This window comes from Micropterus dolomieu, linkage group LG02, assembly GCF_021292245.1.
Source record: "Micropterus dolomieu isolate WLL.071019.BEF.003 ecotype Adirondacks linkage group LG02, ASM2129224v1, whole genome shotgun sequence".
Taxonomy (NCBI): domain Eukaryota; kingdom Metazoa; phylum Chordata; class Actinopteri; order Centrarchiformes; family Centrarchidae; genus Micropterus; species Micropterus dolomieu.
The window spans coordinates 7341396-7409745 of NC_060151.1; the positions used below are offsets into that span (position 1 = coordinate 7341396).

A 68350-nucleotide genomic window follows, 5' to 3' on the forward strand; every position below is an offset into this window, starting at 1 on the left:
TAACATACTTTTACTTTTACGATTGCAATCACTGTAGCTTCCTTGGCAACCATTTTCACACCTTTTAAAATTAGGTTGGTGGTCCCTCCCCTCTCGCTATGTAGCCAAGATTGTCCAGCAATTCACATTGACCATACTCGTCAGTGTAAACACACATATGCACAAATAGTAAATGTAAGGATGGACGGACGCAAATTAAGACACAGTAGTGTTAGCTATAGCTAAGTTTGTTAGCTTGAGATTGACTGCAGAGATGCTTCAGCTAGAGCGCAGCAGCATGTTCTACTATAGATAGATAATTAGCATTATACACACTGGCTGGTGTGGTTTTATGACAAGGTTATCTGCAGCTAGGTAGCTAGCTGAAAATGCAGTGTTCAATTAACAGTTTTTACACAGTCATTTGATGTTACTTCATCAACACTGTCGCACACACACTGAACATTTTGTGAGGGAAACAAGGGAAACTGGAAATACTGCTTGGGGAAAATAGGAAAAAGATTAAATGATTAAATGTGTGCCAAAACCGCAAAAATAGAAAAACTAAGGAATTGACATTATTTATTGCTGTATGGTTCTCTCTTCTGTTAAACACACTGAACATGCATTAAGTGGACTGGCTTTATAGGTATACCACATCACACCGCTTTCCTCTTCTGTCTGCAGGTGACAGTGTTGCTGAAGCCTTTGTCTCTGTCCCCTTCACCTCTAAGAGCCCTTCACCTGCTGCTTAGCTCCAAGCTCCCTGTCACCTGGTGGCTGGAGGGTGAGAGACTGCCCCCTAACCTCCCAGTGCTGGTGCAGGTCAGTCCTAGTGTGCAGAAGAGTGTTATCGTAATCTGCCCATCACATCTTTAAATTAAATGCTGTGTAATGCATATGCCATTTTTATGTTCTATCAGTTTCTCTCCCCTGAAATTTTCTTCTTTGTACACACCTGCTAGGTATCCTCAAACTCTAGCGTACAGTCCAGCACCCTGCGTTTCCATGTCCAAACTGTTCATTCGCTACCTTTTCATTCACGTGCGCTGCACCGCTGGGCTCTGAGACATCATGGCAACCTGTCCTCTCTGACACACACAACACACGGAAATCGAGTGTATGTCGCATTGGGAGAGGGTGAGCCACCAAGAAACCAAATATCATAGTGATGATGAATTATATTCAACTATCGTGCTATCCATGATAGTTTGTATGTAAGCAAAAGTTATGAAAGACTAGCTTAAAGTCTGTTGCCAGTCTTTAAGCTAAGCAAAGCTAACTTGCTTCTTTTTGCATATTCTCATCCAACTGTCTACTAGAAAGTAAACCAACATATTTCCCAAAGTTTTACACTGTCAAACCTAAACATCTGTGCACTGGTTTGGTACTGTGTATGTTAAAATTCAGGTCATTACATCTTATCATTCAATGTAACTCTCTGTTCTAACCAGACATAACCCTAGGCTAAGGTTGGACGGGTTGTGGAGAAAGATCTTGTGAAACTTAAATTTTAAGAAATCCCTCTTGCTTTGCATATTACAGATGCAACCCTGCCTGCTGTGTGCCAGCTGCAGTCCATGTTCCTCTCTCACAACTACATAACCTCCGACCTGCAGCCACAGAAAGTGCTGGGCTGCGCTGACGAGCCAGCAGGTAGGATCAGCCCCGAAGTCCACGTGATCAGGCTCCATTCAGCAGGCTCAGGTCTCTGCGGGTGAGAACATGCAGCCTTGGAAAGTCCTTCAGTATATGGCTGTTGTACAGCCATGGAAATTTTTTCTCATCTCTCACTGTTTCCTTCAGCTCTCTCCAGGTGGAGGTGATTGTCTCTCTTGTGCCCCTGGTGGCCAACTCAAAGACTCAGAAGGTTGTACTGATTCTCAGTAGCTCTGTGCCAGTCAACTGGGCCATTGTTGCTCATGGTGTCCGGGGTCATGTCTCTGTTCATGTAAGGGACCCATCTCCCTTTGCTGGTCTACAAGCCAGTTTAAGAATTTTTATCTGAATTTGTCATCTGATTTATATGTCAAACAACTGCGACTTTGTACTTTGAACAACATTGCCTATATATCTATTTTCTCTCTCTCTCCATAGTCCTCCAACAGTGTATCCCCACCTTACCCTCCTGAGCCTGACCTAACCGTGTCCAGTACTCTTAACTCTGACTTGTCCACCATATCTGACCTTCTTGTGTGGGCCAGTGAGAGCGGCTACACCAAGGTGACCTCATACACTGAGGCTGACCTGGCCAATCGCTTTGTGATCCGGCTGGCTGGGGGCGGGACAGGTCAGGACCCCTGTGTGTCTCTTGTTTCCATCACTGTGTGAGTGACCTGAACGTTTGTAATCCACCCTAATTATTTTTGTATATCTATTAAGTATAGGAGAATTATTTGCTTTGTTGCCTGTGTCCCAGAATTTTTTCATCAATGAATGCATGTTGAATAAAGGGTACTGAAGTGTGAGCATTTAATCTGTGCATGGCTCTATGTCTCCTCTCTGTGTCTGTACTACAGACGTGGTTGCAGTGATGAATCCTCTGGTTGTGAGGCCTTCCTGGGCTGAGGAGCGCAGGATGAGGCAGTGGCTGAATGGTGGAGGCAAAGCAGGAGGAGGCCAAGAGAGCTTCACAGTGCAGTGTGATGACGGCCGTCTCAGCGTGACTGTGGACCAACACATGCTCCAGGTCTTAATACCTCAGTATTAGATGCAGCATTAGATGTAAACAATTCATAAAGAAAGAAGCTAGCTATACCACAACATAATATAATGCAGTGTTTTTACAAAGATGTAAGCCTGGCGGGGTGGGCGTGGGGGGGTGAGTACCCCAGTTGGACTGACACAACGGCATCACACCCAGGCTACAAACAAATGACCATGAGCAAGCAGTGTGCATGTGGCAAAATCTGAAAGAGCAATTGCAGCTTGAAAATTGACCCAGCAAGGATGAAGTGTCTGGTGGGAGCAAGAGCAGCACAACGCACAGGTATCCAACATGGGGAGACACAGGAGGTGTCAGTCCCAGAGTCACCCCATAGTGCCCGGATCCTCCATGTGGTGCAAACTAATCCCTCTAATTTTAAGTCTATGAGTAGGCAGATCAAATGGCCTGCAGCTAACATTACTTCAATGTGGAATCAGTGACGAACATGTCAATGAAATTCTTGAGGCAACCGTGAAAGGAGAGACCAATAGGAAGCTACAAGCCATGACAACAAGCATTGTCAGCATCACAGCTGAACAGTTTGGAAAAGAGGAGGAGAAAGGCTCCAGGACCCCTTACTCAAAGAACCAAAAAGCGGCGAGGATCCACATCAGGCAGGAGATGAAAGCACTGAACCCCCAGTATAAGGAGACAGAAGAAGACGAACGCATTTGCTAGGCCTAGCTGATGTGCATCCTATTAAAGAAGATCAGGGTCCTACGCCGGGCATAGTGGCATCGAGGTGGCGGTATGAATGGGCCCAAAAATGAGCAGGAGTTGGGAGAGTGCAACATCCTAATAGACCCCCTGGACCATGAAACATGTGCAGTTTGACATGTCAAAGCTGCAGCGAAAGGAAGTCAAAGAGGTCATCCACAAAGCAAGGGCAATCTCTGCTCCAGGGCCAAGCAGCATTGTAAGCAAGAACTGTCCCAAACTCCTGCTGTGCCTGAGGAAGTCTTCTGGAGAAGGGGAAAGATCCCAGAAAAGTGGAGAGTGACTGAAGCAGTGTGGAGGAAGTCTCTACCCAGATAGACCAGTTCTGCATCTGTATGGAGGCAAAGGTCTGTCCACCTACCTGGCCAAGAACACGTTGACACATCAGTCCAGGAAGGTGGTGTTTCAGGGATGCCAGGCTGACTGGAGCACACCTGGTACAGGTATGTGGACGACACATGGGTCAAATTTAAAACCCAGGAAGTGCAAACTTTCACAGAACACATCAACTCTGTGGACAGTGACGGTAAGTTTACACGAGAAGATGTCCACAACCAAAGTTTGGCTTTCCTGGATTGTGTCGTTCACATTGACGAGGACAGGAGCCTGCAAATTGGAATCTACAGGAAACCCACACACACAGACCAGTACCTACTTTTTGATTCCCACCACCCACTGGAGAACAAGCTAGGGGTCATCAGAACCCTGCACCACAGAGCTGAGAACATACCAACAAGTGCCCGAGTCCAAGAAAAGGAAAAGAACCATTTGAAAGGGGCACTTACAGCCTGTGGATATCCCAAATGGACCTTTGTGAAAAAAGCCACAAGATCCAGGAGGGACAACACTACAGGGTATGAGGAAAAGAAGAATAAATGCAACAACATCGTGATTCCATTTGTGTCTGGAGTATCAGAGAAACTCATTGGCATTGGCAAACAAACACCACATCCCTGTGTTTTTTAAACCCAAGAACACGCTAAGACAGATACTGGAACACCCCAAAGATTGCACACCAAAACACAAGAAAAGCAATCTCGTGTTGTCCAATGCAATGAGGAATGCACAGACCTACACTACACAAACGCATGGCTCAACACAGAAGGGCCAACTCCTCAGGTCTACACTCAGTTTACCTACATTTAAGGATAAAGGACACTCTTGAGGCTCACCAGGTGCACATTTTAGACAGAGAGGATGGATGGTTTGAAAGGGGTGTCAAGAAAGCCATTTACACCCGGGGTTGAGGACCCATCGCTTGGGTTGCTCCAATAACTAAAACGACTGTCATTACAACATCCAGGAGCCAGTCAGAACTGAAGAAGTCTCTTGGATGAGCAATGAAACTTCTTCAGGAATCTTCAACCAAGTCCAATTGCCCTTGATTTTAACCTTCCTTGGATGACTATGACCTGGATGATTGAGAACCTTTACAGATAATTCCGATCTCGATAAACCAACCCTACAGGGTCAGTAATCACTTCACGAGATGGCTGGGGCTGCCAAAGAGCCTGAGCAGCATCACACTCTAAAGAGTCCACAACACAGCGACTCAAGTGATCTGAAGGTGCTTAATGTGACCAAGACTGAGGAGATGGTGTTTGACCCAAAGGCCATAGGTGACACCAGGCCTGTAGTGATCAACAACTTACTTTACAACCATTACTCAGGTTAACTCTTACAAATACCTTGGTGTGCATATCGATAATGCACTTAGCTGTAAGGACCACGTGAATACTCTCTGACTTCAACAGAGGATGCATTTTTTACGAAGACTTTCTTTTCTAAGATACGGTATTACAGCCTGGTATGGTAACCTGACAGTACAGTCCAAATCACAGATTGCCCGTCTGGTACAGATAGCCATGAAGATTATGGGGGTCAAAAACCATCCGCCCCTCCAGACAATTTATGAGCAGTCGGTTATCAGACAGGCAAAAAAAATAGTCTCCGATCCGACCCACATACTTCATCCACAATTTCAGCCTCTGGTAGAAGATTTAGGGTTCCTAAATGCAGGCTAAACCAATATAAACACTCATTTGTGACTATGTCCATTAAGCTTATCAACACTAACATGTAGGCTGGCTGGGTTGGGCACTATGTCATTGTGCAATAAATAGGCTATCGGGGTTATGCAATATGTCATTTGTGCAATGTGTAGGCTATTGGGTGTGCAATATGTCATTTGTGCAATGTGTAGGCTATTAGGGATGTGCAATATCTCATTGTGCAAGGGTTGTGCTACATTGCGGGGAATGCAGCCAACAGGGTTATTCAATAAAAACTGGCATTGGAAGGAGGAGTCAATGTGCTACTATATCGGGATGCGTTTCATGAGAATACGTATGTGTGAGAGATGTTTTATTTCTGTATTTTTGTACTTGTAAAACTGCAGAACGGAGTCCAAAACAAATTTCCCTTTGGGGACAATAAAGTATATCTTATCTTATCTTATGAACTACACTGAACAAAATTAACACTTTTGTTTTTGCCCCCATTCATCATGAGCTGAACTCAAAGATCTAAGACTTTCTCTATGTACACAAAAGGCCTATTTCTCTCAAATATTGTTCACAAATCTGTCAAAATCTGTGTTAGTGAGCACTTCTCCTTTGCCGAGACAAAGGCAAATCAAGATACTGATCATCAGACTTTTCATATAGCACCAGCATGAGGTCAAAATTGTAAATTGTCCAAAACATTGGTTTATGACAAAATACTTCCAAAACTAATGATATCAGCTTCAGCTATATTTTGTGCTTTGTGCTACCTAGAAAATGTTAGCATGCTAACACACTAAACTAACATGTTGAACATCATACCTGCTTAATATGTTAGCATTGTCATTGTAATTTACCATGCTAATGTTAGCGTTTAGATCAAGTAACACTGTGTCTGAGTACAGCCTCACAGAGCTGATGACAGTCTTGATACAATGCTCATTTCTAGCACTAGAAGTTATTGTTGAACTATCTATGTGCACATCTTTCCTGTTATACAGAAAGATTATTTAATTTGAAAGTTAGGTGATCTCACATCAGTTCTCTCCTTCAGAGCTTGTCTGTCCCAGTGGCTGCCGTGACTCTACGAGACTCGAAGTGCCAGGCTCAGTCCAACGGGAGCCATTTCCTGTTGGTGTTCCCAGTCATTTCCTGTGGGACTGAGGGTCTGCTCCTGGGACAGCCCAGAGGGGTGCAGTACAAAAATATGGTGAGATAGAGAATTTGGGCAGAAAGGGATTAGAGAAAATTCTTCATTGGCTTTTAAAGCCTATGTTAAGAATATATTACAGAGTTTTTGCATTTTTTTGTTGAACTTTGATATGATGTGATTTTAAAATAGTTTGTTTTGGTTTATGTTATCATTGTTCATATCATTTACATAAACCAACAGAGACACAGAAATTAGAGAGCTGATTTGAGAAAGAGAAACATAAATAAAGACAACAAAATAAGTTAAAAGTCTATTTTGTAGTTTAACAGTGGTAAAAACTAAAACACACAGCACATAATGGACACTTGAAATTTTGAATTGTAAATAGAAGTTGTCCCTTGTGAGACCCGTGACCTGGGTCATCATGACCAGAACAACACTGTTCTTAGTTAAAGCATAAAATTGTGATGCCTCACAGAGGCAAATTAAGTACACAGGCAGCAATTTAGAAAAGGGATGTTGCAGAGTGATTTCAGAAAAGTGGCGAAGGGACAAACCACAGAGGCAGGAGGTGTATTTGTTAAAACACTGAGTGAAGAACATGTCAGAGTCTATAATGTGTAAAAAAAAAAACTGCTGACTGTAATAATCATGTTTATGTTGATCTATTGTTGTTTAGCTGCTGGAAATTTTTTGGACATCCAGCAGTTAGGTTGTTTTCACACCTGTGTTTTTTCGCGTGGTTAATTCAGACTCAGTTTGGTTTCCCCTTTCGGTGCGATTTGTGCAGTTGGGCAGGAGTGAACACAGTAAGCACTCTGGTGCAAACCAAAACAACTGCACAAAGACCCTTGACAGAAGGTGGACTTGGCCCAGGCCCAAACGAACTCTGGGGTGTTTTGTTTGTGGGTGGAATGTGACCCGACCTTGATCCGACCCAACTACCTTAAACTACCAATAACATATCACGCTTAGACATATCTTCGGTTTAAAGGAAACCTACTATGCTTTCCCTCATTTCTGTCAGATGTATAATGTTACAGTGTCAGATGTTCATATTAAATGTGGCAAAAGTTTCAAATAATGAGGTAAACAAATGTAATAGTAAATCCTTTGAGCAAAAGGATCAGGCTTCAGACTCTGAATACAAGGTTTCCAGTGTTTTTAATGTGGGCTGGTGTGGCTACAGTGCCAGGGCTGAATGTTTGTCCCAGTCCGCGCCTGAATGAAAGTGACAAGATTGCTATAATTGCTAGTTGTTCTTGGTACATACAGCTCGGTGTCATCTGCGTAAAAATGAAAATTTTGTTACTTGCAAATTATGTCTCAAAGAAGAAGCAAAAAACTGAGCAATGTTATTTTTAACCTGTATTCTTCTGATGGCTATTTACGCGAGTGTACCTTATGCTGTTTAGGGTGAGAGCAAATGTAGAAAACTGAGCTTACATTCAATGTTTCCCTCTTGTTCCTCCTCTCTGTCCAGGTGTTATTGTGGAGAGACAAGCCTCAGACCATTCTGGCACTCAATGAGACAGAAAACAAGTCCAAAATTCCCCTCGGCATACATGTGAGATATCTGTGCACAGCATGTGTGTATGCCTACATTCATAATAAATATATAATGAAGGCAAAGTATTTAATAAATCTTCTCCATCACTCATACAGTATTTGTAACATATAATCTTCTGTATCTCTTCTCAGTTCAGCTGTCTGTCTGCAGTCCCCACCCTCCCTGGTCCTCAGGCAGGGCTGGTCCCCTGGGCACCCAAGGGTCCAGGGCCTGATCCAGGGCTGAGCCACCTACCGACACCCAGACAAAGATCTGGGCCTGTTCTTGTTTTAAAGCTTTTTGTCACTGAGAGCTATAGGCTGGACAGGATTGGCCCCTGTGTCATCACTGCACACAACCGTGTCTATGTTGAGGTTTGTGTGTGTGTGTGTGTGTGTGTGTGTGTGTGTGTCTTATATTTTACATTATATTATATTTGCCTTTTTTAGACAAACACTCTCAACATCAAAGTCAAGACCTTATCACTGCAAATGATGTGTATGAGATACTCTCAGCACTTACTCTGCTACCAATGAAAGCGAGTAATCAAATTAACTTAATGGTGGCATGCTTACATTCCTTTGATCCTGTTCATATGATACATCTTGTCCAAACATTTAACTACAATTTATCTCCTTCATAATTTTTTTTTATCTGCAGATTTCAGGCGAAGGGCCCTTCACAGATGTTGTGGAGGTACAGTCATGTGTGGTTTCTCCTCTGTCAGACCCCAAAAAGTCCTGGACTGGACGTTTCTGGACAGTCATAAGCGATGGCTGTTCCACAGACCCCTCACTGACCCTTAGTGCAAAGGCAAAAGTTCAAGAGGAAGAAGATGATGGTGAACTGGAAGAGGAAAAGGAAGCGACAGATGGACTGGAAAAAGGCATAACGTATGACAGAGATGGAGATGTCTCAGTCCCACACAAAGTTGAAAGAAGAGCAGGAGAAGCAAAAGCAAGGATAGAAATGAGTAACACAAGTATGGGAGCAAAGGAGATACAGCCCTTAAGATTTAGCTTCATCCTACGGCCAGTTAATAATAACTCCATTCAGTTCCTCCACTGCAGCCTTCGCCTGTGTGTCTCTGACTCAACAAGAGGGGAGCCCATTAAGGAAACAGCAAAAAGTGACTGTCAGGGTGGGCTACGTATCCCTCCACTCATATCTAGATCATCCAGAAATCAGGTACAGAAACAATTTACACACTAGGGCTACATTTCAAAGCACAATACAAATGCAGTATAAGGCTTCCTGTCAACATGGAACATTTAAGGAACAGTTTAACATTTGAGGAGATTTACCTGTTCGCTTTCTTGTCAAGAGTTAGATTAGATGATTGATACCACTCTCATGAGAAAATAGTAAATATAAGGCCATGACCAGCCGCTGGTTAACTTAGCTTAGCTTGAAGACTTGAAACAGGAAAACAGCTAGCATGGTTCTGTCCTAATGTAACAAAACACGCCTACCAGCAGCTGTAATGCTTGCTAATAAACATGTTATTTCTGTTTGTTCAATCTGTACTTTATTCTGTTTAAAACTAGCCTTAGCTAGTTGCCTGGCAATCTCAAGGTGACGGCAAGACTTAATTGGTGTTGGAAGGTGAATTTTGTTCCCTTTGGAAAGAGCCAAGCTAGCTTTTTCTTGCCTTTAAGCTAAGCTATGCTAAGTGACTGCAAGCTGTTGCTTCATATTTACCGTACAGACATTTGAGAAGTATCGACCTTCATATCAGACTCTCAGCAAGAAAGCGAGTAAGTGCATTTGCCAAAAATGACAAACTATTGCTTTAATGCATCTTTGACTTGCAAAATGTTCACTATTCACTGAGCGACCGACCTCAAGACAGTTTGTTTTTCTGTCCAAGTTAATATCATTGGTAGGAAATGTAAAAACTAAGAAAAAGTTGTTGGATAAATAATGGATAATTATTTGTCCTCTCTACATAACTAACATATAGGACTTCTCGTGTATTCCCATCCCCAGTGTGAGATCAGAAACCTCTCCAGGCCCATGGTGATCACACAGCATATTAGCTCATTGGCACCCAAACCGCTGGGGCCCCCTGCTGGCCAAAGGAGTATCTCCCAATTGCCCAGTCCAGATCCAGAACAAGGCAGTGAGTATCATTTATCTAGTCATTTTCCCATGTTACTGTGAGACTATTTAACCTCCCTAATGAACAATCTGTCTCTAGGCTCTGTGGTGCAGACAGGACCAGTGATGGGAATTGTCTTTGTTGCCTTTGTGATGGGTGTCGGTCTGATGGGGGGGCTATGGTGCATCTATAATTATACAGGTAATGAGAACGGATTCCTTGAAAAGTTTTGCCAAATACATTATCAACCAAAATCCAAAGTCATGCAATTGAATGAATGTGAGCGCCTTTGACATATGAACTGGACAAATTAAAAATAATAATCATCATCAAATCCATTATAGAGGTCATATTATGCTTTTTGGCCTTTTCCCTTTCCTTTATAGTGTTATATATGTAATAGGTTTGCAAAGTGAAAACCTGCCCTACTCTGCTTCTGATTGGCTAGTAGTCTTTACCTAGGTACTGCACATGTGCAACTCTGAAACAAAGCAAGAAACTTCACACTGTTGCTATAATGGAGCGTTCAACATATAGGGTGAAATGATTTACTGAAGCAATGTGCAGTATGACAAAAAATATATTTTTGTATTTGTATTTTTTCTAAATTAAACCGTGGAAAACCTTTCTGGTACAACCCTTAAATAAAATTATGAACCTGTAAATGAGCATAAGTATAGTATTCTAAGTAATAGTATTCTGTTCTGTTACTGTCAATCACTCATTCATGTAAAACAATAGTAATTCACCACACAGCCCGTTTAACAAAAGCTTTTGCATTTTCTATTTTAGTGGGGGAATTTGGGGATATTTATATATTAGCAAATGTTAGCATGCTAAAATGCGAAACTGCTAAACTCACATGGTGAATATGGTAAACATACATCAGGCAAGCACTACCGTTGTGAGCATGTTAGCATGCTTACATTAGCATTTAACTCAAAGCACTACAGCGTCTCACAGAGCTGCTAGCATGGCTGTAGACTTTTAATCATGGTGGTATTTTCTATTTGTGGTTACATGGAGACATTTAAAAGGGACTACATAAATGTATTTTTTGAAGCGGTGCGGCCAGCATCACTTGGAGGAGAAGGTCATTTAACAGACCAGACAAATGGAGTTCACAACATCTTGAGTCCACCTTCACCATCTGATCACTACTCTAGCTCCGTGTTGAGGTAAGATCTGATGAGAATGGTCATTTAACCGATTTTACACAAGTCTGATTTCAGGTCTGGTGAAGTTCTCTACTACTGCATACATGAAAAGTTGTATAAAGCATTTTGTGGCTCCAGAGTTAGCTGTGTGAAGTCTCAGTGTCAGATGGGCCTAAAGACGACAAGTTTAAAAATGAAGAAAATCTGGGGGTGTAGAGTAAAAAGAAAGAACACCTCAACCTCAACCTCTCCAGATTTCTGTAGTCTGCCAGGTTATACACTCACAAGCCACTTTATTAGGTACACTTCAATTGCTTGTTAATACAAATAGCTAATCAGCCAATCACATGGCAACAACTCAATGTATGTAGGCATGTAGACGTGGTGAAGACAACTTGCTGAAGTTCAAACCGAGCATCAGAGTGGGGAAAAAAGGGGTATTTAAGTGACTGAACGTGGCATGGTTGTTGGTGCCAGATGGGCTGGTCTGAGTATTTCTGAAACTGCTGATCTACTGGGATTTTCATGCTCAACCTTCTCATAAATCATAATGCACATAAAACATATGACTTAGACAAAATGGATTTCCAGAGAATGGTCTGAAAAAAAGAAAATATCCAGTGAGTGGCAGTTGAGTGGACGAAAATGCTTTATATCAGAGGAGATGACAAAAAGGCAACAGTAACTCAAATAACCACTAGTTACAGCCAAGGTAGGACGAATACCATCTCTGAACGCACAACACGTTGAATCTTGAAGCAGATGGGCTACAGCAGCAGAAGGCCACACAGGGTGCCCCTCCTGTCAGCTAAGAACAGGAAACTGAGGCTATAATTGGATGGATCCATCCTGCCTCGTGTCAACGGTTCAGGCTGCCGGTGGTGGTGTAATGGTGTGGGGGATATTTTCCTGGCACACTTTGGTCCCCTTAATACCAATTTAGCATCAATTAAACGTGACAGCCTGCATGAGTATTGTTGCTGACCATGTCCATCCCTTTATGACCTTTATGACCCATCTTCTGATGGCTACTTCCAGCAAGATAATGCACCATGTCTTAAAGCTCAAATCATCTCAAACTGGTTTCTTGAATGTGACAATGAGTTCATTGTAGTCCAATGGCCTCCAGAATCACCAGATCTCAATCCAGTAGAGCCTGACCTTTGGTATGTGGTGGAACGGGACATTTGCATCATGGATGTGCAGCTGACAAATCTGCTGCAACTTTGTGATGCCATCATGTCAATATGAACAAAAGCCTTGTTGAAAGTATGCCACGAAGAATTAAGGCAGTTCTGAAGGCAAAGGGTGTCCAACCTGGTACCAGCAAGGTGTACCTAATAGAATGGCTGGTGAGTGTACATTATATACACCAGATCATATTATACATTTTCCATGGATATTCTGCAGCCCAGGCTTTAATAACAGATTTGTAAAGCTCATTTTGCATAGTCTTTGTTAAGGCTACTACAACTGCTTTTTTTCAATACTTTTTTAAAGGCAATAATTCTGCTGATATACTATGTTTAACCATTTCAGTTTAATGTGTTTGTGTTAACATGTTTGAAGATTAACTAACATATGAACATTCACAGTTTTCATGACACATGTATCTGATCATTGTCCAGTTTATGGCCTATTTTGAATTTATTTTATGTTGCATCACACATGTCTTATTGTCTTGAATTAAATCTAAAGTAAAGGTATGTAGTATTTCTCTATTCTTGGCAGCTGTAATTTTTTATTTAAATGCTACCAGTTCTTCCAGCAAAAACAAAGTGAATTCAGTTCAATAGAATACTGAAGGAAAACACTTTTGGTAGCTAAATATCAATTATCTCATTTTAATCAATTTACTTCTGTGTTCATCTACAGCGCAGTGAAAAAGTATTTTCAATGACAACCTGAGTAAACACAAAATACAGTTTTTTAAATGATCATTTAATTTATTAAAGAAACCAGAACCTATATCACCCATGTGAAAAAGTAGTAACTCCCCCTAAACTGGTTGTGCCACTTTCAGCAGCAAATATTTATTCACTACACTTTATGTTAAGATTTTTGTAATGACACTTAGTACCATCCACGTGATGAAAATGAAATACCAACAACACATTGCATCATACTACAGAGACAATTTTGTCATTTTCAGGCAGTCAAATGTGAATCTTCCACAATCCCTTTTGTTCAAACATTAACACATTTTTAGAAGCTTATGGAGTTTGTCTGTAAAACTGTACAGGTTACTCCAGCTTGGGTGTCAAAGCGGTGTATTTAAAATAAACTGTAGTGGTTAGAAGCACCAGCAGTTCAGAAAATGTATCAGCATTAGACGAGCACCTGCAGATTTCAACTCTGATATGCCAGATAGGTCTGAACAGTTTTACTCTTTTATCTCTTTCTCAGGATTTCCTCCGGCAAATCAGAGAAAGAAGAACTGGAACAGAGGTTGTAACAACATGTGTGTGTGTGTGTTTGTTTGTGTGTTAGCACAGCTGCCTATTCGTGTGCAGAGCCATGTTTGTGCAATTCTCCTCCAGTTTCGTTCATTACTGTGCCGCAGAAATGCAAGAGGACTGAAACCATTTGAACACAGTACTGCTCATCCCAGCGTTACAAAAAGTCAGATGTTTGATTCAAAGTGAAACATTGTTTGTTTGTTTGATGCTGCAAGCCATTCTATATCAAGTAATTTCAAAACTGGCAGCCAAGTCACATGACAGAGGCCTTTATATGGATTCAACAGGATCCAGACTTGGTTGGCGTGACTCAAACAGAAACCACATCATCATTGCCTTTAGAGACAAAACAAAAGGCCAGAGATGAATTGAGAGGTTATGCTCGACGAGTCAGTGTTTTACACTATTTGTCTAACTGTGAATCAGCTGGATAACAAAACAGCATTAATCTGTATGTGAATTTGTTTATGTGGCAAATAAGATGTATTAAATGAGCTGAGAGCCATGTTGACTTGCTGTTTCACTCTCAAATTACATGCAACCCAGATAAATCAAAGGATGTTAATGTATTCATGTGAATATGTTTATGGTACTGTAGTAAGTTAAAAATAGTAATAAATGATTTACAGACATATAATGTCGATGTGGCCAACATGATAGCAAACAGGTGTCTATTTACACTTCCAGCAGAAATAGAGCAATGTTTATTTAGGAGACATTAACTGTTAAGTTAAAATCAGCCTGGTTTTGCAAGAAACAAACCCAATGAGAGCAGTGAGAGTGAACCAAAACATTTAGGTCCATAAAAACAAGACAATTAGCTGAAAGATGATCCAAAGCTCCGTAGAGCTGAGAGGAACTGAGTTGGGTGCTAATTCTCTGTGGGTTCATCACTTTAACAAACCCCTTTCACATTACATGTCATTCAATCCATTGTTAATATGGAAATATTGATTAGAACAGCTTTAAATCTTAGTATTCTAATGTAACATCTACCAAATGTACTGTAATCTCAAAATAGACATCCTGTGTGTCATTACCAGTCATTTCTGTTGGGAGCCCAGCAGGAAGAATCACACACACAACTACAGTCACATTCAACTTTTTTAAACAAATTAGTTCCTGAGAATTACACCACATGACCTTCCTCCAAGAACACTGTTGCCTGGCCCATCCTGGGAAAAAGAACCCAATTATCATTTGTAGATGAGTTTTGGCTGTGCGTTTCCTGAAAGATGCCTCATAATGTTTTACTTGCACATGAGGTTTATGCCAAGATTCTTTCTAAACACACAAAACGACAACACAAACAGAGAGCTTTTTAAATTCAAAAACACCAACCCAACATATTTACACAATCACATTTTATTAATATTTATCTTACATTTTCAGCCTTAGGTCTTTACTTGATGCATTTGTTGTTGTTTTTTTACAATTGTTAATGATCAAAAAGTATTTACAAATGCCATTTCACCCAGTTTTGCCATCACGTCATTGCTTCACAGATTCAGCTGCGAGTGTACATGTCTCCATAACCACACTCCGTCTCTTGGTGGCGCTGTAGGTCAACCCTGCGCTGGAAGCTGCGCTGACAGCAGGCGCAGCTGAAAGGCCGGTAGCTGCTGTGCTTTCGGCTGTGGGTGATGAGGTTGGAGCTTTGGCTGAATCCTTTACCGCAGACCTTGCACACATGTGGTTTCTCACCTGATGGAAGTCCAGAGACAGGAAAGTTGGGCATGTTTCAGAGTTTGAGCATTTAACAGCATGCTTTTTTCACTGCAGTGTTCACTCACCTGTGTGTATGAAAGTGTGTTTCTTCATGTCTGACTTCTGGTGGAACCTTTTTCCGCAGTACTGGCAGGGGTAGGGCCTCGTGTCTGAGTGGATGAGTAGGTGTGTGGACAGGGTGGACGAACGCTTGAACACCTTTCCACACACCTTGCAGCCAAAGCTACGTTCCTGGATACACATAACACATGGCCACACATAGACAGTAATACAAACCACTGCTTCATTCAGAATTCACAATTTACAATGACTCGTGTTTCTACTCGAAATTATCAACATAACCACTGTGTACTGTACCTTAGCTCTTCCACAGCTGCCAATTGCTTTGAAGCCAAATGGCAGATTGGTCGTGGCTGTGGGTGATCTAATCAATGGGACAGAGAAGGTGTTGCAAACGTGGGCCTGCAGGCCATTTCCTGAAATAAGCGCTTCTGAAAGAGACTGAGAGAGAGAGAGAGAGAGGCAACAAGTGAAGAAGAAAAGGATGAATTAAATAATTCAACATTTTGGGAAATATATACACTTATTTGCTTTCTGGTGGAAAGTTAGGAAGATTGATTGTATTCTTGATTATATATATATATATGTGCAAGCTATTACAACCTCACAATGTTCTTTTTCATGGCAATAGGTCACTGATAATGGTGTTAAGGGTTTTACTAAGGGCCTTTTCACAAACTAACATGAAGTTTGTGAGAGGATGTCCAGAACACATTGAAATTACAACCTTGCGATGTGCGTAATGAAGGAAATAGGTCATTGATCACCATGATTTGTTGAGGGTTGCTTTATAAAACTATTTTTATAAACTCAGATGTGAAATGTTCAAGGGTGGTCACTCTATAATGGCAGTGGTTTTTTATAAGTTGAAAACCAAAAAAGTTTACGACAGTCCCGAACTTCCTTTAGAGTGACAGGTGCGTCGCATATAGAGTTTTTTGTGCTTTTAACGGCATCGTCATAGAAAGGAGTAATGCTAAGCTGGTTGCTAGCTGTAGCTTCATATTGCACAGAGTGGTATCAATCTTCTCATGTAACTCTCTGCTGCACAGTGAATAAGCATATTTCCTAAAATGTCAAACTATTCCTTTAACAGAAGCATTAGACCTGCTTTACCTGGTTGATTGGCCAATACTAGCTTATTGCAGATATATCTGTATTTTGGTTTCAGCGTATGTGTCAGCCGATACGGAACAAGAAATGATGAAAATGTTTGAGGTAATTTAGAAAAAGTGACACCATAACAGAGTTTGTCCACAAGAAAGCAGTTTATTTTTCAACTACTGTGTATTTATTTTTAGATTTACTATTATGCTATAGTTATTACTATAACAGTTTTTTAATATATCATAGTTCAAATTTGTTAACAGTCAAATTTAAGAATTAAATTAGCTGACATATTGTATAGGATTTAGAGAAGCGAAATCATATAGCCTAGCACTGTTGTTGTTGCAGGGTCAGGCTTATGAGAGGCGCATGCAGGTGACAGCTTCTCGCAGGATTTTGACGTATCTTGTTGATTCAGAAAAACAGAGCAAAATAATTTTTTCCCTTGAAAACTTACTCGTAATTCTGAGATAATTATCACATCAATTCAGAATTCATTAAAACCTTAACAATCTGTTACATTCCTGACAAAGGTTTCAATGTCATTGGGAAGAGATCTGTTTGGATAATAAGACACACTGCAAACATTTTTTGTTACTATTCTCTCAACTTTGTAAATTAGTTTTATAAATGCATGCAGACTTGTATTTACTACTAATGACCAAAATGCCATTGTTTTGTAGATTTTTGAAACAACATGCTGTTCTATGGAGCGAAATTTGCTCATGTTCTGTATGTACTATTTTCGCTCCATAACAAGTTATCTTGTTGATATTACCACTGACATGTGTCAGTTCTTACGATCCAGAGGCCTCCTACCTTTTCACAGAGCGGACATTCACTGACAGGGGATCTGAGGTCAGTGTGGGATGTGTGGTTGAGTAGCATGAAGACCAATTTCTCCAGTTCTCTCTCTCTTTCAGATGCCTGGTGTCTGTCCACTGAGACCGGCAGAGGAGTGTCTCTGCTCTCCACAGGGGCTTTTGTTAGAACATGAAAGGATGAGGGTAATGGGAACTTTAGTATACAGAGAATGGTTGAAAATATGAATCATTAGGGTATTTGCTTAGCATCTTGTGGCCTTGAGTGAGTATACCAAAATGAATCTTAAATATTGAGTTTAACAGTCTTTTACAAAAACTAATGTCTCTGATAACTCAAGGTCTCCTCTTGCTTGTCATCTTCTTCCCCCCTTAAGACCAAGTAAACTGAATCAGTGAAAACAAGATTTTGACATGCCATCCAAAGATCACGTTGTAGTGCAGTTTTAAAAAAAATTCATGGTCACAAAAACAATTTCAGTTAGAGAAAGTGTTGGGTACCTGAAGGCCAAGTATCATCTGTTAGGGCACTTTGACCTTGGGCTGCCATCCCATCCCACGGTGAGCAGGCTTCTGCCAGGAGATCTTTGACCCCTAACATGGGGGAGAAATGCTGCTCAACATCTTCAGGATACCTCCTGTCCCGTCCCACTGCATGTTGCACAGGCTGTTCAGTGTCTGTTTGGGGCTGGGAGTGTTGTCTAAAGGAGTCCTTAGATGGGCCAAGGAGATGAGTCCTTTTGCTCTTGACGAGGAACGACCGTGGCATGGCAAAATGGTGACTGAGGGAGTTGAGAGAAAAAAAGAAATCCTGTAGAATAAACCTGCAGGAGTCTGAGAAGTCAGCTCTTTCATGTCACTTTTAGAGCTTCACACATTTAGACGTCTCACACCTGTTGGTGTTCAGTTACAATGCCAAAGTTTGAGGTTTCCTTTACAAATACATCCCACCACCTGCACAAAGGTTTCAGGGCTGTCACTGAGGATAACCCTGCTGTGGTGTTTTCAGTCAAACTTTAAACTGACACTGCTAACTGTGTTACTATTTTATACTTAAATTTAAACTGCATCTAGCCGATTTAGCCTATTTAACAGCAGAAAGATTTTAAATTTGGGGATTTTATTTCCACATTACAAAAATTAAACACATCATTAACAAAGTGCTACATTTCTTCATTTGTAATCATGAGACATTTGGCAGATAATTTCTTGACACTGCTTTGGTACTTGTTGATTTTTACAAACAAGAAAGAGGAAACCCTGAAAGTAAAAATGAAAAGAGACAACGCGAGAGAACTACGCTGCAAACGAGTAAACACATTTTCCCAAACTTGTTACAGATTTTTGCCAGCACACCCTCATCAGATTTTGTATCAGCCTCTGTAATAAATATGATTAATTAAGTAACCTCCTGATCATGTAAAATAACTGTTGTTGTAAGTCGCACAGAAGTTGTAGGGCGTCAGTAGGTTGAATTTGCCACGTTGTAGGTACATTAAAAGTTAAAAAAACATGGACATTGAAAATAACCTTGATACTAAAACAGTAAGAATCCAGCTGAATTGCTGATCTTACCTCTGAATTGCACAGCTGAATGTTGAGAGTTTTTCTTGTGTCTTCGTTGCTGGCAACGTCCTCTTTTCTCTTTCTCACACCCATCGACTGATGACATGACACAAAGAGATTTGATTTGATTTTTTTAACTGTTGCTGAGCATTGTGGGGCTGGTGGCATGGGAGGGGAAAATGCCCAAAAATTTGAAATCACAAAGTAATTAAAAACTTTTGAAAATATATAGCTTTCAAAATATCCGCCCCACTTTTATCAGTTTGGGCTTTTTTTCTTCCTCTTCTGTTACCCTTATTTTTTACAAGCAAAGTCTATAGAAACATGCACCATGTCTGTCTTGTACAAAAGTTTGGGGACCCACTGTGAATAAGGTGTCATGATACCAAAGTCAAGATGAAACCACATTTACTGTGGGACCAATATGCTTGTGTCACTGCTAAGTTGTTACTATAATGAGTGACTCATAAATAAACTGAGCATCCTTTGGAAAGTTTGAATATCTCATCATTCTCATGTGAACATGTGGACCTTTACTGCTGAGGTGCCGTCTGTCTGTCTGTTTGTGCATGTGTGTGTGTGTGTGTGCGTGTGTGTGCACTCTCATGCTATACCCAGCCATCCCACACAGTTCCATCTGTGAGTGGAAGGAGATCTTTTTCAGCACCTTTATTTAAAGCACTGAACTACAGCCTACCTTTTTGTCAGGAAGACATTGAAAACAATTTATTATTAAAATATATTTTATATAAAATTACAGCTTGTAAAAGAGGCAGATCTGGGGTTAGATTTCAGGGTCACTTAATTTTATAAGTAATTTACAAGCTCTTAATGATTTATTATTTGTATTATTAATATGATTTGCAAGCCATTACAAATAATACATACTTTACCAATTATTAATGTATAATTAATTATTATGTACTAAAAGCTTTTAAAAAGTTGTAATTGCAAATATTTACCACAAATTCACTTGCTAATGAGCAGTAAAATATCTGCAAATATTCGTGATAATAACGTTTAACACCTATGGTAAAAGAAAAAAGTGTCCAATGGTAAAAAAAAAAAAAAAGAGTCATCACCCAGCTTGTGGCTTGTCAATACAATATGCAAAGTTCCTTCTTCTTCTTCCTAAAAAGATTTGACGCATCCGCCCCCTGAACACATTTACCAGAACATAGCATAGCAGCTAACTACACCAGCCAGCACCTACCTGTCCAACAGAAAACAAGCCAGTTCTGCATCATCTTACTCTGCTGGCATTTTTGAACATCAGAGACCTACACACCCTTTAAGTGTGATGGCTGGTGACATGAGGTGCCATCAACAGATCAGAAATAAACAATACAGCCAGAATGAATAAATTATATTTAGCACTGAAAACCTTTCTTCTCAGAAAGAAAAAGGAAAATAATAAAATAGAAATGTTGGAGAAAGAAATTAAGATTCACTGCAACATCAGAACCCACTGGAAATTAACTATAAAAAGCTACTATATACAGTACCATTTATAGGGCCATACATCAACAGGAAAGCACATCCTGGTTCAAACGAAAGAACACAAAATCAATCCATATGCAGATGATGTACTGCTTATGTAACAAATCCACAAAGCCTCTGTGGCTGGGGATACGCTGTCATGCAGTAGTCAAGTAATGTCAAGTAATAAGCTCTGAATCTGATTGAAATCAAATCATCAAGGGCAGCATACAAACTGAAACCATAGCATTTCTCAATGTAACTGTATTTTTGCAAACATCTCGTGACTCCTGATGTGAGCAGCGTAAAATGTCGCTAAGTTTCCCTTGATGTGCACATAGAGAGGCATGTAAGAGCACTGTGGTTGATGTGGTGGGGGGCTTGCAACCTTCTCCCAGGGGCTGTCAGGGAGAGCTGACGAGCAGTGCAGTGAGCTGAGACGGGCTGGTGGGTTCGGTGGGTTTCTGCCTCACTTGTCTTGGGGGGTTCAGGGGCATCTTGTTCTTCTGATTTTGGTAGAAAACTGCCTTTCTAGGAACCTGAAGCTCAGGGAGGAGGAGGGGAAGAAAGGAGTGCAAGTGCAGTCAAAAACTCGTTTTCCTATTGCTTTGTTTCTGATGTTCACTCACCATGTTAGGAGGTTTTAAATCTGACTATGAGTCACCTGAGGTGTTGAATATATACATTATTATAAATTACCATAATAGCATTTAAGAAATCTTCCCATAAACTTCTGAAAGAGGAGAGGAAAGCAGCCAGTCAGCTGCCATGTGTAAAACCGGCTGCAATGTTGCTTCTTAGCACTAACACCTCTTAAACAAATACTAGCGTGATATATAGATATTCATGTATAACAGAACTAGAAGATGGTCCACCAAATGGTCAATTGTGCCTATTTCTATTGTGATTTTTGCTAAACTTTACTCAAGCTGAGAAAAGCAATTTTAATATCTGTGAAGTAATCAATAATGTAAAGTATATGGGCTAAGCAGGAACTGGCAGCATGGGCCACCGGGAGAAACACTACAATGCATATTCATTGTACTGAACTTAAACCCATAAGCTAAAAATACTTTTTTAAAGTATGCACCAGGTGAGCAACTTTCATAGGAATGAACGTGGGCTTGCATTTGACACTATCCAGTTATATTTACACATTATATATATATATATATATATATATATATATATATATATATATATATATATATATATATATATATACACACACACACACACATACATACACACACTTAACAAAATTATAAACGCAACACTTTTTTTTGCCCCCATTCATCATGAGCTGAACTCAAAGATATAAGACTTTCTATGAACACAAAAGGCCTATTTCTCTCAAACAGCTGTAGCTCAGGAGATAGAGCGGGTTGCCCGTTAATGGGAAGGTCGGCAGAATCCCCGGCTCCTCCAGGCTGCATGTTGAAGTATGTCGAAGTATCCTTGGGCAAGATACTGAACCTGGTGGCTGTTAGTTTCTGTTTGCATTCATTCACTGAATGAATGAATGAATGAATGCAGATGTAGTGTATAAGCGCTTTACAAGTACAGAACAGTTAGAAATTCACAAATCTGTGTCACTGACAGGTGTGGCATTTCAAGATGCATGGGTATTGCACAGGTGTGCCTTAATAAATAAAAACAGCACACAATAAAAACACTCGAAAATGTAAAAAAAACAACCACGAAAGGTCATGAATATCAATATCACTTTTATTATACAGCACACTCAAAACAACCAAGGTTGACCAAGGTGCTTTACAGGTTAAATATACAACAATAAAACAGTAATTACAAAGTAAAAGTACAGCAATAAAACATAAGTCATAAATGTACACAACAAATATTAGTGTGCTGACACAAACAAACACGCACATGCACACAAAAACGACTAAAAGCGTGATCCCCTCCATATACTTAGATACTAAGTCAATTGACTGACTCTTATTTAACTTATGTTTTGGCATCTACCAAAATCCTGTAATTATCACTTGTGGCCTTGTGGCAGTTATATAGCCTCGCTTTAAGATAAGTTTACATGATGGGTAGTATTACTCAGCCTGTTCTCCACTGGAAAGTACAACAGCATATCTCTACTCTACACATCGCGACAGCGGTAGGTGACTGGTTAGCATTATCCAAAACATTGAGTAAAGTAAATGCATTGCTCTTGGTGCATGTTCGGCGTCAATAGCTACCGCTGTCAATGTTGTACATCTAAATCACACAAATTACAGAATGTTACACGTGTGTAAGTTAGGTTATTTGTCATTCTACATAGGTAACGTTAGCCTACGCCAACAGTGGCTAGCGTTAGCTCCTGAAGTAGCAGGATTAGCATTTTTTTCCTTTGGATAATGTAAGCTAACGTTACTCATAGACTGTATGACGCTACTGTGTGTTCGTTTTTTGTGAAGCATTTTGCAAGGGCATAGGATTGCATTTGTCTTAACATGCTGACGACGCTCAGGTTATTTATTTGGCCAAAAGTTGATAAAATAAATCTATATCATTTAGACCGTTCGGTGTAGCTTTTCACACTTAACGTTAAACAGTGTGCAAAGACTTTGCTGGCTGTATGAATTGATCTTAGTTGAATTGAAGTTTATGTACTAGTACAGTGTTTCCCAACCCTTTAATCTCGCCCTGCTTCAACACAGCTGATTGAAGCAGCTTCAGGATTCATAATGAGTTGATAGTTTGAATCAGCTGTTTTGGAGCAGTGAGATATTTAACACACACGGTTACTTAAACAGTTATCCACATAAAGATACTACTCCTCACCACAGCCACTGTTGGCATATCCTAATATGCGTGATTTAGATGTACAAATATTGATAGTGGTAGATATTTTGATGGAACATGCCAAGACCCATGCATTCAGACTTTTTAAAAATGTTTTGGATAATACAAATCAGTCACTGCTGCCAACTCCTTTTCTAACTGTGTAATCTGTGTGTGTACAGTGAATAAAGTAAAAGTATTATTACAGTAGGCTGTTGTCTCCATTCATTATTAAAAAGTGGATATTTACTAAAGTAACGATATAGGTATGTGGATTGCATGTGTGTTCATTTTTACGGATTGTACAGTTTGATAGTCCACATAGTCCAGCAAGGTTCTGGTTACGGTCCATAAGGAGGGTCTGAGCTCCTCATCATGCATCTGTGGGGGTCAGTAATTCATTTACCAACAACCATTATTTTTAATCACAAATGTACATTATATTAATAAGATAAACACACTAAAATAAACACATTTTCCAAACGAACTATACTGCGCACTGCATGAATGTCATTACGACACAATTAATAATTAATGTACCATAAAGAGCGGATTTGCGGTCTCTCCTTGATGTCTTTGAAAGTGTTGGCCAAGTAATAAGCAATGAAGTCTCTGTCCAGGCTTCTATCCATCCATCCATCCACAGTTTCCACAGTTGTCCATATTTCCTATTAAATTCAGCTGCTTGCAGTAAAATGCCATAGTATATTACTCTTCAAAGGTAAATTATGAATGAGAAGTGTGTGTGTGTTTCTTTTAAGAAGCCTGGAAGAGAGGCTAAGTTACACTCTTAATCAACGACAATGTTTTTCTGTGAATGGATGTGGCTAGCTGTATGGACGGAATTAACATCATATTTTGACAGAATAAATAAATAGTGCCTGTGAAAAAAGATACTGTTACTAGTTGAATGATTGAAGCGATACATAGTGGGCTTTGTTGCTACATTGGCACGTTAAGTGCTAAGTAGAATAAGCTCAAATCAATATGCTATATTTAAGGAATTAGCTTGCTTGTTTCCTGTTACAATGTTGACCGAATAATTAAATATAAATCAATGACAAAAACCCTCCCCCTATGTCTACCTGATTAAACTTTATAATTTTTTAATGCGTTTCCTGTCAAATCGCATGCTTTTATTTTGTAGTTTTTGCCTGTATTTCCTTTCCTGACTGGCCTGACAGAGGAGGTCTGCAGTTTTCTACTAGATAGCCTATTTAATGTTTTCTATAGGCCTAGTCAATAAAGATAAAACATTTGCAGAGATTCAGGAGCACACAGAAACCGTTGCCATGGTTACAGCACTGCGTCCTCGCGGAGCGCTTGTTGGCCTGTTTGTTCAGCTGAGAAGCACAGTGAGACCCCTGCAAAAAGAGTAGGCTGCGTTGGAGGAGGGTTGCTCCCTGTCTAAAATGGCTTAATATACACAAACGCGAAAACAAGTGGCCTGCTGCGTGGAAGCTCTTAACACCGGTAGAGAAACAGAGAGAGAACGTGTATGCGGAGGATGCACCGATTGTCCTGCTTGCTAGATCATAAAAAAAGCTTGTTATATTATAACTGCTGCTGGTCAAGTAGACAATTAACAGCAGACCAAAAAGGTCTGCAGGCGACTGGGCCAATCCGCTAGTGTCTGTGACTCAGGATGGTTGCAGTTCTTGCTCAGGTGTCTGTTGCAGCACAAAAACTAAAGTCTTAAAGGGCCCAAATGGAAGGATAAATAAAGTTTACATTACCTCCACAGTGGTTGCACCCCTCTTCGTCCACGGAATGGCATTTTTCTTCAACCGGCCCCGCTGTGTTGTGTCTGTGTAGTCATCCTTGTCAAAGTGTTCGCTGCAAATGCGGTAATCTTTAGCACGTAGTACTTGTATGGCAGTTTGCACATCAAGTTGAAGTACAACTAGACACAACTGCAGAATCTCGAGGTCATGGAAAGGATTAAAATTTAAGTTCTTGTATTTTCGCATTCTGTTGCCACAATTCAGAACAGCACAAACGCCAACCATTTCACCATTTCTTCTTCACTTGTGAGCAACTCCGATCTTCACTCTTCACGCACTACACTCCTCCCACCTGCACGCTGCTATTTACCTTTTTCCAGCAACAACTGAGTTCCCATGGGACTTCAGTGCGAGACTACAGCTAGCCGTCTAAAACACTATTTAGGTGAATTTAAACAATGGCTAAGATGCTAAACGCATCTTTTTGTCATGTAAGGGCCCTGTTCATGTTGGACAGACATTTTAATTTCATTTTGTTTCTGTTAAGAGGCACAAAGACACTCTTTATGTATATGCCCCCATAACTGCCGTTTTAGCTGATTGGGAGCTCTGGGCATTAGCTGTAGTAGCTCCGTGTTGCAAGCACCAATCCGGTTTGGTTTTTTTCTATGGACAGTACTCACAAAGGTATAATCAAGATTATCATGATCAAGATTAACTTAAAAATTGCCCGGAGTTCTCCTTTAAGTCGGAATGTGGAATCAACATCTACGCTACTAGAAAGATGTGATGGATTAGCATTATTAGCAGAGCGTATAAACAACACGCAGACATCTAGTTCACTCTACATGGACAGCAAACTTAATATGTATATGCAATACGTGATTTTGGACGAATCAAAGTTCTGTATACTTCTTTATGTCCCATGTTCACTTTATTTCTCTTTAATAAAGATAAATAAATTTCCGACACCACATCAATGCACCATCGTCACCACTCAGCCCTCCCTTTCCAAGCGTCGGCTCTAAAAAATATGTGTGATCCTCCATATGTCCAAATTTCACTCCTCTTACTTTTAATAAACCAGTTGACTTATACTACTACTAACATTACTTGTTGTTCTTCTTCTTCTTTGAACGTATTCAACGTAGTGACAAAACACTTTCTGTAGAGGCTTTTGTCCATTTGGCTGCTGTAGAAACATGGTGGCGCAACATGGTGATGTCCATGTTAAGAGGACCCGTGTTTTATGTAGATAGAAATGTCTCATTGTAAGGTAATAAAAACATAACAGTTCATTATGAAAGGTCTCTATACGCCGCTAAAAACAAAGTTACGGATATTATATTGCATTTCTGTCAATAGAGCCTCCTAAATATTACACACTGAACGTTTAAGACACTCAGGATCAGAGAATGGATTTAGATGTAACCCAGAAGGGTCAGGAGTTCGCTGCAGCTCAGCAGGGACAGGAATTGCTGTTGCTCGGCAGCAGGGACAGGAGTTGGACGCACTGCCGACTGGAAAACAGACAACTGGTTTCCAGTTGGCGGTCCGGCAACTGGAAGCTGGCTAGTTTCACTAGCTAAGCAGAAAAACAATGTCTCTAGATAGCTGAACAGCTCTGTCTCAATGGTACCAGGCAACAAAGTCTCTGAATTGCTCGGCACCTCTGTTTCTGGGACACCAGGCAGTATTGTCTCTAGGATGTTGAGCACCAAAACCTCTGCAGCACTGGACGGGGGCAAGGGGGAGAAGCTGGGTGGTGATGAGGACGAAGTGCTGAGCAGCGGTGAGGCACTGGGTCTGGACAGTAGAGAGGCATGACAAAGGTGAGAACCACGTCTCCTTCTTGAAGGCTCCCACGTCTCCTTCTTGAAGGCTCCACTGAAGATGAATCTTTAATGAAATCCGACAGGAAACTAACTAGAACTTAACAAGCCGAACGGCTAGCTGGCTGGAGACCAAGCAGGCTCTCGGATTTTGTAGCAGTTTCACAAAAACGAACAAACGAGAGATTGATGTCCCATGCCCTTGGGGTGGCCATCCTATGAGGTAGATGGGAGCCCCGAAGGGGAGACTCATGATCCACCTCGGTTGAGCAAGAAACAGGGACAGGCTAACAGAAGGTGAGACAGCTTGAGACACATGAAAGACAGGTAAGGTCATGAACGCTGAGGAGACCGCGGTGAACATTCATGAACAATGAACATGCAACGAATGACAGACTACCACGCATATACACAGGAGGGGTGGGAATAACAGGGCACAGGTGATACACATTAGAAAACCAGGAACAGGACAACTACAAAGTAGAACAGTGACCAAGAACACCCACACCCCTGAACCATGACACAGACAGGTTTTCAATTAAACCAATAGTCCTAACAATAACATTAGATGTCATACATGTAACACACACACACATATGCCATTGCAAATTGCAAATCAGTAAAGACTGAACTGATAAATGAACAGATAATGTTACTTTTCTTTCGTTCACTCCGAATTAGATATATTGTTTATGCCAAGAAAGCAACAAAACACATCTAGGTGACTAATATTTGTTATGCCTTTTTGTACATACTGTACTTTTTCAATTTGCCACTCGTGACAATAGTGTAGTGTTTTGTAGTAATGACAGTAATGTCATTACATCAAATGAATTGTCGTCAATGATCACAGAAAGAGAAACATCACATAAGCAGGCAGGGTCAGGCCGCAGCCTCAGCTCTTTGGTGCTCTCTGTGTAGCTGCTGTGGATGGTTGATTGCTGTGGTTTCAGTCAAGAAACTTGACGAAAGTGCTGTGCCACTTTCTCACGGCCAACAGCTTCTCTATCTTTCTGTCACCAGTTTGCCCCCACCCACCCGTTTAACACTCATTTCCTCAGACCTTTTCAACTTTCGCTCACTTTGGTTGGCAAAAGAGTGAGGGTTAGGGACAGTGCAGGACTTTCTTTTCCTCGTTAGGCGAGGGAAAGAAAATCAAAAGAGTCTGAGAGCTTAGTCAGATTTTAATGTTGATAATGTACTAAATTTAATTTGACGTCACAAAGTAACTGATATATACTGTAAAAGAGAAACAGTACTGACAGAAATTGTTTTGCAATACATGACCTGTAAACAATAAATCTATATTTACTTTACTGTGGACTGTACTGCCTCTGAATATGGCACTATATCACCGGGTCATATACAATCGCACAGCCACAACATGGTGTGTGCCTCCCACTGAACCGGAAACAAGAAGTTTGCTCAGCTATTTTTCTTTCTATGTTACAGCTTATCATTTCCTCCTACTCTTTTCAATCAATTGCTGTCAGATTGAAATCATCACAGATTCAGATTAAAATCACTTGTAATGTTTTCTATCAAAGGTGCTGAAGAAAAACATTTTCCAGTCATGAAGTACTTTCCCACAGGTGTCTATGAAAAGAAAATAGTTGCATAAATATGCTCCTTTCTTTATATATTGATGATGATGATATCTTCTAAAATTCAGCCTACAGATGGGCATCCCCACTCCTACACCAAGCCAGCCGAGTTTTGTATCACTCTCATAATGCAGGGTTACAGAAAGGTAAAGGGGTGTGAGAACTCCAAAATTACATGGTACCCAAGACAGCTACTGCCTACACCTTCAAAACTGGTGGTGGTGGAATACATAGAGAGCCTAAATATATAACCATAAGCCTAAATCTTGATATCAAGAAAGATTCCCTCATTCAAAACACTTGAGTCTCTATAGCCATGCCAGCTGCTCTGTGAGGCTACACTTGCTGACATGCTGGTGTTTAGCAGGTATACAGTGTGTATGCCATGTTTAGCATATAAGCATGCTAACAGTTTCTAATTAGCATGAAACTTCATCCAGAAACACATTGCGTTGACCAATTCAAGCACAGATTAAAGAGAGATTGCTTTGGGGCTAAGGAAAGAGAGTGTTGTATGCTGAAAGATGGTAAAGCCCCTTGAGGCAAATTAATACTAAATTAATAAAAACAGATTTTTTAAAGTGAACAACTTGTTGTTTATCTCAACATCATCACCATAAAATTATATAGTAAGTATCAACCTTCCACAGTTGTAAAATTGTCTCATAGCTTGTGCAGTGCCTTGGCACATGATAAACCCAAATTCAAGCAATAGTTAGACATCTTGCCAAAAGACAGATGAGAAGATTTAGGCTATACCTCTCTTTCCAGTACAGTAACTGTAAAGCTACAGCTAGCAGAGCAATAGCTTGGTCTTCGTAGCTGGAAGACTGGAAACAAGGGGAAACACCCTGCCACCGTCCAAAAGTAACAAAATCCACCGAATAACACATCCAAAGCTCACTAATTAACATGTTATGACTCATTTTATCATCGTATTTATATTGATGTGCATGTTTTGTGTTGATTGTTGTTTTGAATATAAAAAAAAGAAAATTCAAGATCCAAACAACCTCATGTTCAGACCAATTCCTCACCACAATCCATACATAGTAGTAAGTAGGTTTTCGGGCAGCATTTCTGCTAAATGAGTGTTAATGCCTAAACTAGTTAGGCATCAACATAACATGTGTAACGTAAACTGTTTGTTAAAATATATGAACCATTTCAAAAGCTGAGGTCTGTGGAATGCTTATGATGTTTTTTCACAACATGGACGTGTGAATCCTGTCATAACACAACCCCACCCAAAACATCTATCTGGACATGGTTGTGTGAGTGTGTGTATGCACATTGCAAATGAAGAGGTGTGAAGCCACAAGCCCTTTTCGCAGCAGAATTCTGAAACTGAGGGTGTTGATAGGATATCTGCCCCTTGTTATGTTGGGCTTGCCACACCACAGCCCTGCAGTCTAATTTTAAAATTATATTTCCCGCAAGAGATACTGAGAACTCAATCTGTATATTCTGTAGTGCAATCATGTAGCCTTTAAGTTCTTCTTAAAAAAACCCCACAATAATAAGGCACTTGATCAAGCAAAGAGATAAACTATATCATGCTCTCTGTGATGACTTTTTAGTAAAATAATATCTTGTTTAATAGAGTTATAGTTGACTCCTACAGGATATAATGACGCATTTAGTTTGAAGGAATAATTTTAAAATACATTTCTTCACTTTCCTGCAGAGAGTTGGATGAGAATATTGATACCACTCTCATGTTGGTTGATATGGACCCTCTACCAGGAGGCAATCAGTTTAGCTCACCATAAAGCTAAGAAATATTTACAGGACGTAACTCCCCATAAAACCTCTTCACATTTTTACGTGTGTGTGTGTACAAATTAAACAAAGGAGAAATACTGTGCTAATAACTAAGGTTTATAGTAGTTATAGTAGGCATATTTTCGGCCAAGCTTGCGACAAGGCTCTAGGGATGGCAATGTTCTGTGTGCTCAGTATCTGCTGGATGTGTAAAGATGTTTGTTAATACTTTAGCCATATTTAATGCAACTTTAGGTCAGTAGCAGTTAAAGATAGCTTAAAGTTGAAGTTGAGTTTCATTAGCTCAAAAAAATAAAATAAAATAAAATGTTTCTTGCAAAATCCAAGTGTCATTTTAGTTGCTGATGTCTGTTGCCTTTATATATGTGCTGAAACAGCACTGTTTTGATGTTGCCTAATGTACCTGCCTATTTTCAGGGTAGTTTGCCGTTCTGTTGGTCATTGGTCCTTCCACCAATTTGGTCAACGCTGAAATGTCTCTGCAACTATTGGATGATCTGAAATTTTGTACAGACATTCATGGTCCCCAGACGACGATGATTAATGCCTTCCTCTGGTGCCACCACAAGGTTTTGTATTGAAGGTTTTGTATCAGACTAGAGGCTTGGTCACATGGAATTGGAATCAATTTCACTATTCATCATGGGAATGGGAGGACACAGGGAAAAAAATCAATGGGAGCAGGTAGGACAGTAATCACAGATCAGTTTTTATATATGAATTTTCATTTCTAATATGAAAAAAAACAACACTATTTTCTGATTCTTTTTTACTGGGAACGGGAGTCACTCTTCCATGATTGGGACAGGAGTATTTTTGTTTCTCATACCACTTGAATCCAAAAGCAGAGGTGATGTCCAACCTGATAATCCAAATGGTGAGATAAAAGATAACATCCATAAAAAAGATAACGTCCATAAAAAAAAAATATATATATATACAAAAGCAGGCTTAAATGCAACAAAGGCAAGGCAACTGGCAGGAACATACGCCACCAGGTAGACAGCACAACAATAAGCTACAACTGACCAACACAGACTTAACTGAACAGAGGTTTTATATAGAAGTGCAAACTAGAAAGGAGGGAAAGACACCGGGTGCAACACATCAGGGTAATCAGGCAGACTGAACAAAAGACAAGTAGGTAACAGGAACTAAAACCCAAAACATAGAACAGATACAGGACCTAATAATCAAACACAGGATATGTGTGTGTGGTATCAAAACACAAAGCAGGCCAAACTAACCACAACACTGACTTAAACCACGGATCAATACACCTATTACGGAGTGGGCCAACCAAATACAAAGTACAAACAACAGATTCAGACCAGTTTCGTGCCAAGTGTTTAAAACCCTTGTGTTTCTCATTTCTCATATGTTTTTACCATCTTATCTTGTCTTTCTATCCTATCTAATATGTCTCATATATGTAATACCTCCTTATCTTTGTATGTAGCTGTAGATAGTGATAATACATTATCTAAGCAGTCGTCCCTGCCCCTCACAGTTACACCTTCACGCTTTATCTTGAGATTTTGTCTCTGTGGCTACAGTAAATGCCAAGCTCACTCACACTGCTGCAGCTACCACACCACTTCTTTACTCTCTAAAACCCCATACTCCACAACCCCCAATGCACTCCATCACACACATACACACACACACACATTTTCACACTCATACACACAGAAAATACACACACCATCTGTGTAAAGTAGATCCCTTTGTGGTTCATTGTCAGTTTGAGTCTTTGCTCCAGATTCTTCTTGGCCCAAATACAAAAAGAAAACACACACACTGAGTTATATATGGCCCTACCCTGCACTTACACAGACGCACACATACACACACACAAACAATCACACAAGCACATGGTCAATTTAATAACTTTACTGTCATCGGGTCTCTGTAACCTTTAACCTCTTAGGAAACTAATCTGGTTTCTCTACAGAAGCACACATCTATCTACCCATAAAGAGGTAGTAAGAGTAGTGCGCCATCAAGAGCAACATCAACTGGATCAGAGATGTGGAGTCAAATGCTGCTTTGTAACTCACGGTTTAGCAACTTCAGCAGCCCCTGCTGGATAATGCTGGACACAATGTTCTGTAGGGAACAACTTGCACCTGAAAAGAAGTTAGAGCAGTTGTAATCCAAATTTAGCAGCAAACATCTATGGTTAATTTTATAACACAGGAAATATTTTATTGTGGTTTAATGTATTTTATCCAAGTTATGGAAGTTTATGTCTAACTTCAATGGAAAGTTTGTTAAACAGTCTCAGCTAACATTTCATGGAAAGTACTTACTCAAGTACTGTATAACTTTTAAGTATTGAACTATACTAGGTATTGCTACCTTATACTTATACATAGACATTTCAGATGACAATAGTCTACTCTTTTCACCTCATGTATGTGACCACTGTTACTACTTTAATCCATATTAGTGTATCACATACAAAGCTTATAGGTAAGTATACATAAAATAGCCTATATATGATGAAATGTTAGAGATTAAACCATCCAACAGTAGATAAATAAGGTAAAGTTAAATCCACCTACACCAGCTGCTACACTGAACCTCTGAAAGGGGCCATTCTGCACAAAAAGTCTTTTTTTCTTGTGACTGTTTTTTGTCTAATATGCGTCTGATGTGTTCCTCAGAGTCAGTGCCGAAGTGGTTAAAGGGTGCCGGCGTGCACCCAGCGGGTCTTGAACGGGCTTCTAGTGCTGAATTAGATTTTTCAGCCACTCATCCTCCACTGCCATGGCAACCGGTGAAAAGCTGTGTGTCGGCCAGCTGGGGAGGGGTTTGTTGTAAGTTTCAGGAGTTTTTCACAGCAGAACCAGACAGCACTGGAATGAAGTTTCTGTGAGGCGGCTCTGAGCTGATCAGAGGAGAGGGAGAAAAGCAGGAGGACAAGTTATTTACCCCGGTAGGTGAAAGTTAGTCCTTGGCTCTAAAAAAAAAAAAACTATGATGTTTTGTTCAGTTCTGATTTGTGTTTTTGGCGAAGTAGTAGACTAAATTGTGGATTTAATTTAGTCAAGTGTTGTTTGTACTATTTTAGTAAGTTTACTCTTGACCACTATGACCACTGATCAAAAGATTTTTAAAGGTCCAATTGACTTTGAAATGAAAGCTAAGAAAATGTAAGTTTCTTTAAATGGTCTCCTTTATGGAATTTCAATTTCAACCAAGCTTTATCTGTGACATGTCCACTTGAAACTCTTGTTTAAAGCCCCTAAAAACTTGGTTTCAAATCTGAAGTATTTCTACGTAACATTAGAAATTCATAGCCAGTATGCAAAAATCAAAGCTCAAGTTTGGAAAATTATCTTCCTTATTTATAAAGCAAACAGCCTCACAACATAAACATTGCTAAATCCTGATTTGTGCAGGGAAACACATGACATCACCTTTTTCAAAGAAAGGACAGAAACACCTACTGTAGGTGTTTCTGTCTGTGGTCACAGACAGTAGTTCAGTTACTGTTACTAAAACTGGTGGCTTGGAACCCATAATATTTAGACAGGGTCATAAAATGTAATATTTGCTATTGCAGAAGCTGGTGGCCAGTAGTGTCTAGATCTGCCTGTCCTAACATACGCTGCTAACAACTGTGCTGCGCATTTTTTCCATCGTTGATCCTCTAATGTCACAGAAAGTGACGGGTGACCAATTTTGGTTCATCTCTTTGCACATCACTACAGTAGTTTATGTGCATAACCCAGATCTTTCTTCACCATTTCACTATTGTTTTTACAGTCATCCTTGTTGGAGGTCGCCATGTTTTCCCTGTCGGAGCTGGTGCCTCTGAACCAGCATCAGTGCAGGTCTAAACTGCTGAAGCCCTGGTGGGAGGTCTTCATGGACTACCTGGTGGTCTTGATGCTGTTGGCATCTGTCTTAGCTTGTACTGAGCAGCTGTCCAGGGACCGAGTGGTGTGTATTCCCTTGGATCCACTTGTCACTATAAATACTAGTGATAGAGAGGATGTGGCACTGGCTCCTTCTTCAAAGCCCCCAACCCACATTCCACGCGATGTCAGCCCAAAGCTTCCTTCTACAGCCCGGGGTCGACGCACGCATCTGGTCTACCAGCAGTACGTTTACATTAGCCAGGTACAGTAAAACTGGCCTGAGTTGCCTTTGCCAATGAAAATGATGCAACAATTAAAATACTGATTTCTAGATCCATTAAAGCAGCTATAATCAATATTTATTAACCATGGATCACATTGTATGCAAAAGGAGTCATTCATAATGAGGATCCCACAAAGAACTACCTCCTGACTTTGCAGTTCCCCTCAACTTCACAGAGCATTAATGCAACTTTTACCTCATTGTTTTGTCCAAGGAAGGTTAAAATGAAGGGCAACTGGACTTGGTTGAAGATACTCGAAGACTTTTTGTCTCTAATCAAAGGGGCTTCTTCAGTTCTGACTGACCAATATTTAACCTCTGTGGGGTTGTTGTGAAGATGATCTATACCTCTGGTTTTTTACTGCTCCTGGCTGTTAACAACAGTTGTTATGGTCATTGGAGACACCAGAGGCCAAGTTTCCAAAGTCATCTCTTCCCGGGAAACTAAACAAATATTCACTTTTGGCCTCGGGGGAGGATACCAACAATGGTCGTTCAGACTTTTCCTCAGGTGTCTCAAATGACCATGATGACTGTCTTTACAACATCCAGGACCACTAACGAACCAGTGGTATTGATCATCTTCACATCAACCCCACAGAGGTTTTCTCTCCCAGTCAGTCAGAACTGAAGAAGTCTTTCGGATGAGAGACGAAACTTCTGCCAGTACATTCAACCAAGTCCCCCTTTTTTTAACCTACTCCTACTGGATAACTATGACCTGGATGACTGAGAACCTTCACAGACATCTCATTGTTTTGAGCTACGGTTCTGGCTCACTCTCACTTGTCTCATAGTGTTGTGTAAGGCTACAGAAGGCAGCTGTTTTCAGCAAAAAAATCTCTAAAATTTAGTTAACTACCAGCCCTTAAATTCATCAAGTGGTCAGGCATAGATGTGGATGTGTAAATAAGCACATAAAATGTTTGCTTACACGTTCAAGTTCAACTTTGAAGTGGTCAAAAAATAAATGATTGCAAGTTTAAGTGTCTGCCTATTCATCTATCTAGGTGTGCTACCATGAGGCTTTGCCTTTGTGCTCCCGCTTCTTCCCCTACATGGCCTTGCTGCAGTCTCTAGTACTGGTAGCCAGCGGCTTCTTCTGGCTCCATTTCCCCCACACCTCCGCCCGCATAGAGCACTTCCTGGCCATCTTGGCAAAATGCTGCGAGTCACCCTGGACATCTCAGGCCCTGTCACATGCTGCCCGTCAGGAGAACATCCAAGACAAGGAGGTGATGGAGGAGAGACGTCCACCCCAACATCCTCCTTCTTCAACTTCATCTTCACCCCCGGTGACCCGCACGAGACGATCAAGCTCAGGCTCGGAGTCACACAGCCCGCTTTTGAAGAGGTCAGATAATGCATCCTCAGCCACCCCTCCTTCCCCGTGCCCTTCCACCCTCTCCTGTAACTCCACCATGTCAACTATGTCCCTCGACTACCCGGTGCATTTTCCTTCTTCAAAGCCCTCACTCATGGTTGACAGTCCCAGGCAGGTAATCAGTCTGGATAAAAGTGATAGGGAACAGGCCAGGGCGCTGTTCGAAAGGGTGCGGAAGTTTCGGTCCCACTGCGAGAGCTCAGATGTCATCTATAAGGTGAGAGACCCTCTAATCTACTTTGTTGTTTGTCTGATGAGACCTTTCCTTTTAATATGTACTGTTATGGGACATTATATTTATAGCAATAGTATGTACGATGTTAATTTATTCATAATACCCCTTTTCATCCATTCAGGTCTACTTGGCTCAGACAATATTCAAATTGTTGATGGTAATGCTGATCGTGAGTTACACCATCCCTCTTCTCAGCTCCTTCTCCTTCACCCACACCTGTCACCCTAAGGAGCATGCCTTGGTGGGCTATATTACCTTTGAGTGTATCCATGTGCTCTCCTCCCTTCTACACAAACTGCTGGTTACTTACCTGGCCCTACTGGGGCTGTACGGCCTGCTGAACTTTTACACCATCATTTGGATTTTACACAGGTCAGTGCATTCATGGACTGCATAAAGGGATGTATGTGTTCGTGCTGTACTGTTTGCTAACATTTTAAAGCTGCACTAATCAATATTTTTTACATTAACAGACATTAAAATGACTAAGTGGAAGTGGAAGGGGAACCCAGTCTCTCTCAACTCCCATTGCAGAGTTTTTAGCATCTTTCAGCACATTGTTTTGGTCTTTTGGAAAATTTACTGTTTTGGTTTACTCTCACCGATGTCATCCACTTCGTCTCCAGCAGCAAGCATCTGTTTTCAGCAAATAAAGCCCTGATATACCCACGATACCTTCCCTAGACTAAATGTTAGACATCCAAAGTTAACGACTAGCTGGTGAACATAGTGGAGCATTTAGCAGCTACAGAGCAAGATATTTCCCTGATGAAATTGGTGAAGACCAAAAGAGAGCTCAAAGGACATTCAACTAAATACTATTGTTCCTCCACGTCTGCTGGATACGTAAAAGAACGGCTATAAAGCAATAGTCTGCTAAGATATTTGTCATGTTGACTTTATTAGCTGATGATATGTCAGTGTTGTGTTTACAACAAATGCATTAACAACTTTAGCTTTTATCCAAGAACCATAACAATTTGCACACTTTAGTCCATTTACAACAAACCTTTTACACAAGTTTTTATTTATTTAAGATCTCCACAATTCAAACTGCACTAAAATAACAAAACTGACCGAGACTTATCTGCAGCAATTTGTAGTAAAGGAGTAGTACAGAAAGAGAGGGGGAGACTATGTATGTACAGGATTTGTTGGGTTAAACAGGCTTATGAATACATCATTTGTCACATTGTTTGACCAAGATAACTTGGGACATTAAATAGACTACACAGGCTGTGCTTGTTCCAAGGACCTTTAAACAGAGTAATGCCCATGAGGCTGAGCATACCAGAGACCTGATAATAGGATTACTGTGTAATGCTGTGTTTTGGGCTACAGTATATTCTGTGTGATATATTTCTCATTCTTGATTTTGGTCTGTGCCCTACTTAGCTCTCTACGGCAGTATTCCTTTCTCTCACTGAAGGAGGTGTGCTCCCTGAGAGATGTTCCTGACCTGAGGAATGACCTGGCCTTCCTTTTACACATGTTAGACCAGTACGACCCTTTGCTGGCCCAGCGTCTGTCTGTTTTTTTGTCCCCTGTCAGTGAGAGCAGGCTGCTGGAGGAAAGCTTGGAGAGGCACTGGGGGGAGGAGAAGCTGCGTGCCATGACGAGTGTGGATGCAGAAGGCTGCTCCAGACTGCAGCTGGTGGCCCTGCCTCGCCTCCCTCCAGCCCTCTTCACCCTCAGCCAGCTTCAGGTCCTCAAATTGGAACTCATCACAGATGCCAGGTTTTCTGCACAGGTGGCCAACATGACCTCACTCAGGTGAGTTTTATGGTGGTGCAGTCATCCTTCACATATTTTAAACAATACAGATTAAATCAAACGTTCTGGCACGTGCATATTTCTATGTTAGAACACTGATGTACATTTCTTGTTTTTATACACATTTAATTACGTCCTTTATTGTTTATTTGCACAACAGGGAGCTCCACCTCTATCACTGCACTGCAGCTGTGAATCCCAGTGCACTTACAGTCTTCCAGGAACGTCTGGAGATCCTCCACCTCACGTTTACTCAGGTGTCAGAAATCCCCAGCTGGGTCCTTTCCCTCCGCAGCCTACATGAGCTCCACCTCTCTGGCCGCCTAAGTAATGATGGTGGGGTGGGCCGCAGCTGGGCATTGGGGAGCCTCCGACAATTACGTCACCTCCGTGTGCTGGTGATTCGAGGAATGTTACAGCGGATCCCTGGGGAGCTGTGTGAGGTGGCAGGCAGCTTGGTGAGGCTGGAGATCTACAACGAGGGCACCAGGCTGCTTGTACTGACAGGCTTGAAGCGGATGGTGGACCTGACAGAGCTGTTGCTGCAGGACTGCCAGCTAGAGCGATTGCCTTCTGCCCTGTTGGCGCTCACCAACCTGCGGACACTCGACCTACAGCATAATAACTTGAGAACTCTGGAGGAACTGCTCAGCCTGGCTCACCTGAGACGTCTTTCTTGCCTCAGACTTGCCTATAACCGTGTTCTGGCAGTGCCGGCCAGTGTTGGTGTGCTGCGAGGCTTGGAACTCCTAGATCTATCCAACAACCAACTACAGAGCCTGCCCCCAGCCCTTTTCACTCTTCGCCGCCTTCGAAGGCTCTTGCTGGCAGGTAACCTGCTAGAGGAGCTGCCTGCAGAGGTAAAGGCACTGCAGCTGCTTACAGAGCTGGACCTCAGTGGGAACAGGGTAGATAGTCTCCCCCCTGAGCTATTCAATAGCTGTTTGGAGCTACACATCCTTAATGTGGCTTACAACTCTCTTAGTTCATTACCCAGGGCAATTTCAGCTTTAAGTCAGTTGTGCAGGTTGGACTTGCGCAGTAACAGTCTAGAGGAACTGCCAACTGAATTGGGCTGCTGCTCAGGGCTGCGTGGAGGTGGTCTCCTGGTGGAAGACTGGCTGTTTCTTTCTTTGCCTCCCCATGTCAGAGACTTCCTAAGCCGTTCTTGTCCCCAGTCTGGTACATCCTCAGAGGGTTATTCCCGGCCAGAGTCCGACAGTTTTCCATATTTCTCTCCTACACAGTGGAGCTTCTCTTCTGCTCTGGAATCACAGATATAAAACTAATTACTATATATTACTGCTAACAGTATCCTAACACTAGTGTTCTGCTAGTGAGGCCTTTTTGTACCTAATGATATATTGTGATACTTTGAAATAAGTTTTTTTTAGCTTTTCTTTAAAAATGTAGTTTTCCTTTTGGTCCTGTGACCAACAAGCACCTTGACTGTGAGGCCTAAACAATCATCATTGCTGAATTTATATTTGTTGCTATTCCACACATAGTGTCAACAATGGCTTGCAGGAAGATTAAAAATAGGCATTTGCAAATTTACAAAACAATGAGCTGAATAAAACAAAGTTACACTGAGTATAAATGATTTGTCGTTAATGGCCTAAAACATGCTAAATACACCACCACTATAAATCTCAGTTCTATTTTAAAATCTTTACAGAAATTGTTGCTCTACTGTTGACATCTTGTTATTGCTGGAATGCACCATGAAAGAGGAAACTGTCTGCATCTGTTGTATGGTTGATAATGGTTATTAAGGGGAAATAACATTTTAATCAGAAACATTCACAAAGGTAATATTTTTTGCAGGGCTGTTTCTCTATATATCTTTCCAAATGATAATAACAGATTTTAAAGGACAGTACCACCCCAACCAAATCATGTTCACTTTGCTGAGATATAGAAGTTTCTGCTGCCGTACCACCAGGCTGCAAGGCAACTTTCCACCCCAGCCTGCAAACTCAAATACCTCCTTACTGCTCCATTGAATATAGTTCATTTATGTTTACCATTTTATAATTGCTCTTGTATTGCTGTATATTGTCTACTACTTAGTAGAAGTGAGTTAGACACTCAAATTCACTTTACAGTCGTTTTTAATGTGACAAATAAAATCTACTTTCTATATATATATAAATAATATATAATAGAGCAAAGGTTCATGTGGTTTGATAGCGAAGTGTATATTATTAATTCAGAAATTAGTAATAATATGAGTATGAACACCATTATTGAAACAGCTAAAGAAAGATATCAGTATGAAAATCTGAATTATTCCTACTTAAGAATGTGCAGTTGTAGTCTCTAACTGTGACCACTAGAGGACAATAAACATGATAATTTCTTAATAATTTCTGTTGATCTGTTTTATTTTTTGATTGCTCCTGTTTGGCCACTTTATTATGAAAATTAAAACTCCTTACTAAGATCAAGATTAAACTTTATTCTCCCCAAAGGACAATTATTTTCACAGCACTGCACATTAGTGTTAATTTTGTCATTTTAAAATGTAGTATTAGTCTTGGTCCTGTGTCAAATGTCCTTGTTAATTTTTGTCATAATTAGCCCACTGTATACTATTTTTTTTTTATCAAGTTTTAGTTGACTAAAAGTCTGGGTATTTCAGTCTGATCTTTGTTATAGAAGAAAATTGTGTCCTCTTACTTTTAACCCTTATGTATGTTCTTTTACTATTATTATTATTGTTACTATTATTGTTATGTCTTATAGATATATATGTATTTTGTTTTTATCCTTTCCCTCTTCTATACTCCTTGGGTTAGTCCGTCCACATTTGGGTTTAGGTCAGAGCTGTGAGATTGTTTTGGTGTTTTCCACTTCTTGTTGTTCCTCTCCTCTCCTTGAATATTCATTCAAGGCTGGGAGAGGATCTCTGTTCCCCAAAACATAGAAACCTAGACTGTGTAAATGATTATGCATCCCTTTGCTTAGGGCCAGACACCCGAAGCTGCCCTAGGCAGCAGGTCTCTAGTTGTATATGTGTGTTAGTAGTTCTCTGTTTATTCTCTTTGATTAATAAATTCTTCAAAGACAACGGTTGGTTGTTACTCAATTATTTTCTTAATCTCTCACTGTATTTGAAATGGGACCAAATACCTAAGCACCTCTTTCTCCCTAGCATGTTGTGTTCATCACCAGAGTTTGCATCCTCGACAGTACAGTAACGTTTTCCTCTCATACCAGGCGTCGCCCCGGTCGGGCAGCATTCATAGCACAGGAAGAAAAAAATATCACTGAATGACTACTGTTCAAGTGAAAATTTAGAGGGAGAAAATATGGCCTGTAATATTTTGTCCCCTCATTATACTGACAAAAAGAAAGAGAGATTTTATTAACGTTTTTATTTTATGAAGTACATTTTAGTGTCGTCACAGTCAGTGTTTAAGTAGCCTACATTGTAGCTGTCTCGTCATTGTCTCGTTTTTGTCAGGGAAAATAAGGTCATTATATTTCGTTTTGTTTCGTCTGACGATAGTAACATGTCTGTACATCACTATCGTGGCCATCTTACAATGACAAAGTTCAAGGCCACTAATGTGCAAGTAGTCTATCTTAGCCTGACTCGTGTTGTGCCAGGCAGGACAGATGAGAGCAAGAGTGTCCTCATCGAGACACCTTGTGTAGGGCTGCTATGGCTGCAGGTACCATGTTTTTGCCAAAACGAGCCCTTGCACCTCCGGTACCTGTACCTGTGGCCAGAGGGCAGTAGTGATATTTTACTTGCAACGTGTGTGATGGCCTTACAATTGAGCTCTGAGAGTTTGGGTGTGGGCAGCAGGGGGGTAGAACCGGGGGGTAAGGGGACTGCCTATACAGGGCCCTCATGTGAGGCCCACAATAGGGTGACCAGATGAGAATGGGTGAAATTTGGGACGGTGGGTGGGGGTCAATGAACATTAAAACATGTGAAAATCAAAAGACAACGCTAAAATTAAATTAATTATTTTTGTTCATGAAGTCACCTGTCTCTCATTAGGAAAAACACAACAACTGTGGGTAAGTGACAGTGGGTAAATCATAATCTTTCACCTAAATTTTTATTTTATTTTATTTTATTCATGTCATCAGTGTGGTGTCTATCACATCTGTGTGTGCAACACGCATGTCAGATCTCTCCGCCGTGGCTGCCTGAAGCTACGCTTTCCCTGTCCTCGCGGCTGTAACTTCCACTAACCACTAGAAAACAAAAAGGGCAAAAGAGGACGAGTGTTACTTTGTGGCTATAACAACGTTGTAGACATATTATTGCTTATTGTTTAATTAGGCTATAATCAAAACTCATGTTCAGTCTAATTTTTGGGACAAACCGGACTGGGGTCAGGACAACTGACAAATTCGGGACTGTCCAGAATTTTTCGGGATGTCTGGTCAGCCTAGCCCACAAAGATACTAGAATGAATAGCCTAGCCATGGATTCATGGAGGGGCCCACAGAGAATGGCTTTGTACATGGTCCAGAATTTTTGTGGTACGCCCCTGGTGGGCAGACATATTCTCTTGTGTCAGTTTGACCAGTTTTCTAACAGGAAGTGTGTTTAAGAAACAGGTGGAGCAATGGATGGTTTGAACATTACTGTGGCACAAAATCAGAAGGAGTTGGGGGCGACATAGAGTACTTTGAGTTTAACATGTTTTTGTCTTCCATGTCCCTCGATGGCTTCCATACATACAGTCTAGCGCTGCTGCATGACTGTGTCCCGCTTTTTTCAACTGCGTTGGACTGCGACACACTTTTTGTCCAATCGCTGGCTACATTCGCCGGTGGTTCTCCAGATCCACCAATGATGTCAACGCGCTTTGGCGAAGGCGGGACTTCCGGTTGCTCGTATAAACTAACTGAGGCCTTCCCATGCGGTTTTGATTTGTAACTGGACGCGTAGCTTACACCGTAAAGGTAAGACGGGAACATCATGTTAATTGTAGCCACTCGAGCGTTTTTAATACTTGTAGCAAGTTGAAGAAGTAGTCCTTGATATTTATTTAGCTAAAATCAAGAAGTAGCTATTCCGTAACGTTAGCTAAATAGCTTTCTTAATTCATTGATTCAGGGTACTACTGAGCTAGGTTAGCTAGCGTTTTGTAGTCTAGCATAAGACAACGTTAGCTTAGCCAACCCACCAATCTTCCTCACATTTGTTAATATTCAGTAATTGCGCACTCTTTGTATATTCTACGTAAAACATTCTTTAATATTTCATGTATATCGTTTGCTTATATTATTCGTAAAGCTTAGCTGGTCAACTAGCAGAATAGTTGTGTTTTAGCGAGCTAGCTTGCCACGCTAGCAACGGTTATGCAACACAATAGCTTTCCAGTGTTGAACACGGCTCAGGAGCTAACCGGTTTGGTTCATCCGAGTGTCGGCTAAACTTTAAGTCCAGGTTTGGCCAGATATGTGTGCGATATTGTGTTGGTTTGTTTTTTTAAGAAAGCTTGTTTTATATATTTACATGCAGCACATTGACAATACAATAACTATTACAGTCCTGGTGCGTATACTTGATTTTTGCTACGACGCTAGCATAGCTCACTCACTGGCCTCGCATTTTATAATGGAGTTGCTGGACTGACAAACAATGTTAGTGTATGGTTTAAATCGGTATTAATATCACTGTTTAAATAAAAAAACGAATCTATGTTGTGAAAACATGGAGACAAACGGACCTTTCCAACCTTGCACAAACAGGCTAACAGCTACCTTGTGTAGTTAAAAACGCGTGGTAAAACCTGACACAAAGAACGGCAACAACAGGTGGGCGTATTTACCAGCTCATAATGTAAACCCAGCAAGGGGAGTGGGTTCAACCATGGTAAGAATACTGAAACTGTCTAACAACCAATCTTTGATTTCCCAGTTTTAGACACAATGGCCGAGAACGATGTTGATAACGAGCTGCTGGACTATGAAGAGGATGAAGAGCCTCAAGGAGCCCCTGAGAGTGAGGCGCCGGCAGGCAAGAAGGAGGTGAAGGGTTCCTACGTTTCCATCCACAGTTCGGGCTTCAGAGATTTTCTGCTCAAACCAGAGCTGCTCCGTGCCATCATCGATTGTGGTTTTGAGCATCCGTCTGAAGGTGAGGGGCGTTTGGTTGATTTCACTGTCTGTGTGAACCTTTTTGTCAAATATGGCAAACAGTGGCATGTCCGAGTCGGGTAGTGTTAGTGGAGTTCCTGTGTTCTTTTATTAGGAAGTTGTTGTTTTTTTTGACACCACACGCTTACTGCACTCAAGTTACTAGCCAGCTTGGGCACATAGTACCACTGAATAAGTTATCTTCAATTGAGGTCTGTCAAGTTGCTGCTAACTCAACTCCCTTCTGCTACATAGCAGACAATATACATTAATAATAATCAATTATGAAAAATGGTAACCAGAAATATAACAGATAATGTGAATGCACTGGCTAAATCTTTATATTTTTTTGTGTGTATCTTGTGCAGTCCAGCATGAATGCATCCCGCAAGCTATCCTGGGCATGGACATCCTGTGCCAAGCCAAATCTGGTATGGGCAAGACGGCTGTGTTTGTACTGGCCACACTGCAGCAGATTGAACCTGTTGATGGACAGGTTAGTACATACGTTCAATACACACGGTCTATGTGATAAGTAAAGGGAGCATTATCATAGATTGTCAATATCGACAAAAATGGTGCTGTCCTTTGGCTTACTGTCAGACACTATTATTTGTATTTTAAACATGCATTTGTTCACACCCTTAAATGTATGTAGTCACAACCTAATATTCGATCTAGTACACAAAAGTAAACTAAGATTGAATGACTTCCATGTAATTAACCACATTTGTTGGTTAGTAAAAGTCACCTAGGTCTTATAAATGGTAGCATAGTGTGTAGATCTGTCTCACAACAAAGGTTGCACAAACATTACACTAAATTATATTAATAGCGTTACTAGAATGATTTCAAGTCTACGTTTATTTGTTTCCTACCATACATTTCAGTGAATTTAGTAGTAGAACCCACACTCCCTGTTTGGACACTGGAAAAAGGGTTGGATCAAAATGTATTACTCTTGCTGTTGTGTCGGGGTATTAGGATATGTGAAATTGGGAGACATCAAGATGCAGAGTGTCTGAGTCCGTGTTTCTGCTCCTTAGGTGTCTGTATTAGTCATGTGCCACACACGAGAGCTGGCCTTCCAGATCAGTAAAGAGTACGAGCGGTTCTCCAAGTACATGCCCACGGTAAAGGCAGCAGTATTCTTTGGTGGCATGGCCATCAAGAAGGACGAGGAGGTCTTGAAGAAGAACTGTCCTCACATTGTCGTCGGAACGCCAGGCCGCATCCTCGCTCTCATCCGGAACAAGACCCTCACTCTGAAGAACGTTAAGCACTTTGTCCTGGATGAGTGTGACAAAATGTTGGAGCAGCTAGGTGTGTTATTTTGTCAAATATTTACTGAAATTTCTTATTTCTCATCAATGTATGTGTATCTGGTGAGGGCACCCACTCTCCTATTTAGTAAGAATCACCTGTTTGACTCGGACATCTTGTTGTGCAACAGATATGAGGCGTGACGTACAGGACATCTTCAGGAATACACCTCATGAGAAGCAGGTCATGATGTTCAGTGCGACACTGAGTAAGGAGATCCGGCCAGTCTGCCGCAAGTTCATGCAGGATGTAAGTGTTCTATTACGTGTTGTTACTTCCCTGAACAGTTTATCGGCATGAAAACTGCTTGTGCGCCATAGCTGCTGCACATTTGAATTTTGCATGCTTCTCACACTTTGCTACTGTAACTAGAAACTTAGTAAGTTTAACTTTTGTCATCTCTCGTACAGCCCATGGAAGTATTTGTGGATGACGAAACCAAACTTACACTCCACGGCCTGCAACAGTACTACTCCAAGCTGAAGGATTGCGAAAAGAACCGCAAGCTCTTTGACCTGCTGGACGTTCTGGAGTTCAACCAGGTAAAGTGATGAAACTATTACATGGTGCATGACTGTCCCAGTAGCATTTGACACATGCCACAAGTATAATTTAGAAAGTTTGTCATAAGTCCATGTGAAATATTTTTAAATCACTAATTGTACTAGTTACAAAACAGTCAAACTGATTTTTTTGAGACTATGTAAATACAATTAAACTTATTTAGAAAAAGAAACGTAGTTTGCCATTTTGGGAACTGCACTTTTTTTCTTGCCAATAGCTAGGTGAGAAGGATGAGACCACTTTCACGTCTGTCTGGAATATATGAATCTTTTCAAACTATTTCACCTACTCACCTTTTTGAAGCTGTTCAGTTGCTGAGATACTTTCCACTGTAATTTCAAATCCCTAAATCAGGATCTGTTGGAGTCTCACTAGTGCATTAGGTTGCTCGCCCATGCATTTGCATGTATTTCAATGCCTTGCTTTGCCCCTAGGTGGTGATCTTTGTCAAGTCAGTCACGCGCTGTGTCGCCCTGGCCCAGCTCCTGCTGGATCAAAACTTTCCTGCCATTGCCATCCACAGGGGAATGGCTCAGGAGGAGAGGTGAGACTCTCACACACATCTAACTCTTACATACCTACTCTCACAAACATGGTCTCTTGAGCTCTGAGTGCTGAGTATGTTTATGGAGCATGTGGCCACATCATGGCTTCCAAAGGGGGGGATGCAGTCTAGTAATGCCAACAGCAACTGTGTTGATAATTCTCTGGGGCTCTGTCCTGTCTCCTGCCCCTCCTCACTCCACAGGCTGTCTCGCTATCAGCAATTCAAGGACTTCCAAAGGCGGATCCTGGTGGCCACTAACCTCTTCGGCCGAGGCATGGACATTGAGCGGGTCAATATCGTCTTCAACTACGACATGCCAGAAGATTCTGACACCTATCTGCACAGGGTGAGAACTGCAGCTGGACATAACTGCACCCGTTTTTCTCACTAATTTGTTAGATGTAGTGTCTTTGCAACATGTCTGAGTGGCATCCCATGACCTCTGCGTGGTTCTCATTGTGTCATCTGGTGTGTATTTGGGGTTGAACTCACTCGGGTCTTCTCAACACCCATCAGGTTGCCCGTGCTGGTAGGTTTGGGACCAAAGGCCTGGCTATAACCTTTGTGTCAGACGAGACTGATGCCAAGACTCTGAACAATGTGCAGGACCGCTTTGAGGTCAATGTGGCCGAGCTGCCGGACGAGATTGACATCTCCTCTTACAGTAAGTCTTTGCATGTCAGAATGCCTGCTAAAATGCAGGGATGATCATTGTTGGTCTCAAAAGCTGATCTGTTGGAATGGTTGTAATTTGTGGATTGGTGAGTTCAAAGCACTTAACTATCAAAACAATATGATATTACTGCAAATTGTTGATGATCTGTCTCCTGCTGGGCTGTTAATCCAGTGAGATCTAATTGGCTAAAGGTTGACCCACATGTAATTGGCTTGCATATTGAACACTTAGTCATTTTGGCAGCTAAAAACAGCAGTTGCTGCTGCCATGTAACTGGGGCTCATCAAATGGAAACTGCCCATAGATGCTTAACCTGTTGGTGAAAAGTTGGTATGCTCAGCTGTTGCTCATTGCACGAATCTTTGACACGCTCAACTCATGTCCCTCCTCTGTCCCTCCTATTTAGTCGAGCAGTCCAGATGAGTCCTCCAGCCAAGCAGAAGTCTCCTCTCCATGGATCTTGTATTTGGAAGTAGAAGTACTTAACTGTTTTGAGCCCTGCTCGTTCCCTGTGTTCACCAAACATTTATTTTATTGTCAGTTTTTGGGGGTGGGGGGGTATGGTCGTTTTTTTTTGTTTTTTTTAAATTTGTCTTTTACTGTGTTTTGGGTTTTTTTGCTTGATGAAATTAAAACTTTTTATAAAATGCCATTTTTACTATTGTGGTCTCTTGTAAGGTTTTTTTCCTACCCAATTTTCATTGATTTCAATCTCAAGCAGAGCTTCAGGGGAACGTAGGAAAGTAGTTCTGAGGAACATGTAAAAGTGATTTTTAGCCCTTTTTTTTTTTTTTAATTTTATTTTAAATGTTCATGCTAGTTTGTAGAAGAACATGTCCCCACCCACCCCACTGAGTTGAACTTTATAAAGTAATCAAGTAAGCATGTGGTGAGTTAAGTACAACAGTTTTAGCTCATGTGGCAGCTGTTTCTTTGAATTTCCAATAAATGAAGTCACCAAGTGGAGTCTTAGTGGTGAATTTGCCAATTCTAAGTATGTCACTAGCACACTGTATAATGAAACAATTGATGGTTATGTATCTGTTTTGAGGTTTTAAAAAATATTTCACCCAACTACAACCATGATGTCATTCATTTGTGTGTCTGTTAAACAAGCAAAAAACTTTAAGATTAAGCAACATCAGTATTCCACTACAAGCAGCCTGGTAATGGTTTTGCAATGATGGGTTTTTAGTTGCACTGGTGGCATGGTGCTGTCAGTCCACCGCTGTGGGTAGACATTTGTGACACCCTGAGGATGAATCTTGATGACCATGGTGATTCCCTGACTTTTCATGTTGTCATCATTAGGTCCAAGTTTTGTCCAACACTTTGAACACTGCAAAAGTGACATTATCAGCTGTACTGTGTATTTAGGGCTAATTAGCTCAAGTTTTACAGTAGAATGGTGATATTTCAAAGCACTAATGTACCAAAGTACCGCCTCAGAACTGTTAGCATGGCTGACTTGTTTAGAATTAATTGTAACTCAACATCAGGTCTTTTTTTTTCCCCACTACATGAAAGGAAAATGATCAGTTTGGTAAATGTTCAAGTGTAGGAGGGAAAGTCTTAATTGAAAAATTACATCAGATGTGTTAGGCAACCAGCTTTCAAGAGAAGCAGGTGCGAGGAACATGGAAAATAGGTTTATTCTCTTTGTGAACATTATTTTAATATGTAATCTTAAAAGGCATGACTTTTTATTACAGATAGTATTCATGTACACTAGTAGACATACAATCATCATGCTTTCAAATTGGCACTTCATGCTCACAAAGGTTCTGAACCCTGCCTCGTTCAGCACTAAACTACACATGGACTACTTCAGTATAACTCGGTAAAAGGACTGGCCCTTATACAGCAGATAGAACTACAAAGAAGGTAACAATACATCTGTACATAGCTGCACTACAGTGTCATGTAACAAAACTAGACATACAGTACCAAAACCACAGCGTCTACATAGAGAAATAGCAATGGCAAAGAATTCCCAAAAAACATTTCAAATCGCCTTTTAAAATGAAAACCCCCTAACAAAGTTGTAGTTTAGCGGCAGCAGAGTCTCTTATCTAAGAAAGCCAACCTTAGCCAAGAGATGGAAGAAAATGCAAATATTTTCCAGTTTCACAGAACACTAAAATGTCTAAGCCACTATCTTATGGCACAAGAGAAAACACATCTTTGAAATAATAACCTGGAGCTTCAAATGATTTCGAGTCACACATTTAAAATGTGTAACAATGAAATGACTCTCAAACCCTCTGTATTATCAAGCCTTTTGTAAGGTGCGTGAAGTGCCAGTCAAGAAAGATGCTCTGGGTTCAGAAATTGCCCACTTAAATGGTAGAATAATACAGAATTCCCCTCCTTTGAAATCTCTTTAGAAATAAATTCTTATTGACCTCTGGCAGCGCCGGCTTCATCCTCTTTAGGGCCGTGTGGCCCTTCTCTGCCCTGACGGGGATGTCAGCTGACAACACGGCCTTTCTGAGTAACAGACACCACTTAAACATGAAGAAGCATGAGTTATTGTTTTGTTTCAGTGAGCTGGCATGCTGTTCTATTACAGGCCAGATTGGGCACCAGAGAGGTTCCACTCGCTAGTCCCAAATTACATGTTTACCTCAGTACACTTTTTTTTTTTTTTTTTTATAGCAAACCAGAGAGTGACTGATTTTCTCTTGGCGCTCCTCAGAGTCAGGATTGTAATTTGCAAAGAATTAGGCGTTTGACTTCTTGGCGCCAGAATCCCAGGCTTGTTCTTCTGGTGGTTGCTAAATGTCTCAGTTTCTGGTGGAGGCAAGGCAGGGGATGAGTCCAGCTGTGTAAACAACCTTTGACATGTTCCCCACTAATGCGTACAAAGCCTCAACCCATCAGGTTCAACTCTGTCTTTTTCTAGTACATACCTCCTCTTCTCCTGTAGCCTTCATCATCCATCATTAGACATGGCTTTTTGACCGCCGTGACAGCTGATGCAACCCCGGGGTCAAGTCCCAGATCTGTGGGAGTCCTCCTCTCCCTGTCATGGCTGACAGCTCTCAGCTGTTCTGTCCCTCTCAGATCGCTGTTCAGCCACGCCGATGCTCCAAACATAGCAGCACCGTCTTCCCTAGTGTCAGGCCACTGTGTCATCATGTCTGTCTCAACAATAAATACCAGTGAATAAATACCATAGAAAGACACACGCCACACTCCTGTCAGAACATCTGAGACGCTCCTCCATCTTCTGCCATCATGATCCCAGTCGTTGCTGTCAAGTCGTCTCCATGAGTCTTCATTTGGTTCATCAATACTACGTAATTGGAGTGTACAGACAGGTTTCATATTTGGCTCCACAGCAAAGTGATACCAGCTTTGTATTGGCTGGTCAGACCTGATGCTCAGTAACTGTGATGTGAATCCACACAATCAACAAAAGAAACACCACAAGTTACGCTTTGCTCCGGTGTCCCCAACAAAAGTCTCAGAGTTCAAGGGACATTTGGTGCGTGGCAGCAACACAGTTGCATCCATGCTTTCCATAAAGATTTTGTCACAGTCTGTAGAAGTCTCGCCAGAAACAACTTTTTTATCTAAACTAAAGCAGGGGCTGGTCACTTTGCTCTTTCCAAGCTGAAGACCATGCGGCCATCTGATTCATTCTGCTTCTCCCCATTCCTCCCCAAATAATCTTCCACAAAAGATGTTTTGATGTGTGCACCTCGCCTGCGTCTACTCATAGATACACTAAGGACAGCTATTCTATAATGGGGATCACTATGGGGGAGTTAATGTCTTGTGAGGGAATGTAGGTTTGGGGGGGTGGGGGGGGGGGGTGATACTAGTCAATGAACTTGTGTGTGTCTCCGTAGAGCCATCGTTGTGGAGGCATGGCTGCCTCGTTGAGATGATTGCACTCGTCGCTGCACTTGCAGGACTGGATGAACATCACAGACCTGTTGAAGCGCTCGCCATCAGGGCAGACGAAGGCCACGCTGGCAGTGCGTGTACGACGGGGTGAGCAGCAACGGCCATCCCTACATACCCCACAGTAGTTGGGTCTGTACAGGCGAGTGCTCCTGCAGCCGGCGTAGGACAGTCGGTGTGGCTCAGGGGCCTTATGGGTACGAGAGCACTTCCTTCCTTTCTGTGGTGAGAGTCAAAAGAGAATAAGAGTGAATTCAGTTTCCCATTAACAGGAGTTTGAAAAGCTTTAGGGTCTACAGCCTTACACACAGTGGTGCTTTGACATGAATTATAATATTAGTATGCTAACTGACAGTAAAAATGTTAACATGCAGATGTTTAACATATTTAGCATGATAATATTTGCTAATTAGCACTCAACACAAGTTACAGCTAAGGTATTTGGTCATAAACCAATGTATTGGACAAACTAAAAAGGGATCGTTGCAGTTATTACAATTTATCCTGATGGGGATGAACTAAATTTCATGGCAATCCTTTTATTGGTTGACAACATCATGGTGACACTGGAGAAAAAAAATAAAAAAAATAGTGGATTATCAAAGCCATGGAAACATGAATGTTTGTACAAAATTTCAACATCCATTGCCAAGCTAGAAATCTTTTCTTTGGTGCAGCTGTGAACACACACACACACACACACACACACACACACACACACACACACACACACACACACACACACACACACACACACACACACACACACACACACACACACAGCTCGTAACCAGCAAAATGAAATAACTAACGCATGGAGAGATGAAAAACAAAGCTAATCCAATTAAGTACAGAGACAGGAAAAACCAAAATAAAGGTCAGAACCACAGATGAGTGCCAAAGAGGAACATGCCAATAATAGTTAAGGATTGACAGTGAAACACATCAACACCCACAGCAACTCTGCAAACATTGGGAGAGCACAGAGAAACAGGTGCATAACAACCCATCAGCCTCATGAGTGGCTCATACCGGGAGGCAGAATGTTTCTGAGGGTGTTGCATATGAAATGTGAGTGAGGAACACAGTGGGCGAATCGAGTGCTCTTTAAATCACATAGCAAAGAGCCACTGAATGCAGCTGACAGCCACAATGTCGCAGTTTTAGCGTGGGAGAGCTCCAAACCCAACCCCCACAGAGAGTTTTTCCTTTGTCATGCCTCTGAAAACTTGTGGGATTTATGTAAAACTAAGTTTTGTTGTGTTTTTTTCTAAAGCAAACATGTTGCATTTTAAAGCTACCAGAGATTGTGGCAAACATATGTTACGTTCTGGACTACTTCTCTGCTCGCTTACTGCTACCATCCAAGAAATAGATGTGCTGGTAGGCGGATTTTTATTAACTTCAGACAGAGCCAGGCTAACAGTTTCCCCCTGTGTCCAGTCTTTATACTAAACTAACTGGCTGCACCTTCATATTAACCATATGAGTGGTAATAATCTTCTCATCTTACTCTCCGCCAGAAAGTGAAGTACCTTCCAAAATGTTAAACTAATCTTTGACGCTTTAAATAACTTTTTTTAAAGTGAGACAACCATGACCTGAACATGAAGCTGCACAGGGGGAAACGTGTTCTAAATCAGCTCTGTCGTCATCCTGTGGAGGATGTTTCCAACACAGCAACAGAACCGTTTATAGACAGAATGGACCAGAAAGGGCTCTGGCTACAGAGGGATTCAGGGGCGGGAGCTCTATACGTGCCATGATATTAATACCAATCTGACCCCTTGAGAGCAATCCTTAACTGAATCTCTTTAGCATGGTAGCTGGACTGCATGCTTGTGGGCCATTAGAAGAAGAACTGCAATCTATCCCTTTATGAGAATCTTAAGTCCCCAAAAACATTCCTCACCTTGACAGGGATAGACATGGAACTGCAGGGCCGAATGTTGCACAGACGTGTCTCCTTGATCAGCTTACACCGGGCATTGTCGTTGGTAACACGAGACGAGACGCCTATCCCACAGCTTCGAGAACACTGGGACCAGGAAGTAGTCTGAACCTCACACTGATCTCCCACCTGCCTCCAGGCTGGGAGAGATGAAGAAGAGGACATGTGAGGGAGAACAATAATGGACGATGCAAAATATGGAGGGGGAGAGACAGAGAAGCAAGATCAGCAAAAGTAAAGCTGGGGGAAAGAGGGCCAGTGGGAGAGAGAAGGAAAAGGAGAGGTCCAGAGATGCAAAGCACACTAGCCTCATTCACTGAACAGGCAACACTGACGCATAGAGAGGGTGATTACAGAGAGGGGAAAGTGGGTGACAGAGGTATGTGCTCTGTGTGTGTGTGTCTCAGAGAGAGAGAGAGAGAGAGAGAGAGAGAGAGAGAGAGAGAGAGAGAGAGAGAGAGAGAGAGAGAGAGAGACTCTGGTGTGCAAGGAGCCAGTGGAAAACAAGCCTCACATAAACGTTGACACACACGCAGATGCAGAGGGAAAGGCTCACAGTGAGGCCGTTTGTGCGTCAGGAGGCTAAAACGGCTAAAACATAAACATGATGCTTTACTGCTTGGAGGAAACAGACGGCACTCTGAGGCGACACGGCGGCACCCTCTCTTACCCGCCAGGTGCTTGTTTCCACGCGGCTTGTCCCACTTGCGCCCCACCTCCACCAGCTCGTTGCCCAGGGTGTCCTTCTCCTTTTTGTGCTTGTAGGGGTACAGCTTCCGGTAAGGTTTCGGGTAAGGCTTTGGGTAGGGGTAGGCCGGGTAGGGAATGAAAGGGTAAGGCGGGTAAACTGGAGATTGGGGTCGGCGGTGCACTGGGGGTACAAGGGTGGTACCCTTGTGGCAGTTGATGCTGAGGCAGCACTGGCCTGGCACCTTGACCAGCTGTGGAGCAGGACAGGAAGGGGATGCCAGGGGCACATGACTGGGGCAAAGGGGCACGCAGCCCACCGCTCCGTCGATGCAGGTACACTGGTGCTTGCAACCAGCGCGGAAATTCTCGCCGTTTTGATAAATCCTCCCGCTGTATTCGCACGAGCGGCCCTCTGCCTTTGCTGAGGGAAAGGAAGTGGACAGACAGGTTGGTCAAAAATACTTTGGAGAACAACAACTGAGTATTCAGATATAAAATAGTCGGGATCCAGAGTAAACTCTGAAGCTGATGAAAAGTGACAGGAAGAAAGAACAAACAGGAAGAGGCTTGTGTGTAAAATGCATCTTTAATATGCATGGAAGGTAGCAAAGAAGAGAGAGGGAGAGAAACACTATCTTCATATTTATGAAGCAAGCTCTATTCTTGGACCAGAAAGGAATTTTGACTTGTTTACAATGTCCCTCCCTTTCGCTCCCTCAGAGGGACTCCCCAGAAAACACCCCGGATACCCCCCTTTATATAGAAACACCCCCAAATAAACACACATAAAAATACCACAGTGCATGTGTGTTTGTGTGTTTCATGGGGCTGTTTGTATACACACTGAACTAACTGACTAACTGAATCCCTGAGTTGGCCAGGTTTCAATTGCAGCTCATGAAGGTGCTCCGTTTTTGAAACGTGGCGCGGGCTTCAAACCCAAAGCCCCTATCAAAGAGAAACTCCAGCCGCTTGGCTCAGAAGCCAGATTCCCCCGCCCTGAAGTTACACATTCCCTCGCTCAGCCCCGAGCTAAACCCTGTGCCTAATCTAGACCCAAAAGCTCCTCCTGCATCTGACCCTCCAGTCCTCTCCTCTCTCTTTCAGCCTTCCTACCACCTCTGTGGTACGTACCCCTGCAGATGCCGTGGGTACGGCCTACATCGTTGCCATAGTTGCACTCCAGGCCTTTATGGTGGTCACAGGGCCTTCCTTCGTGGCAATCCTGGTTGAGTTGAGCAGCACACACCTTGCAGCAGCTGCATCCATCTGGGACTGAGCTGACCCCTGGGGGACAGGATGGGGGCCCTGCCGGACACTCACACACCACTGGACAGCCAGCAGTCACCTACAGGAGGGGACAGAGAGTGCACTTTAGTTAACCTGAATACTGGCAAACCAACTTCATACAATTTCCATGTAAGGAGGAGCCACACTGGAACTAAGCAGGACAATAGTTTGACTCATGTTTCACAGATCACAGAAATTCCTCAAAGTGTGTGGGGCTTAAACATTTGCTGAATACCCAGCACTGTCCCAAGCCCCACAGGGATATCTGTAACCCTCTGTCGCCTTCCGCTTGGCATTCGCCAGGCGAGCGGGGATGAAAGGTACGTTCTCTGACCCAAACCCCTCACCCCACCCGACCCACATTCCCACTCCTACATCTTTTGTTTCTCACTCCTTCTCTTTCCATACACACTCACACACCACAGCCACTCCAACAACTCGCAGCAGGTATTGATATCACAGAGAGCTGCCAGTCTGACTGTCCACAGTCAGATCACCTGAAGGGATTCCTTCCTGACTCTGCCACTGTCTGAACCCAGGCCAGGTCCTGGTGTGCCACGGTCACCGGTTCAACTCACTCTTGTGGGTCTCAGGTGGGTATATTACACAATGCAGTAAAAATAGCGTTCCATTTTTACCGTTATCGTGGGGTATAGTACTTGAAACATCCCCGAACCAAAAGTCAGATAATATTCCTGTAGATATTTATAATGTGGGTTCATATTTAGCTTAAGTGTATTTTTATCTCTATTTGTATAACTGTTGGATAATATTACTGTAGTGTAAATTTGGACCTACAGAGAGATGGAAGCTTGGATACATATAGTTTGAAAAGGGGGGAATTGGTTTTGTTGACATTAGGTTAAGTAACCCTTTAAACTCTCACAAACGCCACTGATAACAAGTTTGTTCCAAATAGGCATCATTTGTTGTTTAATCAATGTATTTAGATTTAAACGAGTGTCTAAGCAGTGGATACAGGGGTACAAATAGGCCATGGTGGAAGGTAACTAAGTACATTTACTGGAAGTAAAACATTTGGACAACAACAAGTATTTCAATTTAATGTTACTTCGCTACATGATAATGACCTTACAGAAGATTATGAATTATTACAGATTAAACTATCAAACTGTACATACAATAGTTAAAACTGGTTCCACCTTGACCAACAACAATAAAATGCAATTTCCACATGCATCAGTAATTAATATAATAACATAATAATAAAACTCACGGAGGCCACTGATACTTTTACTTGACTTACATTTTCATTGCAGGACCTGCATTGGAATCCTTTTATATTGCAGTGTTTTAAATGACCTAAATACTTGGAATACACTGGAAATATTGAGTGTAGAGGTTTTGAGCACTTTCTGAAACTCAAGGACCTCTTGTAGTCTCAGAACCCCATTTTGGAAACCAGCAAAAAAAAACAAAAAAAAAAAACAGATTTTCCAAACATTACAATCAAACATTGAGGTCATGGAAGGACAAAGTAAGTTTGGTAACTACATTATTAATCACGTGAGTGGAGCTGAATAGTGGGTAGGATTTCATTAGCCCATTATTTTGACATTCAATACTATACAGCAAGGAGATGGATGGAAGATTGGACTGTAATGTAACCAGACGACAGCAGCTCAAATCTGCTGCAGTAGGCTACAGGCACATGAAACAGTGACAATATAGGCTACTTCATACACTTACCAAGCCGACTGTCACCACTTGCAAGCCAGCAAATAATAGCAGTATCCCCATTCTGTCAGCTGATTCACATAGAAGACGAGAAAACCTTTAAAAACAGAAAAATAAATCCTCCACCGACTCAGAAACAATAGCTTTTGTCCATAAACGTTTAATCCGACATGCGAGACGGTCCATAAATGTCCCCCTTCACTTGTGAATTTTCATCGATCAAAGTTTGAGGCTTGTTTTTATATCAGCGCCGTGCTTTTTATGGCAGCCACGCCCACCCCAGACCTCCTTTAACCAATTAGGAGGCAGGCGCGCGGCCAAGGTATCCCAAAAGGGAGAGAGGGAGGGGGCGGGGCTTGGGGATCCAACACAGAGAGAGGAGGTTTGGGACGGGGGCGTGGCCAAGCATGAATGCAGTCATTCATAAAAATTCAGAATTACTACATTCCAAAACGGACCTGGCTTCTGGGTGTTTATTTATTTATGTTTGAGCGAAAATAATATTTTTGATGCTTTAAAGTTCTTTTCACACGCATACCTCTGTCTGGCTGCTGCTTTGTGAAAAGTAAAATAAATATACTCAGCTGCTAGTCTGTGCTACATTAATATGAGGGGGCAGCCATGGAAAACAGCTAGGAATTTCCTTCCCCCACTTTATAAAAATACTTTTAGACAAGAGCTGGACAGATAAAGTACATATACAAGGAGAGCAGAGTGTTCCTTGGAGCTGCATGATTGAGTGATAGTGATGCTGAAAATGATTGTGATAATCTCCTGTGCAATTCATCACTCTCCTTTCCTCCCTCCATATCCTGTCTTTAGCCCCCACATCCCTTTTACCTACACGGAGGTTCCCAGGACACCTCTCCACCTCCACCTCCACACACACACAACAGCCACCCATGTAAACACACAAGAATTTAGTTCATTTGGTTCAAGGTTTTTATTGAAGAGTGCATAGCGGAGATGAGGACCACCTGGATAATCTTCCTGTCATCTCTGCAGACACGCACACAGGAAACCAGCCATCTACAGCACCTGAGCTGGTGGCTAACATACACACTGAGGGTTAAATATATATTCCACATCTATACGCCAACATTACATTAAACTGTTCACCAGCGACACAGGCACTCGCAGTGGGCTGCTTGTTGTAGTTCAGTGAGAGGGGTGGTGGGTGGCTAATTGTTGTTTTCCCTTGCAGTTTCTCTAAAATGTGTCATTAAGCAGAGGGACGCTTGCAGTCATTTTTGTCAGAGGAGAAGATATCTACCCTCCCATCCTCTATACGCCGACCCCCTGCACTTAACTAAATGGCCACACATAGAGTGATGCATTCAGTAGGCCCGTGCTGTGCAGACGTGCACATGTCAATCCCATACAACCTCCATTTGCATATCAGAAACACATTCACACCTACTTCCATTTTGTGGCTCTCGTGTATCATCATTACAATCGAGTCACAGATATAAGCATCAAATTATCTAAAAAGAATAAATAAATACAGCGATGTTTGAAAAACCAAGAAGGTCAGATACATTCAGGTTCTCATAGCAATTCCAAAATCTTCAATCTGCATGAAAAACACATGTCTGAAAAACAAATAATTTTAACTTGTTTTTCCAGTCGCAGCATGGCAACATGTTCACAGTGACAATAACATCCTGATGTTATGTTTACGTTATTCACAATCTGAGTTTTGTGTGTTAACATTTGGTCATAACCCAAAATATTAGAAACGATGACTGATTAGTAGCTATTCCCTAAGGAACATAGGCCATCAACAAAAGCCAAAGACATTAAGTTCAAAGTCACACTGCTGGGGGCGCAAAGTCAAGCTATTAAAGTCAGCAGCAAACACCCTCAGGGGAACCCATACATTTCATTGTTGAGATACTTCAGTCGAGACCAAAGTTGACTGACTGACCGATGTTGCTATGATAGAGCCATGTCTTTAACATGGTGAAAAAGAGTAAGAAGATACCTAGACAGGAATATACAGTTGCTTTAGGATTCTAGGAAATGCCTTCAGAATAACAAAAGTGTTGTTAAACAACCTTTTTTAAAAAGATCTAAAGATCACTGGGTATCTTCAGAAAACCAGATGCTTTGACGTGAATTTAATGATAAGACTTGAAGCACAAGCTAATCACACACACAGTATAACGCATACTGAATGTGTACACACACACACACACACACACAGAGGCCTACACAGAGCAAAATTATGTATTCGGCAAACGTCCATCCTCTTCCCACACAATCTGTCTCCCTCTGTCAGAGCGCGGTGGTGATGTAACAGGCCTGTGTAAACAAGATGAAGAGAGAAAATGAAGCAAGAAAAACCACTGGATTCTCTGAAGCTTGTATATGTGTGTTTGTTTACGCCCGCCCTCACAACACACACTCATACAGAGAGAGTAATGTGTTTTTGCTGTGTTCAAATTTAAGTTCCATCGACTCATCAGAGAATTTGTCCTTTCCACTTTGGTGTCGGTGGCTTCCACCCTAGACATAATAAACAAGCATGCAGAATTTCCAACACACCAAAGTAGAGGCATTCAGCTCTTGGGGATACTAGACACTGCTACTGGGAACCTGCCCCTCGCTGTGACCTTTACATTCTGTGCTTACAGCCAACGTCAACTCCTAATGGTTAAAGTGACACAAGTCTGCTTTACGAGTTCACTGGAAAATCTCCCTGCCACTAGTATTAAAAAAGTCAAATGAAACGGTTGGAGGCAAAGGAGGAGGGTACAGGGTTGGCGAGCAGCGGCAGGTGAGAAACAGATCAAACCTTCAAAAACAAGTCTGTGCAAATGAAAAGCAGAGAGACTCAAGGGGGGTGAGGGGGAGAGAAAGAGAGGTGTGAGACACATGTATGGAGCCAGGGAACCAGCTGGGTAGTAGAGTGAGGTCAGGGAAACAAAAGCAGCTCACTTTTCACATCTGACTCTTTGCCACAAAGAGCACAACATAAAGGGAAACACGAGGGGAATTGAAGTGGGTAGAAGAAGACAGGTGTGGAGTGTTTGTTTAGGAGCGCTCCTGCCAGACCTGCTGCGACACTCCCCCGACTCTTTATAAGGTAGACTACAGCCTACAAACACACACGTAAATATGAATAGCCTATCTAAACACACACACACACACACACACACATAGACAACAGGATTATTATTATTATTATTCCAACAAATCATTTTTGAATAATATCTTTAGCTACAAAGCTTTATGTCGAAGCAATGTAAAAGCCTGAAGCTCCCTCTTCTGCCCACTCTACAAAATATTATTCTGGACTGTGGATGCAAGGGGACAGGTGTCTTTATTATATAAACACTTTGTAAGGAACTGTACAAACGTTATTGGGAGGGTCACAAAAGGGGGATGGTATTGTACCTTTTCTTAGTCTGACTTTTTAGGGAGAGCAGGGGAGGGTCTTTTGTTTTATTTAAATTATATGAATATGGTTAGGACACATACCCCATAACTGTAACATCCATTGCAACATCCCTAACTTTGTCTGCTGTATTTTATGTTATTTAACCACCATTGTTGTTAATGTGGTCTTACCTTGATTGCTTGTACCTTGACCGTCCTGTCTTTAATAAAACCTTTATAAAAATAAAAAAAGAAGATAACCACTTTGGCAAAGCTGAGTAAAAGTGTTCTGTTCTGTTCTGTGCATGTGTGTGTGTGTGTGTGTGTGTGTGTGTGTGCAGAATGGACAGATTTAAGGTGACTATAAGAAGAAAAAAAGTGCAGTGTACACAGCCCGTTCCAAAACAGCAGAAAGGCGAAAGAAAACAAGCAAAGGGAGAGGGGTTATGAGACTGCCAGTAAGAAAGGATGAGAAGAGAGGGGCAAGGAATTTAAGTAGCAAAGTTATTTTTAAACCAAGAACAGGAACTCCACTGTTGACTTCCCAAACACTGAAACATCAGTATAAGAGTAGAGCTGGGAAAAGGATGACAGGGAGAGTATATACACACACACACATACACTAAAACTCTTACAGCTGTCAGGTGTGTCACGTCCGTTTATCTTTGCATGCTCACATGTGGCCACATACTCATTGTAATGTAAATACAGTATATAGCTCTGTGTTTTAAGATATTCATGGATTCAAACCTTCACTGACACATGAGAAAGGCATTCATTTGAACTAAGTGTACAATTCCGATACATATATACATCTATATAAACCTACTATTTAGATATATTGCATTTGACCTAATTGACTATAATCAAGACGGTGTACATAAGGAACAGACAGTCAGAGTCTCCCAATTACAAGCTAGTGGTCAGTGTAACAGAAAGAGAGGAGCCTAAACATTTAAAAAAGGATGACCAGTAAAGGGACATGTAAGGAGAGAGAAAAAATCACGGTGGATACAATTTCACACTAATTGAAATAAATACAAGGTCATCAACTGTAATCATCCTCTTGGGGCAATCTGCTCAACAACAGGCTTTATACTGTGTGCTTTTCTACTGGGCATGCCACCAGGCTGTTATTATCAAATAAAGACGTCTGGTTTTATGGGGACTGAGCTGGGACAAAACTCACACACACAAAGGCGGGAGGGGGGAGCATCCTGTGTATGCAAAGAACACACACCCTGCAATTCATGCGTGCTTTGTCAGGGGCTGTTATGAAACCTCAGCTGCATCAATGGCTGTTGTATTCCCAACTGCAGGCTTGTGTAGCCAGGATAGGAGTGTGAATGAAGAGCCACAGAAGTGGAACGATCAGGTGCAGCAGTTACAACAATCCCCCAAAGTTGTTATCTGTGAGGCGGCGTGCGGTACAATTTGCTCTGCGTCGCAGAGTATCATTTCGTCTTGACCTTTAGTCTGGGTCAGGGCCTTCTATGATGAATCAGGTCAGCCTTAGCATGCAATCCTGGCCTTGGCGCTCCTGATGGGGTCAAAGGAAACTGGGTCACCTGTACCTGTTCGTCAGTGGATATGCATCTTACTGATGCTGCCCACCCCACCAACCACCCAAGGCAAGGTCACGCCCTCTCCTCCAGATCCCCATCCCCTCCTTCAGCGTCTTCGCCCTCCCTTCACCTCCAAGGTGACACAGAGAGCACCCTTGTTCTAGCCTTCTCCTCCTTTCCATCGGGACCCCTCAAAAATCCCAGATATCCCTGCAATTTCCGGTGCAATGTTTATTTGGCAGAATGAGGGCTGGGGTCGAGCTGCTTTGAAAAAAGAGCCTCACTCACAAACAGTTTGGGCTGCGTTTGAGGGTAAACATGTGCAGGAGGGGTATGCGAGGTGAGCGGTAAGAAGCACTGAGGCTTGTGTGTTCTGATCCTGACACACAGGTCCCACCTCAGCAGGGACACAGAGCACAGCTCTGTTCAGGCCCCAACGGCCACAGTTTAATAAACATCCCCCCCACCGCCTCAGCCCCCTCTGCTGGTGAAATGAGCACACGACACAGAAAAACAAGGTAGAACAAACACACTAAGAGCCTGAAATAATCATCTCTCAATGCCATAATAACTGAACTGAAGTGGGACTAGATAAGTAATTTCATCCACCGAATTATGCAAGGTGTTTATGCTATTTGTCCCCTGTATGGAACATGTTAGGAGTAAAAAACACAACATAATAATGCAAACAGATACACCAACTAATGAACAAAACTATAACATCTTAACAGAGGTAAGTTTGTTGCAGAGATGTTTCCAGAGATTTATCCAGATTGCATCAGACTGTAGAGGCATCCGTGTCATTAAAAACAGATTAAATGCATGTAGTGAAACAATCAAGATGGCATGAAATTAAGGTTTAGAATAACCTATCCACAATGTTTTTGAATATGTTAAAAGAAATCCTTCAAGAACCACTGAGTACATAAGAAGACATAAATCTGAAACAGTGCACAACCAGAACCTCTAAACCTGAGGAAGTTGGTGGCCTCCCTTCTTTGGCTGGTCAACAGCCTCTCACTTCCTCCTGGATGAGAGCGGCTGCAGCATCGGCACAGGTAGGGAATGGATGGGGGCGTCTGGGTAGGCGTAGGGTGAGGGCGGGGGGGAGTTTTCAGGCAGCAGGAGGGACACGTGTAGGAGGGAGTCCGACAGACAGATGGGAGGCAGGAAATGGGGTCGTCTGTCTCTCCTGTTGCTCACCGCTGTGTCTTGCTCTCGGTGGCCCGTCCTACCCCTGCATCTGGATACAAATAGTCGCTGCTGGTTGTTTGTAGTGACGGAGTCCTTCAAATTGCTATCTGCAATGCCCAGACTTTGTAACCACTCACAGAGCCTGGCATCTCCCTCTTTCTCAGTAAGCGATGGCACTACATATTTCTGTGTCCCCGCGCAGTCTACCTTATAGCTCCTCTTTCCCCTCTTTTGCTGCTGCTTTTCTTTCATCGCAGGATCCTCTGATGTCTGAAGTGGAGTCACCAATCTGCCCTGTCTGCCTCTGTTTCTGTCATTAGCTCCTGCAGATGGGCATAGGTGAGAAAACAGCCATCTGTCCTGCTGCCCGCTTTTTTCCCGAGGGCTTGCTGATATAGACAATGTGTCTGTAAAAACCACTGACCTAAACATAGCTCTCCTGTGGAGATCTGAGTCCACTTCAGGCTGAAGTGTTTTCAACACTGTGTTGGACTGGATATCCTCTGAGAGTACATCATTGCACCCCGGTGGACATATACTTGTATGAGCATGGTTACCTGTCTGTATATCCGTAAAGTTGTGTGTCTCTGAAGCTTCAGTGTGGTGTGTGTTTGCAGGCAGCACCGCTCTGGACCTGCAGAATAGAGAACGCAGTCGTCGGTGTGGGGGCAGGCTGGCAGAGAGCCCAGGAGGTCCGATTCTGCGAAACAGTGGAGGAGGATGAAGACTGGAAGAGGGTCTCGAAATTCGAGCTTTGCCGTCAATGCTTTTATGCATCCTGTTCAACACATTCACAACAGTTCAAAGTGAGGGTGATCTTGCACTTAATTTATAAAATCAATCTTCTTTCAGCTTCACTTCTCTAAGAACTGAGGAAAAAATGTGTCCAAATGGAGGTAGTTTAGCAAAAATAAAGCAGTTGTAGTACAGGAGGTAGAAGAAGGTAAGTATGTATGTATCAGCCATTAAACACAATGGGAGTCTGACTCTTCATCCTTACAAGAGGATGCTTGTAGTTGTTATGACAAATGACCATGCCTCTTAGTAGAAATGACGCAAAGAACCAAGGCTTTTCCTCCGTACTCCTGCGTTCATCATCTGAGCCTGGACATTGCTTACCACAATGACTTTATGCTTTAGCAATCCTTTCTCAGGTAATATTGGCCCCGTCCGATGGTTCATCTGTGGTCCTCTCTGTCCAGTGTGTTGTCCAGTCTTTTTGAGTCTGACTTTTTCCTCTGAGCCTTGGATGACATACACTCTATGGATGACACCCATCTCCATTCCAAACAACCCACTCACCTTCTCTCTCTTTCATCCCCTTGCCCTTATGGACATGAAAGGAGCAGTCCATCGACTGTTCCATCTCAATAAATTATGAATTCATCGTGAGCAGAAACCAGAGATGAGAAGGTTGATACCACTGCATGTGTATGCACGGTGTATGGAGCTAGAGCCAGGAGGCGATTACCTTAGCTTAGCATAAAGCTTAACTTTTGTCAAGAAATAGTTAGATCATTCTATAAAATAACAAGATGTTTTTACATTTTTGTCTGTGAACAGATTATGCAAACAAGATATAAAATGTTAGAGTTCTTGGCGTTATCTAAGCCACGGACAGCAGCCAGTTGGCTTTGGGTTTAGCTTAGCTTAGCGTAAAGACTGAAAACAAGGGGAAACAGCTAGCCTGCCTCAGTCTGAAGGTAACAAAATTTGCCAGCACTTCTACAGCTCACATGTTAAATCTTGTGTGCAGATCACAGAATAAAAACAAAATGTTGTGGGTTTTCAGGGATTGTGCAATTTCTTGATCCATATCTCATTTGAGTGGATTACAGAAACAAACTAGAACATGTTTATTTGTAAGCTTTTGAGGCGCTTGTTGGCAGATTTAGTCTACTTTTTACACTTAGGTATTTCAGTCCAGAGGTTTCCAAGGAAGGGTTCACGCCCCTCCAAACAGGACAAAACTGGGAGGTCTTGAGAAAATAAGAAAAGTTCTGTGAAACAAATCTGTGTTAATTCTTTGAATATGAATGAATCTCTAATCTCTGCTTTTAGTGAAATATTGAAGAGTTTTACCCCTTGAACAGTTAATTAAATGAAACCATCTGAGAAGTTTTAAGGGGAAATCTCTTTGGTGAAACCGCAAACAACTCATCTGACATCTGAAACCAGTGGCGTCGTTAGCCCTGGGCATCCGGGGCTACAGCCCCGGTGTTATGGTGTTGGGACAGAGTGGACCCCAACGCAACACTCAGGCAGAACAGGCTTTATTGAAGGGGGAAAAAGGGATTGAGGGAGAGGCGGACGCCGGGGAAACACGGGCAAGGGGAACCATGGAGACTGCGACAAGGGAGCCGGGGGGCACTGGGGACCGAGGAAGCAAGGAGGCACGGGGAGGAGCCGGGAGGACGCTATGGGAGAGGTCTTAAGGGAGAGGGCAGGGTGGCGAGCCCAGCTGACTGATGAACGGAGGATGGAGGGGAGTGGACCTGGAGGGGAGACAGACAGACAGGGTTAGATGCAGTGGGAACAAAGCTAAGGGAAACAGAAATGGCGCAGAATACTCAGGGGGCTAAAATGATGAGGTAGCACCAGGTTAGGAACAACAACGATCAAGCAGCGATGGAGTGGAGATCCGGGGTTGATATGCAGGCAGGGATGAGGTTGATTGCTGGCAGGTGTGACAGGCAGAGGAGGTGGCTGACGAGGTGCGGGTCGTTGGCTGGGCTGGCTCAGGAGCGGAGGGAGAGAGAGAGGGAGAGCACACGCAGGGGAGGAGACACAGGGAGGCAGGCAGAGAACAGGAAAACACCAGAGGACAACAGAATCACAAGCAGAAATAAGAAGAAATAAACAGGACACTCACCATCAGCCGGGCTGCCACCACAACACCCGGATGTTTTTTTGAAAAGCCCCGGGTCTCAGAAGGATTTTAAAAAAACAAACAACAAAAGCCCGAAAATTGAACTTGTAACTAACGTACACGTAACTAAGGTTACGTGCTCGGGAGCAAAAAGTGGGGAAAAAAGAAGTTGCGGGTACATCTAATGTAGGCCCACTCTTAATTTCTCTACATTTTCCATTCATACCTTTTATAATTTAACCAGTCTGTAATCTGCATTTTGCTTCATTAACCGAAATGAGCTGTCATCCAGGCTGTGTGTGCGGGCGCTTGTCACAGTCACAGAGCTGGGCAGATATAAACATTTAGAAAATCAGGCAAATATCTTCTCAGTTTAAGGCTTTATGTTTTACTAATACAACTGACATCTGGTGAGCGCACACCATGGCACTGGTGACTCTGTTGGAAAGCAGCCTGCGTCACTCTTTAACAAGCCGGTGTAACAAAATCTGTGACCCATCAGATTCTGTGACTACACCCAAACGACGATGTTTTCTTAACCATAACCAAGTACTTTGTGTACCTAAACCCAACCAAGTACGTGAAATACTTTCACTTTCCATTAACGGCGCATTAAAAGCGTTTAGTCTCTGCAGAGCAAATGAAGACTACACACTGTAAGATCTATGTCAGACGATCACTGCATTGATTGAGATATATTAAAAGTGTCCTGTTGTTGAACAGAGCATCGCTTTGGACATAAGCCTGTTTCTTTTCTTTAACACACATTGGTTACTATTTGTTTTATAGCGATGTCAGACGGTGAGTCCATAAACAGAAGATCACCAGTGAAACTAATCTTTCAGTCAGCAACTACCAGCTGTTATTTATTTTTGAGATGCACAGAGAGAGAGAGAGAGAGAGAGAGAGAGAGAGAATATGGTGGATAAAACAGTCCTGTTGGGTTTTACGCATGACGCACAGCTTCCTCTGTATGTAGGTTTACCTGCTTCAACAACGAGCTGCTCTCGTGTTACTGCCACAATAATTCTTGGCATTGTGAAGATTATTTAGATATTTCAGGAATAATCAGATTGTATTGGCAGCCTGTGCCTCTGCAAAGCAAGCGGTTTGGTTGGCTACATCTCCATAATAAAAGGCACAGGCAACTAAAGTTGGCTGGGCAGCAAAAGTGATATTTTAAAGCAATCTTATAAACACCTTCATGGAGATTTAAAAAGGAAAATAATTGTAGAAATAGCTAAATTACAGATAATCAGCTTCTTCACTGCATTTGCAGGAATATTTTAATGGGCTACTTAAAAAAATAAACTCATACAGTTGCCTAGCCAATGCAATAGACTGTCCATTTTTACTCTGATAGCCTATCTTGACCTGTCCTCATGTGGACACATAGGGGCTGTGATCCTGCACAACAAAACAAGCAAGAATTAAATCCCCACACTACCATGGATAGTAGTAGTGCAACGGGTTGCAGAATCTGTGGTATGGATCCCTTCCACACGGTGCGGATTGATTGCAAAGTTTATGATGATTTATCCTGTTTGACCTCTCAAAATATCCTTTATTCTGGAAATGTCAGAGAACCCAGTTAGATTCTGAATGAGCAGAACTTTGAACATAAGCAGAAAACCTGCTGAAACACAGGAGCTATTAAAGTCCAGGAGTTTATAACTGAATTAAAATTATTTAATTTATCATAGATGATGTAAAAAGGCGCCACATGCACATTTAAAGAGGTTACCGCAATCAGTCACTCCTGCATGTGTGTTGATTCAGCAGTGATGATATTAAAAGTTGATCTACAGGAGAAACATATCTGAAAGCAACCCAGAATGCCTGAGAGCTACTCTGCATTATGTTATGTTACAGTTTTAGATTTTAAATTGTTTTATTAAACCATTATTAAACCAGAAACACTCTTTTTCCAAGAGTGTCCTTGCCAAGGCAGGTAGTAGTACAATTGCACATTTAAGATGGAAATAATTAATCAGTTACAAGGTCATAAAATATCAAAATGTTCTTAAATATTCACCACAATTCAGCAACACCTGAATTTTGTGTGTCCCTTTACATAAATAATTTCCACAATAAATTGATGCAGAAAAGGCAGAAATTGGTGCAGAAAAACACCAGAATGCAGGAGTACTCCAAGACCCCCCGGTTCATACTGTCACATTTGTTGTTATATTATTATTCTATATATATATTATTATTATATTATTATTCTATGTTAACTTTTAAGGACACCGAGACCATTTTACACGCCTTCATCTCATCACGCCTGGATTATTGCAACAGCCTTTTCACCTGTTTAACCCAAAAATCTATTGATCGACTCCAGACTATCCAGAACTCAGCTGCCAGGCTTTTAACCAGAACAAAGAAATATGACCACATTACTCCTATTTTAGCTTCATTACACTGGCTCCCAGTATGTTTTAGAATTGACTTTAAAATTCTATTGATCACTTTTAAAGCTCTTCATGGCCTCTCGCCTTGTTATATTTCTGACCTTTTAGTCCCATACGCACCAGCACGTACCTTGAGATCCTCGGGCAGAGGTCTGTTGTCTGTTCCAGAGTCTCGACTGAAAACTAAAGGGGACAGAGCGTTTGCTGTCAGGGCCCCGAGGCTCTGGAACAGCCTGCCCGAGGAAATCAGGTCGGCTGAGTCAGTGAACTCTTTTAAGTCCCTTCTTAAAA

At 41.8% G+C, this 68350-nt stretch overlaps 5 protein-coding genes and 1 long non-coding RNA gene across 7 annotated transcripts in view; 3 read left to right on the forward strand and 3 right to left on the reverse strand.

The window, feature by feature from the left end:
• The window catches only part of engl (endoglin, like), a 17935-nt gene extending 3616 nt beyond the window's left edge, over positions 1–14319 (forward strand). The window contains exons 4-17 of the mRNA XM_046041061.1: positions 667–804; positions 945–1119; positions 1525–1696; positions 1786–1930; positions 2077–2269; positions 2499–2668; positions 6461–6616; positions 8043–8126; positions 8261–8482; positions 8769–9296; positions 10098–10230; positions 10309–10410; positions 11273–11387; positions 13773–14319. Coding sequence (XP_045897017.1) covers positions 667–804; positions 945–1119; positions 1525–1696; positions 1786–1930; positions 2077–2269; positions 2499–2668; positions 6461–6616; positions 8043–8126; positions 8261–8482; positions 8769–9296; positions 10098–10230; positions 10309–10410; positions 11273–11387; positions 13773–13821 — 2382 coding nt within the window. The 3' untranslated portion in view covers positions 13822–14319. The remainder of the gene's footprint in view (positions 1–666; positions 805–944; positions 1120–1524; positions 1697–1785; positions 1931–2076; positions 2270–2498; positions 2669–6460; positions 6617–8042; positions 8127–8260; positions 8483–8768; positions 9297–10097; positions 10231–10308; positions 10411–11272; positions 11388–13772) is intronic.
• Positions 14320–15172: 853 nt separating this feature from the next.
• On the reverse strand, positions 15173–19171 carry LOC123965626 (zinc finger protein Gfi-1b-like). The gene is made up of 6 exons (XM_046042069.1): positions 19117–19171; positions 18043–18323; positions 17540–17700; positions 15911–16054; positions 15619–15784; positions 15173–15529 (listed from the first exon to the last, which is right to left on the reverse strand). The coding sequence occupies exons 2-6, from the start codon at positions 18308–18310 to the stop codon at positions 15333–15335; spliced, it is 936 nt and encodes a 311-aa protein (XP_045898025.1). The 5' UTR covers positions 18311–18323; positions 19117–19171; the 3' UTR covers positions 15173–15332.
• A 13981-nt stretch (positions 19172–33152) lies between these two features.
• si:ch211-106h11.1 (volume-regulated anion channel subunit LRRC8D) lies at positions 33153–39969 on the forward strand. The gene is made up of 6 exons (XM_046040912.1): positions 33153–33271; positions 34105–34461; positions 35493–36083; positions 36223–36473; positions 37497–37874; positions 38035–39969. The coding sequence occupies exons 2-6, from the start codon at positions 34126–34128 to the stop codon at positions 39155–39157; spliced, it is 2679 nt and encodes an 892-aa protein (XP_045896868.1). The 5' UTR covers positions 33153–33271; positions 34105–34125; the 3' UTR covers positions 39158–39969.
• Positions 39970–42651: 2682 nt separating this feature from the next.
• Positions 42652–48175, forward strand: ddx39ab (DEAD (Asp-Glu-Ala-Asp) box polypeptide 39Ab). Of its 2 annotated transcripts, none has more exons than XM_046042603.1 (10): positions 42652–42806; positions 43768–43986; positions 44354–44481; positions 45032–45308; positions 45439–45557; positions 45719–45850; positions 46307–46416; positions 46621–46765; positions 46936–47083; positions 47502–48175. In XM_046042603.1, the coding sequence occupies exons 2-10, from the start codon at positions 43779–43781 to the stop codon at positions 47516–47518; spliced, it is 1284 nt and encodes a 427-aa protein (XP_045898559.1). In that variant the 5' UTR covers positions 42652–42806; positions 43768–43778; the 3' UTR covers positions 47519–48175. The 2 variants fall into 2 exon arrangements, with proteins under 2 accessions (XP_045898559.1, XP_045898563.1); XM_046042607.1 differs by lacking the exon at positions 42652–42806 and adding an exon at positions 43646–43664.
• A 573-nt stretch (positions 48176–48748) lies between these two features.
• si:ch211-106h11.3 (CCN family member 1) lies at positions 48749–56863 on the reverse strand. Its single transcript, XM_046042879.1, has 5 exons — positions 56649–56863; positions 54783–54996; positions 53629–54069; positions 52920–53098; positions 48749–51227 (listed from the first exon to the last, which is right to left on the reverse strand). The coding sequence occupies exons 1-5, from the start codon at positions 56697–56699 to the stop codon at positions 50922–50924; spliced, it is 1191 nt and encodes a 396-aa protein (XP_045898835.1). The 5' UTR covers positions 56700–56863; the 3' UTR covers positions 48749–50921.
• Positions 56864–65033: 8170 nt separating this feature from the next.
• On the reverse strand, positions 65034–65620 carry LOC123966676. Its single transcript, XR_006824048.1, has 2 exons — positions 65375–65620; positions 65034–65271 (listed from the first exon to the last, which is right to left on the reverse strand). It is a non-coding gene; the product is annotated as an uncharacterized LOC123966676 (long non-coding RNA).
• Positions 65621–68350: the final 2730 nt, after the last annotated feature.

Excerpts from the sequence above, each read along its gene's own strand:
- LOC123965626 (XM_046042069.1), bottom strand. The coding sequence starts at position 18,310 with ATGCCACGGTCGTTCCTCGTCAAGAGCAAAAGGACTCATCTCCTTGGC. Across the intron at positions 17,701-18,042 it reads AGATGATACTTGGCCTTCAG|CCCCTGTGGAGAGCAGAGAC; the intron begins GTACCCAACACT and ends TTCTAACAAAAG. Across the intron at positions 16,055-17,539 it reads AATGTCCGCTCTGTGAAAAG|TCTCTTTCAGAAGCGCTTAT; the intron begins GTAGGAGGCCTC and ends TCTCTCTCTCAG.
- si:ch211-106h11.1 (XM_046040912.1), top strand. The coding sequence starts at position 34,126 with ATGTTTTCCCTGTCGGAGCTGGTGCCTCTGAACCAGCATCAGTGCAGG. Across the intron at positions 36,474-37,496 it reads ATCATTTGGATTTTACACAG|CTCTCTACGGCAGTATTCCT; the intron begins GTCAGTGCATTC and ends TGCCCTACTTAG. Across the intron at positions 37,875-38,034 it reads GCCAACATGACCTCACTCAG|GGAGCTCCACCTCTATCACT; the intron begins GTGAGTTTTATG and ends TTTGCACAACAG.
- si:ch211-106h11.3 (XM_046042879.1), bottom strand. The coding sequence starts at position 56,699 with ATGGGGATACTGCTATTATTTGCTGGCTTGCAAGTGGTGACAGTCGGC. Across the intron at positions 53,099-53,628 it reads TGGAAACAAGCACCTGGCGG|CCTGGAGGCAGGTGGGAGAT; the intron begins GTAAGAGAGGGT and ends CATCTCTCCCAG. Across the intron at positions 51,228-52,919 it reads CCATGTCTATCCCTGTCAAG|AAAGGAAGGAAGTGCTCTCG; the intron begins GTGAGGAATGTT and ends CTCTCACCACAG.
- ddx39ab (XM_046042603.1), top strand. The coding sequence starts at position 43,779 with ATGGCCGAGAACGATGTTGATAACGAGCTGCTGGACTATGAAGAGGAT. Across the intron at positions 43,987-44,353 it reads TTTTGAGCATCCGTCTGAAG|TCCAGCATGAATGCATCCCG; the intron begins GTGAGGGGCGTT and ends TATCTTGTGCAG. Across the intron at positions 45,851-46,306 it reads ACGTTCTGGAGTTCAACCAG|GTGGTGATCTTTGTCAAGTC; the intron begins GTAAAGTGATGA and ends CTTTGCCCCTAG.